Raw genomic sequence first — 72,089 nt, 5'->3', positions numbered from 1 at the left:
ATATTATAATTTTACCTCATTATTGATTAAAATAATCTGTCATCTCTCTCCAGTAACATTGTCATTTGAATGTTACTTCAAACTTACCAATACTAATCATCTCCATCTTTTGCAGATGCTATTTGTTTGAAAATGCTGAAGTGTTGAACGATATTGATAATGGTAAATTTCAACTTTAATTGCTATGTAACTCTAAAACTAATGAAATGATAATTTAAAATAATATCTATTATTAATAGTTAATTAATATGTTCAATATTTGTGGAGTTCAAACCAATAAAAATTGTATCCAAAAAATAAAAATTATTATTGATATTATTATCTATTATTAATGATTAATGGATATTATTTATTTCTAATACATCGAATTCAACTTTAACTTAATTCTATAATTGAATAAAAAATTAATTATTTTTTAAAAATAAAAATTTATTTTTATATAATATTAATTTACTAATATAATAAAAAATATTTTTTATTCAAAAATTTCTCTAAACTTTTTTATATACGCATCATTAATATTGTAATAATCGGAACGATATGGACTCAAGTGTGTTTAAATACGTTTTTTTCTTTCGATTTGAAGATGTGAAAGGTTATAAGTAGAAGTAGGCTTTGTATATTTCAATTTCATAATTGCTTATTTAATTTTTTTTTAAAAATGTAAAACAACTCGTTCAATATACGTTTATAGAGTGTTGGGTTTTAAAATTTTATTTATTCATTATTTTTTATAATTGTTGAAGGGGAATTGACTCTTTTGGAAGAAGTTTTCAAAATGTCGTTCTCAGAGACACTGACCCGATCTCTCAACAATGGAAGGTATTGTCCCTTAGGAGAGGGTTTTTGCCCCTCACCCTCTGCGGAGAGTCATGTATGGTTCACGAGGGGCGGGGGGGGGGGAGACGCTGATGTACGACCACCCACTACGAGATGACGTAAGCGTCTCACCCTTGGTTGGATTCAAACCCCTGACCTATGGAATAAAGGTCACCTGTAAAAGTATATGGTGCCACTTGAGCAAATATTTTAAAAAATGGTTTTAATAAACTTTTTATAAATTAAATTCAATTTTGTATAAAATAATTAAATTCAATTCGGTACAATTTTTAAAACTTTTTTTAACTTAACTTAAAACAATTTTTAATGTAATTTAGAACAATTTTTAAACTTTTTAAAAAACTGTTGAAAAATTATTTTAAATTAATTTAAAGAAAAAATATATATTTAAAGCAATATTTAAAAAATAATTTTAATTTTTTTAGAAAATACTATTACTAATAGGAACCTTGAATAATAATAACAAAATGAAATGACCCAATACACACTATAAATAAATCATTCAAACTAATGCCAAGATGTCTGTTTACAAAGTAATCTAAATATCGGAGGACAAATTGAAAGTCGTTGCAACATTACATAATTCTGAAACAAACTAGAAATGCATCAACTAGATCAAATAACTGAAATTTGCAGCATAAACTCCTAATCATTAAATTAACCTCCTAATTATCAAATTAACCTGTCAATGAATATCGATCAGCCAAGAAAAAACTACCAAAAGCCTCAAGAGACCCACCGTATCAATGATGCACAAAAGGTCAAGTCTCAGTTGGCTTATCCCTTCTCCTCATCATCTCGGGTTTGTTACCATCACTATAATCTATAATGATAAAGCTCTTCCAAATCGGTTCTTAATAGATCTAGTGGCACCCTTATATTTGCGAATCTTACATATATGTCAAAATATGACTAAAAGTTAAAAGTAAAAATAAAACAATTTATGCTTTTAAAGAAAACAGAGTGGACAAAACAAAAATCACGAAAAATACGGGCAAAGTAAAACTATGAAAATGTGGACAGAATAACGATTATGTGGACTAAAATTAAAAACAAAATAAAACCACGAAAAAGTTGTTGCAGAAACCGTGACCAACAACTAACCCGAAGGCTAGTGCAGCTGCAAACAAAGCAAAGATTTAATTTGAAAAAGTTAAGCTGCTAGAATTTTTCTATGAAATTTTTATTTTTAAATATAATAAATCCGCGCATTACACTAGTTTTAAATATGCATTATGAGTTATTTACCCCTCCAAATTTACTAAAAAGTCATTTTAGCCTTCCATTTAATTTTTTTCACTTTTTTTAGCCCTTAAACTTACATTGTTTGTCAAATCTTCCCAAAATGAATGGAAATGTTAATGTCTATTAACTTTGCTAAAGATGGCAATACACGTGTATGCCACACCAACAATTAATTATTTTTTAAAAATATTAAAAGATATATTTTTATATTTTTAAATAATTTTAATAATTTTAAAAAAAATTTATAATTTTTTTTTGAATTTTTAAATTTTAAAAGATAATTAATTGTTGATATTCATTTTAAGATGATTTGACAAACATGACAAGTGTAAAAGCTAAAAAAGACGAAAAAAATTAAATAAAAATTAAAATGAATTTTTTTTTTAACTTTTAAAGGACTGAGACCATTTAAATATCGTCATACTCAGTCCATGAACAAATAATCTTTTGTAAAATAAATATACTATTATACGAGACTGAAATTTAATAAATAAAATATGAATCGAAGGAGAAATAAGAAGAAAAACAAAATACCAAGTTACGTTATGAAGTGGAATTAAAATGAGTTTTTATATGTGATGCATTCATGGTTAAGGCACTATGTGAGCGATGCATGCTTACGACGAGCATGCAATTATGGTGTTCATGCATGTACGAGTAAAGTAGACGATCCATAGACCACAAAAATGGCTTTTCATGGACCTCTACTTTTACTCCGATTTAGTTATTATATTCTAAATCTAAAAAATTAATTTTCATATTTTTTATAAAGTAAAGATTTTAATCCAATTATTATTGGTTATTTTCTGTTAAAATTTATCAACTTAATATATTTAATTCTCTTCAATATCCATGTATTAAATTAAAAATTTATATAAAAAATACTAATAATATTAATTATGGCACTAAAAAGTTTAAACCCAAAAATAAAAGTATTTATTTTTAACATTTTAAGTCTAGTAGAATATAAAGACTAATAACTTATTTTAACATTGTTTTTATTATATTTATTTATGCCACATAATAATATTTGCAGGTCCCTTTTAATCAATGGCAGAGCCTAGTAGAGGCTTAGGGGGGCCCAAAGTTTAAGATTTTTGCAATTTTCTCTTTTGTATATATGTTATATTGGTGGAATACTGATTCTTCTTTTTTTGAGTCGGTTGTTTATATGTTTAAATAATTTATTATGTTGAAATACTGATTCTTTTGAATCGATTATTTATATGTTTAAATCGATTGTTACATAGCACATCTAATTTAACTCAACCCCTCTCAAAATTAATATCCGGACTCAACCATTACTTTTGACCCTCTAATTTCCAATTTGTCAACCTTTATATACGCATATTTATCTCTCAAATGATTTTACATGAGAATAAGTTTAATTAATTTTAGGGTTCATTTAATTAGTTATAGCCCCATGAACTCTTTCAATAATATTTTCATGTTTCATTTTTCGTAAGTAAAAAAATCTCACTTTTGCATTTGCGTTGGACTAAAATTTTTAGATAAAAATCTCTTAAATTTAATTAAAATACATAAACTTATAACATATTTTCACTATATCAGTATGCATTCAAAGAATTTATTTAAAACTTTTAATCCCTTCGATTAATTTTGCCATTAAAATTTTTTTATTCGACAATTATAAAAAAGGGAAAAAAAACTTTTTAAAAATAATTTTGATGTATTTTTAAAGAGGGAAAGTTATAAACATATCATTATAAAGAAAAGATTGCATGAAACTATGATTCCACGTCATCTTTATCCCTTCACAATATCAGATTTTTCCCTTGTTTTATTTTGGAACAATGAATTAATATAGGAAGCAAGGTATGAAATTTGAAAAACACAAAATTCAGGTGTATGTGAAGTTGAAATATATTTCAATAAATGGTTTGGGTATTAAATTAATAGTTGACAAATCATGATGAAAATTTTAGTTTGAAATTAAAGCTTGAAAAAGTGACTTTAATTAGAAGGTACAGCTGGGTCTGGAGTTTTATAAAATGTGAATGTAGATCTCAATGATACCGCGGCAACTATGATTACCATAATTAACCTAATCTTTTTAATCATTTCTTAAAAGGATAATTACCTATTTCATCCTCCAATTTCTGAGTAATTTTTGGCAGTGAGTTGCAGTTTGGCTGTACCTAGTTGTCATAATTTGGGTGCATGAGATTGAGTGTTGATGACTGGATTCTTGTGAACATTGGTCACATGTCAAAGCTGGATTTGGTCCAATAATTTTATTTTCTTTTTCGAAGATGTTCCCATGTTGACTAAGCTTGGTTGTATCTAAATCTAATCACTTAATTAAAAAGAAGAAAATTTAATTTTTTGGGGGTTTTTTAAGATGTTAAATTTCTAACCACAGATGCAAGTAAACAGGGTACTTTCTTGTTTTCCTTTATTAGTAGTTCTTCTTCACTCAAAAAGAACAATAGATCAGTGTTAAAACTTAAAAGCCTTCCCTTTTCCTCTTCTCCACCATGTTTTGACTTGAACAAGTTTTTTTTACATTTTTCTGTCTTGTTCCCACGTCTCAGAATTGAAAACCCAGTTTGAGTTTTGAGTTCATTTGCTAAATTTTTGATCTGGGTTTTGAATCTACTGGTTTTTGAAAATGGCTCTAAGTTCAGTTGTGGTCACCATGGAGAAGCCTAATAAGTTCTCTTTAGTGGAAATCAATGGCTCAGATTCAACTCTGCTACTCGAGAAACAAAAAGCAGTGAGTCCCAAACAGTTCACATGGTTCCTTTTCCTCAAAGCTAACAGAGTTTTTGCTTGTCTTTCATGGCTGCCAATGGCTTTGAAAACCACGTTTTTATCGGTCAAGAAACGCATTGCATTATCTGATGTGAGTGACGAAGAAGCCAAAAGCAGAAGATTGTATAGATTCATCAAAGTCTTTCTTTTTATCTCTATATTTGCTTTGGTTTTAGAAATCTTTGCTCATTTGAAGAAATGGAATTTGAACATGATTCAACCATGGGAGGTTCAAGGTCTCTTCCAATGGTGTTATATGACATGGTTGTCATTTAGAGTTGATTATGTTGCTCCATTGGTGCTAACCATGTCCAAATTCTGCATTGTTCTCTTCTTGATTCAGTCTCTTGATCGCCTTATTCTTTGTTTGGGTTGTTTCTGGATTAAATATAAGAACTTGAAACCAAGAATCAATGGAGATGCTTATGATATTGAAGATGGCTCAAGTTTTCCTATGGTTCTAGTGCAGATCCCAATGTGCAATGAAAGAGAGGTGTGAATTTTAAGCCTTAAAATCCACTTCAGTTTCATTTGATCTGTTTTCAAGTAATCCTTGTTTTATTTTCCAGGTATTTGCACAATCAATTGCAGCTGCTTCTCAGCTTGATTGGCCTAAAGACCGGATTCTAATTCAAGTTCTAGATGATTCAGATGATGGGAATTTACAGCTTTTGATCAAAGATGAAGTTTCATTATGGCGTGAGAAAGGGGTGAACATAATCTACCGGCATCGGTTAATCCGAACCGGATACAAAGCCGGCAACCTTAAATCAGCAATGGCATGTGATTATGTTAAGGACTATGAATTTGTTGCTATATTTGATGCAGATTTCCAGCCTAACCCTGATTTCCTCAAGCAAACCGTGCCTCACTTCAAGGTATTCAATGAAAATTCCAATAGAAAGATTCAAATTTCGGGTTCATTTTGGTTATTGTAATGATTTAAACAATGTTGAATTGTTGATCTCCATTGCAGGGTGACCCTGAGCTTGGTTTAGTTCAAGCTCGTTGGTCATTTGTGAATAAAGATGAGAATTTGCTTACAAGGCTTCAAAACATCAATCTTTGCTTCCATTTCGAAGTTGAGCAGCAAGTGAATGGTGCTTTCCTCAACTTCTTCGGATTCAACGGGACGGCTGGCGTGTGGAGGATCAAGGCCTTGGAAGAATCCGGTGGTTGGCTCGAGAGAACAACTGTTGAGGACATGGATATCGCGGTTCGAGCACACTTAAATGGATGGAAATTCATCTTCCTCAATGATGTTAAAGTGCTTTGTGAGCTGCCTGAGTCTTATGAAGCTTACAAGAAACAGCAGCACCGATGGCATTCAGGTCCGATGCAGTTGTTTCGGTTATGTCTCCCTGCAATTGTAACATCCAAGGTTTGATTTGTTTTATGATGATCTGAATCCCTTAAAATGCACATGCAATTGAGTATAATGATTTGTGTTTGATCCATGCAGATATCGGTATCGAAGAAGGCCAATTTGATATTCCTGTTTTTCCTACTAAGGAAGCTTATACTTCCATTTTACTCCTTCACATTGTTCTGCATCATACTTCCATTAACAATGTTCATTCCTGAAGCTGAACTTCCCCTTTGGGTTATCTGTTATATCCCAATTTTCATGTCATTCCTAAACATCATCCCGGCCCTGAAATCCTTCCCTTTCTTAGTCCCGTACCTTCTGTTCGAAAACACAATGTCGGTAACCAAATTTAATGCCATGATCTCGGGACTATTCCAGCTCGGGAGCGCCTACGAATGGGTAGTAACGAAGAAAACAGGTCGATCATCAGAATCCGACTTAGTGGCCTTAGCTGAAAGGGAATCGAAATCATTGAACGAAGAAAAGATCACGAGGAGACACTCCGAATCCGGGTTGGAGACATTGAATAAACTCAAAAAACAAGAAGAAATCACCCCTTTGAAGAAGAGAAATCGACTCTATAGGAAAGAGCTGGTACTGGCTTTTCTTCTACTCACTGCTGCTGCAAGAAGCTTACTGTCTGCACATGGAGTTCATTTCTATTTCTTGTTGTTTCAAGGCTTGACTTTTCTAGTAGTTGGCTTGGATTTGATTGGTGAACAAATAAGTTAAAAACAACAACAACAAAGAGACAACCTAGTTTTTTTCAAATTATAATGTTTTTTTTAGTGCATATACAGAGTTTGGATTGGTTTCCATGGACTAAAGCTAGAATTAAGAGATAAAAAAGAGTTGAGTTTATTGTATACTTCTACAAGTAATCTGTGTATCAATAATATGATAATTCAATATAAAATTTTCAATTCCAATTTACTATTATGTTACTTTTTGAAATGAATACACAAAGATGTGCTTGTAAAAGGGATTGCAGCAGCAAAAAGCAAGCTTCTTCGAGTTATATGCTTCGGATTCGTAGTTGCCGGTGCGGATTGATAGTTAGAATGGATGAAAATGATGAATGCTGTTTCGGGTTCTTCGATTTATTCCCGGCATTGCATGAGAGTTTTGCAACCAGACCATGGTCCTGGTGCAAACTCAGCTAAATTCTTGAATTTGAACCCAGATTTATTGGATGTCAACTTGGCCATATAGACTAACTAATTAGATTAAATTCGGGTTCAAATGCTCGTGTTTGGAGCAGTGATTAAAGCTCTCATTTGTATCTCAACCGCTGATTTTGTATTGATAAAAAAGACAAAGGCCAGCTATAAGGGCTAAGGTACGTCAATGGCTCCGCTAATTATGGCCTGAATTTAGCACTCTTAACGTGTTATTGTAAAACTTTAAAAGCAAAGTTTAAAACAGCTTATTTGTTTGAAATGTTCAAACATTAACCAAACCAAAGACAAAAATGAAGTGTCCAATTGACTTAAGTACATGGGTTTGGAAGTCAACCAGTTTTTCCCATTGTTATTTCCACATTGTACATGGGTTGTGAAATGAGAAAGAATTGTACGGAATTATAATTTCATGTTATTCATATATCTTTTTGCTAAGAGAATGAAAAATCCGATTTTTCCATCTGATTTTTAGTATTTTAGTTGTACTTAAATTTTTTGAGAACGAAAAAATTAAAAATTAGGAGAAAAAAATCTGATTTGTCATTTTCCTATTAAAAAAGGATAGAGATGACGTGGAATCACAATTTTATACAATTCCTTCTCCTAATTGAGATATTTATACAAAGAAGACATCTCACACATATTGAAAAGGAATATCCCCAATTAACTTTAGTACACACTCAAAATTGGATTAAGGAACAACTAAAAGCTTAAATTATCAAGTTTTCCCCCACCCTGACCTCGTAGGATTTTGGGATGAGGCAAGATAGATCAGGTTTTCATTAAAAAATTTATGATTAAATTGGGATTAGGTTTAGATAAAATCTGTTTTGCGATCTTGATATTTTCATTAATTTTTTTAATTTTATTAGTTTTTAAAGGATTTTAAGTATTTATTTTTTAATTCATTAAATAATATATTTTTTATAATATCAAAAAATATATTTATACTAATTGAATAAGAATTGGTTTAATTTAGAATAAAAAGTTAACTAAGTTTGATTATAATTAAGAGTATAAAATAACATTTTTAAAGTAATGAAAATAAAAAAAAAGTGATAAACAATCGATTGTAAAATGTTAAGTAGTTAAATAAAATAATTTGTCATTAGAATATAAGTTAAAATTTCTTCTACAAAGGACCAATACTTTAAGAAATAATATTTGGTACATTGTCAGTGAAGGTTTTAAACTCGACAAGTAGGGTCAGGGGGTTGACAAGTGTCCTACAGGGGTATAGTAAAATATTAAAAAAAAATATTTTAAAAAAGAGACAAATGGCAAATTTTTAGGACTGCTTGTGGAATTAAAAAAATACACTATTAGTGTACCAAATACTGACCCATACTTTAGTACCTTATTGTGTAGCACATAATACTTCAAAATATCATGATAAAAAAAATTCACAATTGTACAAGTATTATTAAAATCAAATAATAATAAATATATCAAATATCATATAATAATAAATGAACATGTCAAATTGCAACACCCAATTTTCTTAAGTTTGGAATGCTAAATTATATTAAATAATTTAATTTGGTTTAGTGGTTGAGGGTTGTGATTGTGTGCATGAGGTTTGGGGTTTGAGTTATTTCTTTGGAAATTTTGTTAATTTTTGGTTATATTCCTATTTTGATTATTTGGCTTAAATCTTATTTCTAAGCAAATTATAATAGAATAAGCTTGCTGGTTCAGTGGTATAATGTCAATTTACTCTTAGATCTTGTGTTTGAGTCTTTGTGTATGCAATGTGAGAAAATATTTTTTGTTTCTTGCCGTGTGTTAGAAGTTAGGTTATATTCAAATTCTAAATAAAACTGATAGGATTTTGTGGGAAGAGATTTTGATAAAATATTTTATTTCATTTAATTTTATCTTATTTTGAATTATAAAAAAAAATCTATCCCTAAGTTTGCTCCCACTCCCAACAGTCTACCCCCTTTCCCCTCACATTTTTTTTCTTTCTTTTGGTTTCTCTCTATCTCTTCTTTCTCCTTTTCTTTCTCTCATTAGAAATTATTTCTTGTCTATTGTTTTTCTTTGTTGCTGTTCCATTTGTTTTCTGTGTTCGTGTGCAAGTTTCGTCCTTCGATCGTGGATCAAGCATGGTGTAGGTTTGTTAAGTAACTTTTTGTTATTTTAGATTGGATTTATTCTTGGACAAGATAGGAGTTCTTGATGTTTAATTTTCTTTTTACGTAGTGTTAAGTGTTTTCGTGATTTTGTTTAGGCGAAGGGTGTGAGAATCAAGTCCCACTAGTAGGGTAATTCTTGTTTTGGACTTTGCTTTTCGAGTGGTAAGTGCTCGAACTTCACTTTAGGGACTGAAATTTTGATAAGGGGATGTGATGTTGGATGGGTCTTTGATGGTTAATTGATGTAATTTGATGAATGATTGTAGGATTCGTGAGTTCTCGGTTGTGTGGTTAATCATAAATATAGTTAGGTGTGTTAAACTAACCCAAAACTTCAACTGAAACTCAAAAAAATTGAAAAATAAGGGCTATTTTTGAAACTGCCCAGTGTCACACGGCCGTGTGCACCACATGACTATGTGGTAGGCCGTGTGGAGCACATGATCATGTGTGATTACACGACCTGTGCAGGTAGGCCGTGTGGGCTTTTTTGGCCAATTTTAAGGCCCGATTAGGGGTCGATTAATGGACTAAAAAACTGGGTCTGTGGACATTTTGTAGGCTTGGAAAATCATAAGATTCAGTATGTTTGCTCATGGGTAAGCTTAGAAGGCATGTTAAGTAAGTTATGTTATGTATAAAATGTGATATGATATGCTCTGTAAATATGTATGTTTGCGGTATGCATGCCATACAACTTATGAGATATGTATGTATGTTTTCATATTTATGTATACGCATTGGGGTGGGTTATGTTTTGATGGAAGAAGTGTAATTTGGCAATTTTTATTACAATTATGACAGTTAAACCGCAATTTCTGTCAGGCAGCTCAACTACATATTTATGAGTGACATACTGCCACATATATTGCACGGTTCACGTTCACTTATTAGGTTTTTCCCTTAAAAGAAAAATTGTATAGAATCAAAATTATTTGTTTTTATGATTGATTGATTCTTGCGAAATTATGTGAATATTATAAAATTGTCATAGATTGCCATGCATATAATGGAAACATGTCATTTAGATTAGGTAAGAATGCCACTAGGACAATTGTATGATCATTCTTGAAATTTGGGATAAAAAACCTTGCATGTTCTTAAAAATATTGAGTGAGAGAAGGTCCTTAAACAATACCTTCGACCTCCATTGATGGTCCTTAAGTGATAGCATGATAAAGTTTCAAGTCGATTCCTACCCTGGCCGCACCGCAAGGTAAACTTTTTCACGTGGGTTCACTAAATGATGTTTCCTTTTAAGGACAACTAGTCATGCATGGCTGTTAGAAAGATTGTCCCAAGATGACTTACAAATGAAAGCATGTTCATGATGAGTATTGAGTCAATGGTTACACACTCAAGATCACCTCTTATTAAATAGTTTCCCAAGAAACGATATTTAAGCTAAAGATGATGGTCAAACGTTAAACGATCGTTAGTTCATGTGGAGTCTTGAAAATTAAGATTCACGAACTGATTAGATGTAATCCATGTTCTTGCTAGTTAATCATGGGATCCCAAGGCAACATGGTTGATGGGTGTGATAATGATCGTAGCAACGAAAAAAAAATATTTTTTCAAGGTTTTAATACAAGACGCATGCATCATACTACATTCTTAATATGTTGCTTAAATGAAAAATATTTGCTTAATACAAAGTAGTAATTAGTGAAATATTTATTTTTCAGTTCAAATATGTCTCCTACTCTTCTTATTAGCCTTATTACTAATAATAAATTAAATGGGGATAACTATTGAGAACGAAAATAGAACTTGCTGATAGTTTTTAGTTGTGAGAAACACAAATTCGTTCTTGATGAAACGTGCCCTTTTGAAGCTCAGACCAAAGCGAGAAATTGTTTGAGAGATTCTGACTTGATTAATCAATGTTATATTTTAGCGAGCATGCACAGTGTGTTGCAAAAGTAACACAAGAATTTCCATATTGCCAAAGAGATCATGACAAATTTGGAAGATTTGCTTGGAGGTGAAGTCGCATTGGCTCAAAATCCACTATTACGAATTTGGTGAATTCCCAACAGAAAACCGGCACTCTGGTCAAAGAACATATCCTTAAGCTTATAGGATTCTTTGCGGAAGCGGAGGACAATGAGGATGAACTAGACGTGAACACTCAAATTGAAATAGTGTTCAAATCCTTAACCAAGGAGTTTGCTAGTTTTAGGGTCGCTTAAAACTTGGGGAACAAGGCGCTTACATTGACTCAACTCATGAAGGAATTACAATCCTATGAGTTGATGTTGAATGGTGGTAAGCCGATTCAAGAGAAACTTAAGGCAAACTTAGCTATGGGCTCTTCGTCCTCTAAGGGGAAACAGAAAGTTAAGGGAAAGAAGAAACCGATTAAGTCTTCGACTCCACATCGTGTGGATAGGAATAAGACTAAGAAGTCAAAAAATCCTAAAAAGATCAAATGTTTCTTTTGCAACAGGAAAAGACATTTCACATGAAACTATAAGGAGTATTTGGATTACCTAGCTGAAAAAAGAAAATGTATGGAACTCTTTGTGGTTGAAATTGCTTAGTGGAAGAATCAATAGACAACTGGGTTATTGATTCTGGAACCACTAACCATGTGTGTGTTTCTTTACAGGGGTTCAGCAAAAAGAGAATTCTGTGTGGCAGGAGCCTCTCGTTGTGGATCAGAGATAGGAACTATGTTTCGGTCGAAGCAGTAGGAGAAGTTATTTTACACTTTGATAATTTTAGGAAGATTGTTTTAAAGAACGTGTTTTATGTACCTTATTTTAAGATGAATTTAATTTCTGTAGCATATTTTATGACAGTTATACCATGACATTCAATAAACGGATTGCTATTCACAGTAATTATTCTTTAATCTGTAATGGATGGATGAAAAACAATCTCTACTTTATCAAACTAAATAACTACTCGATGCTTTAAACTGAAATAGTGAATAAAAAGCTTAAAAATTCTCACTCTAATGAGGGGTACCTATGGCATTTAAGACTTGGTCATATTAACTAAGAAAGAATCACTAGACTCATGGAAGATGGTCCCTTAAGTGTGCTTAAGGAAGTTTGTAACGCCCCAAAAATTTAAGTATTTATTTTTGTATGTTTGTAACACAAATACTTGTCTGCTTCAGTGGTTAATTGACTTGGGTGTATTTGGGAGTGTTTGAGAAGTCCTGGGTTCAAGCTTGGGCTTGTGCAAAAAGTTTTGTTTTAAGGGAATAAACCCTTGCCTATAGTTAGTAGGCTTTTTAATTGTTGTGGGTAAAGCATGGCATAAAAAGCTTGCTGGTCTAGGGGGTAAATGGTGTGTTACCTATACTAGTGGTCTAAAGTTCGAATCTTGCTGAAGGCAAGGGAGTGTTATTTGTTGCTATGCAGTGGGGGGTGTTAGAGTTTGACTGAAACACTGAAGTGGTTGAAGAGAATTCAAATTGAGTGGTTGAGGGGAGGTGTGAGCATGTGGAAAGATTTGAGGAGGGATTTGAGGAGAAAATCAAGGGAAGCGAGGGGAGAGGTAGAAGTGTGCCGAAAGTGGACTTTGGTACTCAAGAAATTTGGCCAGAGTGGTATACTGCTCATTTTGGTATACTCTTCATTTCAGTTTTGTTTAGTGTTTTCTCTCTTTTTGCTTGAAGGTTGAATGTGGTGAGGGGTTTTTGCATATTCTTCTACTTTGTTTCTTTGGTGTTTGGCAACCTCTCTTTGGCCGAATATTGCCTCTCTCAATTGCCTCTTCTTGTTTCCTTTCCCAAGTAATCCTACTGGTGGCCAAATTTATCTTCTCTCTTTTTTCATTCTTTTTTTCCCTCTACCGAAACCTCTTTGTCCCCTAAACCATTTCTCTTCCCTTCTTTCCATTTTGCTCTCCTTCTTCTACCCTCATTGTGTCGACTTTTTCTTTGCTCTCTGCCGATTTTGTATACCATTCTTATTCTACAGTTTTGTACTTTCGATAAGTTGGTGTTCGTTTTGGCTTAAATTGTTTTAGTAGATAATTGCTAATAAGGGGTTTCGACTAGATTACAGGTAATAACCTCGAGATTTAGTGACCAACGTTGTTCCAGTGAGTGAAGTGCTTAGAGATTCGGTTGTTCAATCAAGGTAAGTGGCTGTCAATCAAGAAGTTATGTGTATCGAATAGGGTCCGTTTTAAACTCAATTGATATGTGATTAACCGAGTGTTACGGGTGAACATAGGTTCGGAAGTGTTCGAGGACAGCCTGCGCATCTTTCTTATCAGGTGTGTAAACATTGCCCAAATTACAAACCGGTGAAAGTCGAAAAATATGACAAATGACGCTACACAAGCGTGCGCTCGCTTGTGGTAAACCGAATGCATAAAATGCGGGCATTAGACTGTTGCAGCCACCATGAGCGATTTCGTGGTAATAGGCCATTTTGGGCCACGATGGGCTGAAATGGGCTGTGTGGGCCTAACAGGCTTGTGGACCCTACACGGGTAAACCACACGAGCGTGTGGTGAAAATTGGGCCAAATTGCGTAATTTTGGCCACACGAGTGTGTGGGCTCACATGGGCCCACATTATGGGCCTTGGGCCCAACTTTACTATTTGACTATTAAGGTTGCACGGGTCGCCCGAGACGATTGTTGACCTACTGATGGGTCGGTAAATAGGCCTAGACCCCAAACTATTATAAAATGACTGTTACGCCCTCATATGGTAAAATAACTATTATGCCCCTATGTAATAAAATGACGGTTATGCCCTTATGTTATAAAATGACGGTTATGCCCCTATATTATAAAAAAACGATTATACCCCTATGTTATAAAATGACTATATGTTTAATGTTATGTATGACTTTATATGAGCATGCCACTATATATATATGTTGCATACATGTATGATATGTTGCATGAGAATGGGATTATTATGATGGAGGAAGTGTACTGTACTAGCAGCTCTACTGCAAATATTGTTTAGTGCCGCAACCGGTGCTAATTTTGGAGTGTAGGGATGGGTGGGTGATTTTATCCCCACATGGAGTGTTGAGCTGGACGGAGTGGAGTGTAAAGGCTGGATGGGTAGGATTTCTGATTGCATGTCTGAAATGTTATTGTCACTGTAATAGGCTAAGGCCCAACTGAACTGAACTGTTATTAAATTGGGCTTAAGCCCAAACTGTAAATGCATTGGCTATTTGCTTTTATGGGGTTACACACTGAGTTTTCATAAACTCACCCTTTTGTTTATCTTACAGGTAATCCCCAATCTTAGGGACCGGTGTTGCGAGGGACTTGGAGGTGGCCACACAACCGCACCTGCTTTTACATTTGTTTTTTTCATATATAAGAAATTTATTTTGGGTAATTGTTTTGTAATAAGGCCTTTTAAAATTTTCTTTTAAACTTTTAATTTGGGGATTTTACTTATTTTAATTTATATCTAATAGAAGTAGGACGCGGATTTTCAAAAGATGTATGTTTTTTTAAAACAGCACGTTTTTCATACCATAAAACAAAATCTTCCGCATCAAAACAATGTTTTGAATATGGTAACAAACTGTTAAAGACAACTTGAGTTTTAATAAACGAGAATTAATATAGAGCGAGTTTGTCATTGAAACTAACTTTTTGAAAAAACACTTCAATGTGATATCGCCAGATTCGGCCATATCGTCTAGGCCGGGTTTGAGGTGTTACAAAGTTAATATTCCACAATGTGAATCTTTCTTGGAAGGTAAAATGGCTAAGAGGTCTTTTAATGTGAAAGGTACAAGGGCCAACCAACCTTTAGAACTTGTGCACACTGATGTTTGTGGTCCCATGAGCATCAGTGCCCGAGGAAGTTAAGATTATTACATGATTTTTATTAACGTCTATTCTAGATATAGAAATGTGTATCTAATGCACCGCAAAAGTGAAACATTTGATAAATTTCGAGAGTTTCGTGCAGAAGTGGAAAAGCAATTAGATTTATCCATAAAGAATCTTCGGTCTGACTGAGGTGAGAATATTTATCCGATGAGTTCTTAGGATACCTCATAGAGAATGAGATTTTATCCCAGTTTATTGCGTCGGGCACTCCACAGCAGAATGACGTAGCTGAGAGAAGTAATAGAACCTTGCTTGACATGGTTCGTTCAATGTTAAGTTATTCACAACTTCCTACTTCCTTCTGGGGATATATGATACCAACGGCTTGCTATATTCTGAATGATGTGTCAACTAAGTTCTCTTGTAAGGCACCTTATGAACTGTGGCATGGAAAGAAACCCGCTCTAAATCACTTTAGAAATGGGATTGTCCAGCACATGTTCTGGATAAGGATACAAAGAAGTTAGATGCACGAATAGAATTGTGCATGTTTGTAGGATACCCAAAAGGAACAAAATGAGGAAAGCTACATGGGTAACTTTATGTTATTACTTTCCTAATCATGCTACTTTCCTTGAGGAAAGCTACATGAGTAACTTTAAGCCTCGAAGTAAAGTGGTACTTTTAAAACTTTTAAAACTATTAAATTTAGTCATTATCACAAACAACTAATTCAAATCGATTCAATTAAATCGTTCTATCATTTCCAGCTTACCTTATGTTATTACCATACAAACAGTTCGTAAATACAACAATTGAAAAGGTTCAGATTATAGAAATACAAACCATAAACTCCGAGCTAATTGTTGATGACTTTGTCTTTTCCTTTCTTTTTTGAGAAATCTGGGTTGAATTGAGCTATGGATTAACATGAAAATATAAAATTATCAATACACAACCATTTTCACATTCAATTGATATTTTATACAACTTTTCTATTTTATTCAATTTTGTGACACCCCTAATTTGACCCTAGTCGGAAAGCGGTTTCGGGACCGCTAAACCGAGTCACCAAATTATTTGAATATGATATTTATTGTCTAAAATAAATGTGTGAAAATTTTAAGCTTCGATTTAGTAAATTTCATGTGAATTTAGCCAATAGGACTTATGTGTGACATTTTTGAAATGTGATAGATCAAAACATAAGGACCTATTAGTGCATGTTGAAAAAGGGGGGACTTGCATGTCAATTTTTCCCCCCCATCTAGTAGTGGCCGGCCATGACATTAGGATGGACAAAGGGTGATGGGCAAAACATGTCATAGACATGTTGTGTTGGTGCATCATGGGAGGAAACAATAAAATAAAATAAGGAGTATGGGTAATAAAATAATAATGGAAAGGTAAATGATGATGAAAAAAATTGTCTCATCCATGTTTCCCCCCCTTTGCCGTGAATTGAAGAAAGAAAACAAAAAAAAAAGTGTTCATTCTTGAACATCTTTGGCCGAATAGAGGAAAGAAAGGAAGGGGAAGAGCTTGAGAAAATCGGCTATGGTGGTTTGCTAGACTAAGGTATGTTTGATGTTGTCCTTGAGGTTCATGCATGTTTTTAGTTGTTAGTTTGAGTTCTACCTAGCCCATGGTTTAAATCTTTGCTATGAGATGGAGATGATATTCGGCCATGGGTGTTGTCTTCTTGGTTGATGTTTGATGTTGTGGTGATGAGGCATGAAGATGAGTTAAGTTTCGGCTAAGGTGGATTTGTGTTGATGTCATTTGCATGCTAAGTGTAAAGCTTTGTAATGATACATGTGATGGTGATTGATGACTCTTGGATTTTCTTTTTGGCATTTTTGAGTTAGACATTAAGCTCTTTGTGTAACCCATGACCAAAATTGAATGGTATGGTGTCTTGATGCATTCGGCCATGGTAGAAAGTAGATGCAAAATGGTAGTAAGGTGAAGTGCAAAATGTTAGTATTTGATTACTAGTGTATATATGCGTATTAGCCGAGTTTTGAACTTGAAACAAAATGATATATAAGCAATACAAGTAACTATACTTGTAGGAAGTATTAAGCATATAATCGGCCTCAACATAGATATGCATATTCGGCCATAGGAAGAAGATTGGTGTTGCATGTATTCGGCTAGAGGCAAGCATATTGATGCTTTTATCTTGGCTTAGACAATCGGCTAAAAGAGAGTGTGGGCTAATATGTTAAATTGATTTATGGTTTCATATGTATGTGACTTTAATGTCTAATGTATGTATATATGGGCTAAGTACCTTGAGTTCCTCTTTTGATGCTCAAATGATTAAATCAATTTATTTGTTAAATTAAGCTCAAGAGCTTAGAGGACCAAAGTTGGATAAGGGAAGGGAAAAAGTGATCGAATAGCCGCCGAAATTGTTCGACCACATCCGAGGTAAGTTTTAAGTGTTTAAACGTTGAGTAAATTCAATTATAATAGGACATGATGAGTTGATTTAATAAGATAAGATGTGGCCATGATATGTTCTAAGCTCAAATGGTAAGTTCTTAAGTGTTTGAGCTTGGGAATTTAAGGGTAATTTGAAATAGTCTGCTTCGGACAGCAGCAGTAACGTGACTTTAGAAAATCACCATAAATTTATGGACTTGAATTAGAGGCTGAATGAGACATGAAATTAAAGCTTAATGAGTCTAGTTTCTTATAAAAGAAACCGTGTAAGCAAAGGAATTTCCGATAATGAGATATTTAAAGTTGTGTGAGACGGTGTCAGAATGACTCCGAAATCCCCTGTTCTGTTTTTAGAAAATCATTATAAATTGTACAAAAATGGTTATAAGATAAAATTTATATTCTTAGACTCCTTAATGAGTCTAGTTTCAAATGAAATCAAATACAACACATTTTGAATTCTGTAAAATGAGAAATTTGATTCGTAGTGAAGAGTGGTCAGATTAGTCAAACAGTGAAACAGGGGAAACTTTAAGAAAAATCTGGTATTGATTGGCCAAACCTAAAATTCTGGAAATTAACGGAAAGTGATTTGGAGTTTTGTAGCTCCAGTTATAAATAATTTAGTGACTATTGCTCAGGAAAAACAGCTTGTGCTGAATTTGAGATTATGTTGTGAACCTTGATAAACTTGTTTTAGTTGCTCATAAGCTATTGATTAAACCCATACTTGAATTCTAAATCATGATATTGTAAGTTTATGAGTATTCGAATATGAAATGATAGTATGGCGTAATGACCGATGTGATGAATGTGAAAGTGTATATATGTGATAAGGCCTAATGGCCGATGTGATGAATATGAAAGTGTATATATGTGATAAGGCCTAATGGCTGATGTGATGAATGTGAAAGTGTATATATGTGATAAGGCCTAATGGCCGATGTGATGAATGTGAAAGTGTATATATATGTGATAAGGCCTAATGGCCGATGTGATGAATGTGAAAGTGTATATATGTGATAAGGCCTAATGGCCGATGTGATGAATGTGAAAGTGTATATATGTGATAAGGCCTAATGGCCGATGTGATGAATGTGAAAGTGTATATATGTGACAGGGCCGAGTGGCCAACGTGATGGATGTGAAAGTGTATAAATGTGATAAGTCCCGAAGGGCATTTGTGTCAGTACCATATCCGGGTTAAAACCCTGCAGGCTTTATGCGAGAATATTATCACTGATTAATGTCCGTAAGATTCGTGCTCGTACTATATCCGAGCTCTAAAGACCCGATGACTATGTGTGGGGATTTTGTCCGGGTAAGACCCGATAACTTCGTGTGGAGATTATGTCCGGGTAAGACTTCGTAATAAGAATTGCTTATAAATATATTCAATGCGAAAGGTTAAACAGGTATGTACTCCAAGTTTATATGTGAGCTTGATTTGCACTAAATCATAAGGTAGTTATGTGATGCATACAAGAGCAATCTATGACACTATTCCTATGATTATGTGACATCGGATCAGTGTGAGAGGTTATGTGAAATCATACGATATATCTATATCACATGAGCTCACTTTTATGTGAAAGTTTATCTGCCTATTGTATATGATGAGATGTGCATATTCGGTAAAGGGATGGTATGCCCGAAGGAAGAGTGAAATAAAAATACGAACAACTATGTTATAATTTGATTGTTATCTGTTGACACTGCTTAAAACTTGCTAAGCATTGTAATGCTTACTCCGTTTACTCTGTTTCCTCTGTTTTATAGATCTCATTACGAAGCTACAGGCTCGGGGATCGTTTGCAACTAGTCACACTATCACTATCCACTGTTTGGTACTGCTATGTTTTGGATTATCTTATGGCATGTATAAAATAGACTAGTGGCGGAAGAATATTTTGGTTAATGTATATAAACCATGCGAAAATGGCATCTTTTGAATGTTTACTTAGAGAAGTTTAAATTTTATCCCTGGCCGTGCTTAGTACTTATCTAAATGAATGACCTTTATTTCAAGAAAAAGTTCAAAATTTTACGGTTCTGACATGAGTTACAAGCCCGGTAATGCCCCTTACCTATTCCGGCGACTGTAACGGGATAGGGGTGTTACAAATTTAGCCCTAAAATCGGGACTAACATAACTTTCAAATTTAATCACCAATTTTTATGTCGATTTCACTCTAGACCTAAATTAAATTCCTATTTTTCATTTCTACCATAAATTTAAAAAAATTTACAATTTAATATCTATTGCACATAATCATCAATTGGCTTTAGAATTTAATCCTCTTATCAATACTAAACTTAAAATCTATCAAATTGGTCCCTGAAAAATCAATTACTCAACAATGGTAATATCCAAAAACTTTAAAAATAACAAAAAATACAACATGGGTTAGCTAGCTTGAGTTCTCGGGATTTTGAAAACATAAAAATTACAAGAAAAATGACCAAATTATACTAATTGATTTAAGCTTCAAAATTTTACTTTAATGGCCGAAACCTTCTTCTCCTTAATTATCATTTTGTTTGCATGAAGAAGAAGAGAATATGTATTTCTGTTTCTCTCTGCTCACCAAAGTTTTATCCTTTTGTTTTATTTTAACTTTAGTTTTAAAATTAACTTTAATTAAGTTAAAAATCTTATAACATTAATCATCAATTGATATTCCTTACCCTCCACTATTATTAATGTAATGGTTTAATTGCTTCTTAAGTCCTTTAGTCATGTTTTAATTAAAGATTCCTTAAAAATGAACTTTTTACACTTTTACCTTTTAATCCTTGTACAATAATTAAGCACTAATTCAATTAAATTATGCATCTGAAATTCAATCCACTTCTAATATAACTCCATTAAAATTTAATAAAAATACTTATGGTTTTGGTTTACAGAAATGAGGTCTCGATACCTCAATTTCTAAAACCACTGACTTTAGAACCGAATAACCAAATAACCAAAATTATAAGACCAAACTTCAGTATAATACTGTAACACCATTGTAAATATTAATAAATAATATTCACTGGCTCTATCATCGGAAAACATAATTTTGAAACCACCATTTTCGATTCTACTGACTTTCAAGTCGTTACACCCTATATGGAGACTTTTAACAGAGGTTCTTGCAAGCTCCTTAAGAATTAAAAATCATTTTCCAATTCTAGTTGCCAGCTGAATTTAGCTCAGCTAACCAAAAAGAACCCCCTCTTAAAACATAATTTTGAACCTAAGCAACCTAAAGAGACCCTTCTAAAGCAAGCATGGAACGAACTAGCTATAATATAGAAGCTTAGGTCCATTCCTTGAGAAATTTCAATCCCAAACCTCCTTTCGACTTGGGTAAGCAGATATCCCTCCAACTAACCCTTGCATCAGTAGCTTTGATGTTGTTGTTGGACCTAGTGCCTTAAGTGTAGTATATTCGTTTATAAACTTGTAATTTTTTTGAATAAATTGATTAACTAAAAAAATTCATTGATTATAGTTAATATACTTTGCATTATTTTTTCTTAAATGGTTTTTGCACGCAAAGCAAAACGGAAGCAAATGTTGCTCATTGGTTGTCTAATGTTTAACTAATACTAAGTGGTATTACGTGGTCGGGTCGTAATATGAAAAGAAAACTTGTATTAGTAGACGAACCTAAGCATGTCCTTAGTCTACTTAAAACGCTTGGGAGGAGAAAGCCCTGGTTTATCAAACTACACCACAGAAGGGCAATGGTCTGACACCCCTGAAGCTAAAAACTTAGCATGAGAATGAGGAAACTCCAACAGCTAGGAAAAGTTAACAAGAACCCTGTCCAACTTTTTGGCAATGAAATTGCTTTGCTGGAGATTAGACCATATGAAAGTAGGACCTACTGCTCCAAGATCAGGACTTCAAGCAAGCTAACATAGTCCCTGAATTCTTTCATATTAGAAGTGCAGCTTTGTGTACCATCAAACCTAAAACACTCTTTAGGCAAAAGAGTGACATTAAAGTCACCCCAAATCAACTAAGTAGCTTCAATAACAACCCTGTTAACCTTGAATAAATGTGCCCAAAGATGCCTCCTCTCAATACCTCTATTTAAAGCATGGATGGAAGTAAGAAAGAAAGATTTCCTACAGAGATCCACCTTACTAGTTATTCATTGATCAGTAACCTTTAGAACATTTAAACTAATACCCTACCCAACCAACATCCAAATCCTCCAATTACTGACTTCTCTATAGTTACAAGTAATGGACCAAGATCTAAAGTACTTATGAATGATCTCAACAGATTTATCTTCATTAATCCTAATTTCCAGAAGATAAAAAATATCAACACTAAGCTTATTTACTCTATCAAGAACTCTCTTAAGCTTATTGGGGCTGTTTAACCCTCTAACATTCCAAAAGACAAGAGTCATTGAATATGGGATGAAGAATTGCCATTTCTAACAATTGAACCTGCCACAACTTTTTTATTCTTCACAATCCTTTTCTTTTTAGACTTTAAAGATTCATTAAAGCCTTTACACCCTTAACAGATTCTCGAGTAGGCCTCAAATACCCTTCTTTATCCATCTAAGTAGTAGTAGCCATAAGATCATTCAAACCTGCCACAGAACCAGGATCTATAGCCACAAGATCAAAACCATCAGCCATAGTCCCAAACACAACAAAATCATCAATAATTACATCAAATACCACAGGTAACTCAGCATTCAGAATATCAAACCTGTTACTAGAAAAAGCAAATGGACTTGTTTTTTTAACAGGAGGAGTAGGAGACACCACTACTGCCTCCTTACCTTTCTCCAAAGCAGATAGAGACAACTCAGAAACACAATGACCTAATTCAACAACCACATGAGCAACATGCAAAGAATTTACTTTAATAGGCTTCCTAAATTTTTTTTTAACCACGACCTTCTTAGGACATAATTTTTCGGAGTGATTAAAAGTGTTATAGGAACTACACCTAAGAGGCATTCATGGCATATTTATAGTAATAGAAGTTAGAGATCCATCCCTCAACATCACTATAATGAATCGAGGAATCACCACATCAACAGGAACCTCAACACAAATTTTAGCAAATGCTAAATGAGATCTAGAAGCTGTGATTCAATCCATATACAAAGGAGTGCCTATTCCACTCACAGTGTAACTCAGACCTTTTTGAGTAAAGAGCTCCAAGAAGGGTTCCAAAAAATTGGATCCACACCGACATCTTTTCCCAATTAAACTCAAGCTTCTTTAAACCAGGTTTCCACTTTCGCAAAATCAAGGGTTTGTTCTCGATGTGCCAGGGTCCATTCTCTAGGATCCAATCACAAGCATTAGTAGAAGAAAACTGAAAGTTGAAAAGACTATCTCCTGCCAAATGAATAGAAACCTTACCTCATTTACCCTAGAGAATAACAACAACCTATTGCATCAACCCAAAATTTAGGACTTTTCCAATGAACTGAGCAACAAGAGAGTGTTGCCAACACTGAGCTTCCTCTTCAAAGACCTCGTCTGACAGCTTCACAGTGATCTCACCCTTATAGACCGAAGGAAGGAAATAATCAAGCGATTGATGACCAGTAGAATCAAACAACTACCTCTAATCCAACAGTGCAATAGTCATGAACCCAATTCAACCAGTCTCACACCATAATGGAAACGTAAATCCAGAAAAATTCAATCAGAAATTAAGAAGAAAACACAATGAATCACTAAAAGAAACAAGCAAAGACTCAACCAAGAAATGCTAGGGAAAATTTCTAGTTCAAGAAAGCCATGCCTTCTTGCTCCAAGTTTCCATGATCCCTTTTTTTTGTAATGTTTTTGTATTGTTTAAAACGCCAGGAAAAATAATTTTTGGTGTAGTGTTAAACATGTCAACAAATAAGACAAATTATAATGTCCCGCTAACATTTCCTTAAGATAAAACTAATGTTGTAATCTATAGTTATAAGCCATGATGACTTTTTTAGCTCTCCAGCTTTACAAAAAAGTCATTTTAACCCTCCATTTAATTTTTCACTTTTCTTAACCCTTAAACTTGCATTTTTTGTCAAATCACACCCCAAAATGAACAAAAAAGTTAACTTTTTTTTTAAACTTTGATGAATTTGCATCACATGGATGACATATCAACATTTAATTAATTTTTTAAAATTAAAAAATTCAAAAAAATTGTAAAACTTTTTAAAAAATAAAAATCATTTAAATTATTTAAAATTTATATTTTTGATATTTTTAAATTTTAAAAAATTAACTAAATGTTAACATATCATCTATGTAGCAATCCATGTGTATGCCACATCAATAAAGTTAACAAACATTAATTTTTTTCCATCCATTTTGGGGTGATCCATTTTGTAAAGTTAGAGGGCAAAAAAAGTCAATTATACCTAGTTATAACTGACACTAATAGTATTATTTTGATCCCTAATACGAAAATCTTGGATTTACTCTTTCTCGTCAACTTAGACTTCTCAAAAGCATCATAGCTTGTTTCTAATTCATGCCCTACTAACTCTTTTCCTTCAAGGTGAATAACCTAATTTGCTTCGATAATCTCCTTAACCTCACTCTAAGAGCAACTTTTTATAGAATAACTAGAGACTACTCTTTACAACAACAAGATGAGCACAATAATAGCATGGCTGCGATGATCAACGAACAATAGTCTTGCCTTCGTCTATCACCGAAAAATAGTTTGAACCTACAGATTATTTGGTTTTAAATAAAAAAAATCAAATGAAGAACTTTTGGAATTTTTTGACTAATGGAGCCAAAACGTATTGAGCTAAAATATTCGTAAGCCAAAAAGCCTAATTAGCTCAAACATTTCACAACATGCACTCCCCCAACCCATTTAGATTTGCATCACCTTGCACTTGAGAAGAAGCATTAATTTAGTTTTTCATTAATTAACAAGTTGGTTCATATATATAAACATATTCTACACTTGATATCCAACCAATGTGGGACTAAACTTTCCATTTTCTTCAACATAATTCACAAGTGGCTTACTTTGAACATTAATTCCTCATTCATCACTCAACCATTTTGAGCATATGATATATCGTTGTAAAGGTTTCATGGAGTAGAATATAAAATCATAATTTTATGATTCAAATCTCCATGTTTACTAATTAAGATTATGCTTCAAAACTTTTAAGAAATCTATTTTTTTAACAGATTATGCACAAGAGCCTAATATCTTGGCTCAAATTTAGGGAAATCATTAATTGAGGTTTATTTAATCAAGGGCATAGCTAAAAGAGTTAGCCTAACCCTCGACTCTCTTCTCTTGGTATTTTCTTTGAATTCTTTTAGAGTTTTGATATTTTTAACTTAAAAATAGTAATAAAAAAACATTATTTTGATGACCCTCCAAAAAAAACATTTTTTTTACCCCACCTTGATTTAAAAAATATTATAAATATTCTTTATGGGGCTTAGTGCTTTTACGTGAAAAATGACGACACTAAAACTATAATTTGATCCTTTTTATCTCGATGCTCAATATAATTTATTTTACTCCAACGTGATTTAAGCAATGAATTGGATAAATAAGTTGCAGAATGAATAAATTATGTTTCAATAAGTTGCTTTATTTATGTTGTAAACTGTGCTTAAAATTATTTATAATTATTTTTTAATATTTAAATATGAGGATAAACATTTGTATTGATAACGATACTAATGTCAACTGTTCCGTTATGTACAATATTATATTAATAAAAGAAACCCTATTTTAAGTTTGGATGAGAGTTGCAAAGAGCAGTTCGTTCCATGTATCAGGAACTCCAGGGAGACACCAATGTGTACAATCGTTACCACGGTGGCCTCCATAGCCAAAGGCTGAAGGGTGTCCGTCCTTTCTTAGTTGTGACAAGCCAGTTATGTCAAGCAAATGAACTTTCTTTGACACACTTCGCAATACTCTCTTCAAAACATCTTGAGGCGAAGGCGAGCCTCCTAGATACTCCGTGCTTAAAATAGGCCACGTTTCCCCTCGGCAAGTTTTTGCTGTTGGATCTGCCCAATCCCTTGAACTAGTACGACAAGAACAACATCTCAAGTCAATCCCATGTGTGTGTGTTTTTTTTTTATGTAAAAATGTGTGATAATGGGACTTGAAAGGCCAACACCATATGTCATGATCAGACAAAAAGAGATAGCAACATGAAATCTTAATCATTCTAAGCGACTGTAGGTCATTGTTCACAACTAACATATAACCTAGCTACTTACTCCACATGATCGGGGGAGACCCCTTGGAAGAACACCTTGGTTTTAGCAGGATCTACATTGAGGTTCACCCATCTAGCCCATGTCCTCAATGCTTTCTTATAGGCAACTGTACGATTCATGTCTTTGCGAGTTATATTATTGTCTTGGACATAATCCCATCTGCAAAAAATCATGCCCAAAAATATTAGCATTTATACGAAGAATTTTGTATTTGATGTACTCATAATATATAATTTCATACATTTTCAGTAAATTAAACTATAACACATCACTAAAAACAAAAATGGTTTGGTTTCTTTTTTTAATTCTAAATGATGTTTCACTAGCTAGTTCACTAAAAATATATAAAATTATACTTTCTCAATAAAACCTTATGTCAGAATTTAAGCATGAACTTTTTTTTGGTCCCTAAGAAAAAAGGAAGGGATAATTGAGGAGTCCTACGGTTGTTTTCTACCGGTAAGAAGCCACCAATGCCAAGTGTCAAAGATCAAGACGTCATATCCTTTCCAAATTCGTCCATTCCCAATGGAGTTTAGTTTTAGAACTCGCCTATCTTTTTCATTAACGATATCAACAAGAAATGCATTGCGTAAGAACATAATTGAAACTCCGTATGTCTGCAAGGAGTATCATATCATATCAGCAAACTCTGGTTAGAGCCATGTTTATAATAATCATAATATTGTATATGACCAAACGTGAAAAAAAAACAGAAGTTAATGTCAATCACTAAGTCCTCTAACCGGAAAACTGAATGTGGAGATGGCAGCAACTCTTTGGGAGATGTATGGATCTTGAGGTGTAGCTGTATGAAGCAAACATGTAAGTGATTGCCATTGATTTAAGCCCAACGAGTCACCTACAAACATGATCCTCTTCCCTCTAAATTTTCGTAAAAAGTCTTTGCCATTGAACCTATTTAATCAATAATCAATTTAGTGAGCTACATGAAATATAGGTTTTAATATTATATGTCAAGTAAAAGAAAGAAGAGAGTGAATACCTTGGCAAGTTGCATGAGGTGGGTTGCCATCTAAAGTTTTGATAGAGACGGTCAGGTCGACCATTGTTTTGGCAATTGAATTCTTGATGTATGAAAGGACAATTACTTGAATTGTAAAGAGGGTAAGATGCATCAAACACCCATTTTCCTTTGTAAATATCACATTTGCTTCCAATTCCATCAACTTGCTGACAAATTTCAATTAAAAACAAGAATAATGATGTTGCAAAAGCAAATGGACCCATAACACTGTTGTTATGAACTCACAAATTCTGTGATTCTCGCTTTATATACAAAGCAATGGCCATGCAAAAAGCGAATTAACAGAAGACAGGCAAACGAAAGCTATGGGATACGGAATTGCTTTATTGTTCATGGTTTTTAGAGAGGTTGACTACGAAACAATAATTGGAGTTGACGTGAAACACAAAAGAATGGGGGTCTTATCTCTTCCATGCTTTGAGCTGAGTTGAAAGCAAGAAAACATATAATATAATCAAAAGTAGAAATCAAATTTCAAGCACATGCCTATATGCAATTAAAGTATTCAAGTTGAAATTAGATGCTTGTGGTTTGCGATTCAAATTCATTCTAGACTTAAATTTTATTATTTATTAATTTCGTTTTTTTATATGGTTAGATTATATTTTACATTAATTTGATTTTAATTATAATAATATTGTTGAAGTAAGTTTTTGAAGAGGTTGTCTATATGGTAACAGAAACGACCACTACAGTTATTATTGCATTGCGTAAAACACATAACTTGTTTTATTTAGTTGACATGTTTGATCATAGTATTTTGATTACTTGCTTGCATTTTTGTAAGGATTTTGCGTGCGATATTCATCTTATGAAGCAACAAATTTATAAGTTTTAATCATATCTACTTTTTTTGACACAATACTTAGAACTACCTAAAGTCCTTCCCCAACCCATAAATAGGAGGATAATGTGCTTCAACGCACTCGAACCCACATCCTCCTACATTGACAACGATATTCATACCAATTGAATTAAGACTCAATCGATAAGAAATTATTAAATGCTTTTGTTTTCTCTATATGAAAGTCTCCTATTGTTTGTGAATTAAGGCTCTCTATACAACCCCAATTAAAAAACAAATCTGGCGGCGCTAAGGGCAGCAAGTGGCTTCAGCCCAAAAATATAGAAAATTTGATTTTTAACGATTAAATTATAGTTTACCAACATTTACTTATGGATCGAATCATCCGTCTAGACTTAAAGATTCACCCAAAAAATAAAAGGATATGGATAAGATACGAGACCCAAAATAGGTTTGGATAAAATTTAAGATTCATTTTGTATATGGGTCAAGCTTTGGACAATATTTTTTGCTCGAGCCCGGCCCGGTCCAAATATTTAGTTATAAAATAATATTATATTAATTATATATGTTAAATAATATTTATATTTATATTAAATCACTAATCTAATAACAATTAAACTCATTGTCTCAGACATAAAAAAAACTTACCCAACAAAAAATATAAAATTTTAAAATTTATATTTAATAAATAAAATTATTATATTAATTTGTGTTTTTTAATATAATAAAACATTTACTATATTTATGGTAGTATTTTTTAATATAAATATTTTAATGTATTTTTAGTGTTTTAGAAAACTTTTATTTTAGTCTTTTTTAATGCATTTAGTGTATTATATTTTTTTTAAAAATTAATTTCAAATAAAACTTAATCTAAAATATAGAGGGGTCGAGTCAAGTCTGGATTTACTTTTCTTAAATCGGGCCAAGTCTTTGGTAAAAAAGTAAGCATATTTTTTGAACCGAGAAGGGACCTTGCAAGGTATTTTAAAAATTATAAAATTTCAAATTAATATAATTATACAATTATACTTTGATGTAAGCAAATGTTTATAATTCAATTATTTGAAAATATTTATAAGTTTGGCTTGCGATAGAAGTTCATATTATGCAATCAACAATAAGACTATTTAATAAAATACATAAATTCTGGAATGAAAAATATTTTTTAAATTAAATTAAAAATAAAAATATGATAATCTATGATTCACTTCTAAAACTAAAAAGCTCCTACTCTTAAGCAAAACCAAAATCTAAGCAAAATATCGGATGCCTACAAAAGTTATCATCAGTCCTTCTCAAAGTTATCAAATGATAGGTTGATCTCAATGGAAGAAACTGCTTGCTTATATTAACATGTATTTTATTAATATATTACAGTTATAAATTATAGAACTGAATATTTTAACTAATTATATTTTTTGGGTCAAAATCAAGGTATCTACCGCCGGTAGCAGTGACTAATTTCCTCATTGCAGGTGCTCTCCAAAAAAATAAATGGTTAGCCATGAAATGTGCTTGTTATACTTTGTGTAATGGGCTTTGTGGACCTAACAACGTACCTCGCGAACCTTACCATGTATCCATAGACAGCTTAACATGTGTCTCGCAATGGAACCAACTACATTGCGAACCTAAGGTAGTTCGCGAACCCTAACTTAACAAAGTTTGGAAAGTGATAGCTCCTCTAAAACTTTGTGAGGGTCATGTAAAGACCCAAAGTAATTGATTGCTAGTCGCCCTAACATGTCTCATCCTAAGATGTCACATCACCATCACTACCAAAGGTATTAAATCAAACTTTCATGTCAACGATCTTAGGACATGTACCTAAGTTTGTCACCCAGTATAAGAAGGTCATGCAAACAGCTCATGTGAGACTTCTTCTTCTCCTGAATCTCCAAACTCTCTCCCAAAAAAACAGAGATTTTTTTCCCAACTTTCATCCTTCTCTCCCGTAACCTACCTTCATCTTCTTCGTTTATTCATCTCATTAGTGGTGAGTGTCAACTAACATGGCGCATATAGGTAGCAGTGATCCTCATAGTACTAAGTTTGATCCTCCCAATGATCAAGTTACGGACCCCATTGGTCAAAACATTAGAGTAAATATAGAGAACACCAGGAAATCAAAATAGGATATGTTGCATGCTGGTTAGCAATATTCCCCAAAAAATCAAAACCAACAAAACCCTTACCAATAAAATCCATACCACCAGTTTTACCAATATCCCCTCATGGTATTATAACCCCCGGAATCAACACCATGTTGGAGCATCACCGACGGATCAAGGGTCTCAATATCATCAATTCGATAATCAGTAGTATCTAGACATGCAAGAGAGAATAAGAGTTATGGAGGAGCAAATGTCCTCCCAGTAAAAGAGATACGAAGAGTAACAAAATTTTATCTAGGAGTAGATGGATAGACAAAAACATATTAGTGAAAGAAATGAAAGAAACAAAAAGCTCATTGAAGAGCCTAGAGCAAATAGGATGAACTAGGAGCAAAATCTTAGGCATAGAAAAGAATAATTAATCCATTCTAGACATGATCACCAACATGCATGCTAAGATAATGAAAATTTAGTAGATGAGGATGTTGATATGGATTATAGAGTTGATATGGATTATAGAGATGATAGTTATGATGAGGACTATGATGATAGTTAGCTATTCTAGTCAAAATACCTTGGAGTAAAAAAGTAGAGAAGTTAGAGAAACATTTACATAACTTTCAGAAAATAGAATCCTCTAGATTAGTGATGAAGTATAAAAATGAGCCTTTAGCTAAAAATATCGTGGTATCATGTTTCCCCCAAGTTTACATTTCCTAAAATGATGCATGATGGTCGAGGAGACCCTCAAGATTATTTAGCACATTATGTGAATCACATGAATATATTTGGGGCTTTGGATGAAGTTAAGTGCAGGGCATTTTCAATGAAATTGAAAGACTCAACTCAGGAGTGATATTTGCAATTGCCACAACATTCCATCATGATCAATATGATTGGCATTGATGTGATAATTGAAACTAATGAAGAATGGACTAAATCTAACACCAAGAGGAAAGCTTATTTGCATAGTGTGATGTCTATGACTATGTCAACAACGAAACCTTGATAGATACAACCATAGAGATTTGGATTATCAGATTGACATGAGTCAAATTTGAATGATCTAGAGGGTAATGATCCATTAGTAGTTTTAACAATGATTGCGAGGTTTCAGGTCAAAAGAATCTTAATTGATACATGAAGTGTTATTGAAGTTTTCAGCTGGAAAACATTCAAGTAGATAGGATTATTTGAGGCAAGCCTAAAGAGAGCAAACCCAATTTATGGGTTCAGCAATTAGTCAATTAAAGTTAGAGGCTTAATCACATTGCTGATGGTAATAGGTCATGATGAGCGAACGATCACTTAGATAGTGGAGTTTCTAATTGTTGATCATCTAACGACCTACAATGCCATTTTTAGTATGTCATTAATGAAGAAAACAAAAATGGTGGTAGTCACTTACTGCTTGAAAATGAAACTTTTAACCCCAATTGGTGAAGGCCACATGAAATCTGATAAAAAAACAATAAGAAATTGTCATATTCTTTCTTTACAATTGGCATAGGAAGAAAAATGTCATGTGCATGCTGATAAAGAAGTAGGATCTTCTGTGGGTAGGTTAGGAATTAACCTTTTAAACAAGTCAATATATTTATACACTTAAAGATATTATACACTTATAGCAATTAGATTTTACGATTTAGTTCCTAAGCTTTAATTAACTATTAATTTGACAAAATTTCTTAACCAAAATTTGGTGTAACAATATATTATACACTTAAAAATTAATATTTAATATTTATGAACTTGGATTATAGAAATGAGATTCTGAAACTGCACTTTTTAGTACCACTGAAAATCGGGCTGTTACATGTGCACTAATACATACTACTGACAATTGGCTCATTTATGGTTCTCATAAAAAATGAACTCTTCGCCTGAGATTCAAAAATTTCAATACAAAAACCACCTCTTGGTAGCTTATTTTTGCCTAAACGAAGCTATTCACTTTCTTTGCCCCTAGATTTTCCAATGTTAGATCGTCAATTTCCCTCAGCCATTGATAGAATAACAATGAAAGAAAGAGGAGTTCTCTTTGAAAAAAACCTTAGAGCAAAGAATAGAAAGTATATGAACAAGAAAAACCCATAAATAAAAAAAGAAAAAATGGTTCCAAGATTGACTGCAAGGGCAATATATAGGATGTTCTTCGAAATGCACGATTTCAAAGAGCAGCATCACAACCAATAACAACTAAAGATGTATTTTCCACCTGTCAATCAGCATTGACACTACTCCCGAAGTGCAGTTGATGCAGCCTTGCATTTATGGCAAACCTTCTAGTGTCACAAACTTAAATTGCGCAACCCATGACACTAGAATATGCATAAGAGAAACCCTCCATATTCCATAGCTTGGTTAAACCACCCTATAACACCCTATACCCGGCCTAGTCACCAGGCCCGAATACGGGATGCCACACCACTATCTCGACTCATTTACATTGAATAGGAAGGTAGATTCAAGTAAAATGAACATCTTTTGTTAAGCCAAATAAGTTTTAAGTCATCCAAATAGTTAATTAACAATGTTACATGCAATTTGTTCGTTAATCAGTCTTACATACGGTTAAAAACATGCGTAAGGGTCATTTAGAAAAATTTGAAAAAAATATTCATATGTATCAATATTGGTACTAGGGTATCGATATTTTCTCTAAGTGGTATCGATACCACTTGGAAAAGCTATACCACACTTACATTTTGTTTCTCGATTAAAAACCCAACTGTTGGAAAATATCGGTACCACTGTACAAGTATCGATAATTTTGCCCCCGAGTATCGATACTCGAGCAAAAGTATCGATACCAAATCTCTATTCTGACTCCCAAATCTCTATTCTGACTCCCAGCACAATTTAAAACACAGAGGTATCAATTTTAAATCTCGAATATCGATACCTCTGCCTCTGGATATCAAAATGCAACATACATAAGCAATGAACTCATTCCAAATCAAATTCTAAGTATCATGCATCGCTTGCTTCGATAAATAATCAACCTACAGCTAAACTTATCAGTTCAAATAGTCTAAACGAGTCCAAACAAGATACATCAAATCATCATTTAAATTCATGAACATATGCAACCACATAAACTTGCAAATTTCTAAAAACGAATTAACAAAGTCAGTAAATATCCCAAACATATCATAGCACTAAACAAGTCTACCACATTGCCTTTTTCCCAAAACATAAGTAAGAAAATAGAATACCTACAAAATAATGCAAAAGTCTTGCTTGGATCACCTTTCGAAAACTACCGCCGCTCACACCGACACACAACTAATCTGCAATAGTTAAAGAAGGGAGTGGGCTTAACAATCTCAGTGAATGCTTAGAACACCTACCATGCAAATAGTTCATCAAGCATTAACAAAACAACCATATTGTATAACCTTAACATTTCCAACTTTAGTGTCATAATATACTTATTCGTGCATTTTTATTAGTTCTTTTACATGGTAAACATATTCACTTTTAAGCAAATATCCTAGTACATATATAAACACCTAACATTCAAGCATATGTCATAATATTCAAAAATAGGTTTATAGATAAATTGCATAATGGTCACATGCCATATAAACACATATCACAATATACATATATTCATAATTTAAGATAATTTGAATAGCAACCATATCCTCGTTTAGGCATACATCACATTACACATATATCACAATACACACAATCATATTTATAGATAATTTGGCACTTGAGCTATGAAACATAAAAGTGAGCTCTATCATCACTCATTGGAAACGCGGATCTCCAACACACCAAACATAAACTCATAGAGTCAAACATGTCCCGTAAGTGAAGCACAAAGCTAACACTCCTTATTTCCCTTCACATGTCCCGTTGTATGGAGCTTAGCTCACATTCCATTATCCCTCCAACATGTCCTAAGGCCTCAACTCCCAAAATCACTGTACATATAGGTGAGTACTCACAATCCTATGACATGCCAACTATATCCAATGGTTCCAAGATCAAAATGCCAAAATATCCAAAAACAACACATAACTCTTATCGAGTATCTGTGTACTATCACTGTATATTAACATCTTTTGCAAAAAACTAACATAGTCATATAACATATAAATTACACATTTATTTCATGTATATAATTGCACTTTACACAATAATTATCATATCCACATATCACATGTTATAGCATCTCATCATATTCACATTCACATAAGCACATAAATCACAAGATAAGCATAGGTATGGGAAAACTTACACTCGAAATTTATAGTAGGGGTTTAAGCTACTATTGAATTCCTAAATAATGCATTGAATCATGTCCACAAGTAATTATTCCAAACACTCACCAATCACGTTTTTGCCGAAAAGCCGAAAGCTCAAACTAGCTTTTCCTTGCCTTTATCACTACTAGTAGAAGGTTCTATCGAATCTGGAACTTTAACAACAAATTCACACAACAATACATCCAAAAATCAGCCAATGAATCATTACAAGCATACAAAACATAAGCCTAAACTAAGTTCTCATGTAACCGAAACTTATAACATAGCAAACTTTAAATTCGAATATCTCGATCTAAACTTAATCTTTTCACCTAAAACCAATTTCGTTCATCTTATAATTTACCTATGACCAATTTTCAACATTTAAACTACACAAAACTACTCAGTTTAATAAATTAACTTTTTCAACATGTTTTATGGCTATTTTCTTAAAATTAATTAAAACTCAAGAAATCTTTAACGAAACTTCAAAGTAAGTTTAGAATCCTTCTAATCACATTAAAACAAGTTGAAAAATACTTTGAAACCATGTTTTTATCCATAAACCTAAAATTCACCATTAAAGACCCGTTTTTCGACTTTTATTTAAAACATGCAACTTAATGGCTAAAAACTTGGTTTTAAAGACTAAATAACATTTAAAACTAATAGGAAGATAAATTGTTACCTTATTTGATGAAAAACTGAGTGTTTGATTGAAAACCCGAAAAATCCAAAAACTTGACAATGGAGGAACTATGATATTTTTGAGTGTTTTTATTGGTTTTTTATAGAGGTTTAAGGTTCAAGGGTGATAGAAATCAAATAGGATTAGGAATTGGAGTTCAAAGTTGATTAGAATAGCAAGAGAGAAATCAAGGGATGACAAACACAAGTTTTGGGAAGAGCTAACGTCAAAATTGTAGGTGGGAAAGAAGAAATAGGTTGGTAATTAAAATTTGGTTTAATTGCAACATAAAGACTCACAGTTTTGACTTTTTTACAAATCAGTCCTATTTTCAAAATTAAAGGTATTTAAAACTCATTTTTAGAGATTGATTTAATTTTCTAAAAACAATAACTAAAAATATTACCGATAAACCATGTCACAAAATTCCGAACACTCTAAGGCAAAAATTTCCAAAATACCCCTAAAACTCCTAGACCCTATTTTAAGGTGTTACACACCCACTCGTTTCAGACCATCCGTTGTCACTCGTAAGAACAAGTGTCCTCAAGGCAGGCCACTTTATAACCTACCTCTCGATTGGGGGGGCTATTGTTATACCCATCTAGAGTTTGGACTCGTGCCAGCTTAAAGAGCTACCGAAATCAACCTTTATTCTCTCTATTATTCGATCCCCCTAACTGGGCATCTTTACAAGCTAGGTCACTCGCTCTCTTCACTTAACCCTCCTCTTGCTCTCAACTAAGAGCTCGGACCATTCACTTTTTCTCGAGAGGGACTTTGTCCACCTGCTCTTAAAATAAGGCCGCCCGCTCAATTAGCTACCTCATCAAGCACTTGCTTTTTAGGTGCAAACACTTCTCTAGGTGTGAACACACCCCTAAGGACGAGTGTGCCCCATCAAAGAATAACAACCTCGTACTATTTGGGACCACTACCTCTAAACCTCATGTACACTATGCCAGTATATCCACTGTCCATTATAACAGCCTGCCACATCACACTACAGGACAAGAGGACCTCTCCTATAAATACCCTTCCAACGATAAATAAAGGATCAACCTTTAGAGCCTTGAATACACTCTGAGCAATCTTCATCTCCTCCAATAATCAGTCTATCCTCTTGTCTATTTCCGACTCTCCGGCTCTCTAAATGAAACAGCCTTTTTAACACCACTACATACTCCTCCTTACAGCCTCCCTACGTCCTCTTTTGTTGTACATTTTATCAACAGTAATAAATAAGATTTTTCCTCATGTTATTACACTATAACCAAACAAGGGTTAATAAAATATTAGTTGACACACATAGGGGTGAGCAAAACTTAATTCGATTAAAAAATAAAAAAATCAAATTTTGAGTTAATCAAAACGAGTTATTCATTTTTTAGTCAACTTAAATAAGTAATTCTAGTTTTGAGTTCAAATCGAGTTGAATTATACAATTCGAATAACTCAAATAATTCGAATAACAGATTGGTATAAATACCCCTTTGATCCCTATCAATTTTGGAAATAAGCAAATTGGTGTCTCTCTAAACAATAATTACAAAAAAAAATCAAAATAATTTTTAAAATTCAAAATATTTATAAAAATTTCAAAATTTATTTTTTAATAAATTATTATTATTTTTAAAAAAAATATAAAGAAAGTTAAATTTTCTAAAATAATAATTTTGGGGACATAAATAAGTTAATTAGTGATTGAAGTTGACGTGTTTTTTTTCTTATTTTGCTTTCAAATATTTTTTAAATATATATGATTTCAAATTTATGTGCTTTAACTTTGAATTAGTTATACGATAACAAAATTTTAATTTAAATTGTTTAATTTTGTAATTTCAAGGAAACAATTTCACTCGGTTTGACTTGACTTGAATTTCATTTTACTTGACTTGATTCAAAGTTATTTCAAATCGAATTAAAATGATAAAATAAGACCAATTAACTCGATTAACTTAAAATTTTTTACTCAATTAGATTGAATGGTCACCTTAGATAAAAAATAGAATCTTTAAAAATTATAAAAATATATTGATATGCGACACTCACACCTAAATCTAAACGACAGAGTGATTTGGTGAGTCACACCAAACTCCATTTAAACCAAGAATGAGCGATGCATCAAAAGAGTAGTGTAAGCAAAGCTCTCAACGATGGCTTCCAAAGCTCTGCTATTTCCATTGGCTGCTCTTCTGCTAGTTTCTACAAAGGTATAGGCTTAGGCTACCTTCCATGCACCGTTTACCTATGGTTCTTAGTTGTTAATATCATCTAACTCAAACTTCATCTTTTTTGTTTTTCTAGGTTTCGTCATATGAGCAAGAAGAGAAGCTTGAGGTTAGTTTTTTTTTTTCCCAAACAATGTTCAGCTAAAATCTTGAGCAAACATGACTTTTATATTTTTGGTATATTCTATTTTGGAAAACAAGAATTTATATGTTACGAAAATGAACTTACAGAGATTATGAGTTCTTCGACTTTCATCGTTTGCTGAAATTGTTGCATATTCATATGCAGATACCAGTCAAGGCACCTCCAGCCCCGGTTCAGACCCCAACTCCAGCACCCTCAGCCGAGGTTCTTAGTCCTCCATATGAACCACCAGCTCCACCACCAGTCAAGGTTCCTAGTCCTCCATATGAACCACCAGTCATGGCTCCTAGTCTCCCATATGAACCGACAGCTCCTACACCACCAACTCAGCCACCCACTCCACCATATATACCTCAAAATCCTACACCAGCACCTCCAGCCACAACTCCACCGCCATACAAGCCACCAAGTCGAACATTTCCACCAGTTATAACAAAAAAGGGTAAAAAGAAAACACTACATTTTTAAGTTTCCTTGTAAAATCAACTTTTCTGACAATTTATACATGCAGATTGCATACCTTTATGTGGACCAAGATGCAAATTACGCTCAAGGACTAAGCTATGCTTGAGAGCTTGTATCAGATGCTGTTACAAATGCAAATGTGTTCCACCAGGGACGTACGGAAACCGAGAAATGTGTGGCAAATGTTACACAGAAATGAAAACCCGCTATAACAAGCCCAAGTGCCCTTGAAAACCCAAATCACACTTCTTGGGGCTTCTTTATATGCTTAGCTAAAAAAGCTTTCAGCAATAAGTTTTTAGGGAAGGGAGAAAAACGATTAGTTTTATTGTAATGCTTTTTAGCATTATTTGGTTGTAATAGAATTAGATCAAACTTTTCGATTAATCCATCGGTTAATGAAATTCGTTTTAATGAAATTGTATTATAATTTAACCAAATCAAAATTCACTTAAAATTAAAATTGATTTAATCAAATCGAATTCGCTCGGTATGTTAGAATTTTGTCTGCCATATTTTGGGGACACAAAGTATGTTACAACATGCTTTTTGTTTGGTCTGGGGGCTTGAATGATTTTCATATTATTTGCCTGTTATTTTTTTACTTGTATGATATTTATTAAGTGATTGTGGGAGTTTTGTAAGAAGAAATTAAAATAATTATGGAGATATGAGAGTCCTTAAAATATAGGATTTTGTAAGAAGATATTTTAAGAGTTCATTTGGAAATAGATTATAAAGGTTTTTGGAGATTTACGGGAGTAATTATCAACTCTTTACAGTCTTGCCAGACACCTACATAGAGAAAGAAAGAGTTGATTTCTTCATTTGTGAGCACTAATATATGAACGTGAGAGAATTTTTTTTATGCCTTTTGTGAGAGCTTATTGTACACATATTTGAGCGTGATTACTGACCTTCTATGGGAGGGTTTGGGTTGAGAGTGAGTGCATACAAACTAAATAATCTTTGTGGTTGCAATTATACTAGATGAGCTTGGGTAGATTGGATGGTTAGCAAAGTTTGTACTACTAAAATTTGTGTAGTGGATTTGCTCTTTAGGTGAGACCCTGTAGAAGTAGGTTGTTGAATTAAATTGCGTAAAGTCTTCATTTTTTTTATCTTATTATTTTATTCTCTCATCACAACTATCAAATAAATTTTACATTGCAATGTCAATTGCGCCTTCAAACTAAAACAGACTATTTATAGAACTTAATCAACTTTCACTATAAATATATGTTATAATATTACATAATATAATAATCTGAGCACTTCATTACCCAAATCGTAGATGATCCCAAACAAGAAGTGTCACATTCGATACACAACAGCATCTACAGTAATTTCTAGTCAATTTTGAGATATGTGTGACCCTAACTCTTGCAAATCCAATAGTTCACCACTTGTATCCAATCTACGACCTATGCGTGGAGAAGAAAATCCAACGCGTTAAGCATTTATATATTTAGTGGTGCTTAAATTATAAACATCATTAAAATTTATATAGTTATTGAAGAAATAAATCAGAAACCAGATAATGTTGTTGTGATACAAAATAAAACATTAAACAAATTTCATATACTTGTAACTTATTAAAAAAAATTGTATGTTTGAACTTTGAAAATGATATTATTAGGAAAAACAATCACGCCATAAAATGTACATGGAAAGTATAAAAAATATATATATTTATTATATTATATACTCATTTATTCATACTCAAGAAAACATTCTTTATTCTTATCGATAATTTTGTTTAGTAGTCTTCAGTAAACTCTGTCCACCACATCAAAAATTATTTTTCATGACATTTTAAAAGTATCACGAAAACAATACAAAAAGGTCATTGAAAGATACTTTGAGTTTTTATGATGTTTTATCCAAACATAAAAAATTATGCATGAAAGTAACTGTGGTGCTATTTTTGTGACAATTTTAAATGTCAACGATAGTAAAATATTATCATGAAAAGTATTATATTCTCTTACTTTTATAATCAACTAACAAAACGTCAATTTGGTACATTTTTATTTAAAAGACATCTAATGGGAAGCGTTGTAAATACATTAATAATGGATGTCTATAACCCCTTTAAACCTTTATTAAAGTGATGAGATAAGACTCTCTAGTTCATTTATGACCATGAAATGTTTTAACAAAGTAATTAAGAAAACTTAATTTACATTTATTGATTAAATGCAAAGGAACTTATAAATAAATCATCTTATAAGAGAGTTTAATATGAAAATTCTCCCATATTTTTCATCTACCTTTTACTATAACATTAGAAATTTTAAAACCTTGCCTTAAACTCTATCACATAACCTTTAAAAGCTAGGACGAATAACCCACCCTTTAGATATGTCCCCATACCAATGGCAGAATATGGATAGAACACGAATATCAAACATACTTAAAGAATCATAAAGAGCAATAAAGGGGTATTTGCCAGCCCAAGAAGAAATTTATCCATTATAATCTTTCAAATGAAAATATAACCTATTAAGGTGAGTTTTGATGGACGGTGCGTTTACCTGCGGTTAGTGTAAAAATAACGGTGGCGGTGAGATTAGATACTGTAGCGTGAGACAAAAAGTAAATTAAACGCACCGCACCGCACTCAATCGCCCATCCAAACCCACCCTTAACTTTATAAACTAAGATTCTCAAACTTAACATATATTTAAGAGCTCCCATCAGTTTAAACAGCAAGTTAAAGTCTAATGATGTGTGGAAGATGCCGCCTTGAATGGGGCCTAAGAGCAAGCAAAAGTTTCTTTCTTGGTCCCTGCAAAAATCAACTAAAACTTCATCAAAACAAATAATTTAATCTTTTGGAATGCAAGATTGCAATGAAAATGATTAGGATCTCAGTTCATATGATGGGATTATATAAAAAAATGTCCTTTTAATATTAGAATATTTATGAGTCATCGCTTTCCCAAAATGATTTCCGAACTTTTACAGCTGATAGTAACTCAGAACTTCCTATGCCAACAGCTAAATCGAGTCCCAAAACTGACATCTCTTGCCAAGTCTAATATCAAAGAGTTCCATTCAAGACCTTTAGCCTGTATTGAAAGTTTATCAGGTTATTATATCCGACTATTTCTAGTTTCTTGAGCAGCAATGAGCAGAGCTGGCATGTAGAAAACTTAACGAGTAAATCAGAACTAGCACTTAATCGATAAGATGTTACAAGAAGCTCAATGTTCGTATACTTATAGCATGACCAAGAACACAAGCATGCATCAACATTACCATTGGTATCCCCAGCTCTTTGAGGTCTCTGTCTCCCATTTGCCTTAATGCAATTATATCCACCTACAATTACATGTATCAATTATCAAATTAGTTGAGGTTAAATGAAAATGGCGGCAACCGATCCAGAAAATTCAGAAGAAAACAGCATTTTTGCATGCCCCGAGAAACTACAGATTACTCGGATAGTGGATGAGGCTCAAATCATGAATACGAAACAAAAGGGCATGTTGGTTTTTTCAAGATATATTTATGCCTACATTCCTAGGCATCATTTGTTCAAGTTAATAAAATCGAGTTACTTACTTCTTCAGCTGTAAAATGAATGGCATATTTTCCCAAACCGAGTGAGTTCAACAAGGTAACAACAGTGAAAGGTTCCTCATCCTGTCAACATTCGCATGTTAGACATATACATGTATCCAATACTCATATACCAGTCCAAGTAACATAGGGTCAAAGCAATGTTTACAAGGTAAAAAGTAGGCTAACAAAAAAGATCCACCATATTAAGAAAAAAACGAAGCTGTCGCTAGCAAGAAAACATACAACACGTGGCTTTCTCTGCATTATGCTGCTCATTGGTGCTGCATGGGTGATTGGCATTGAAGTTATAGCTTTTCCTCTACCAGGCATCAGACCGGACTCCCTTGAAGGATTGAAAATTCCATTGCTTGGAAACAGTTCATTCCTTGGAAGTGAAGTCGGTATTATTTTCGGCATCTCAGGAAAACCTCTAGATCCATCTATAGTTTGCAAGGAGTATATTTGCAAAACTTCCGTAATGCTATTGTGAGAGATTTGATTCAGATTGTTTATTCTGTTAGGTCCTGTTTCAGACATATGCTTGTTACGATTTTGTGGTGGCTGAATATGATTTGACGGTTTTTCCATGTTCCTTCTATGATCTTCAAAAGTATCCCGAAACTGAAAAGGTCCACGTTTGCGCATCAGTTTAAATCGGAGGTCTTTTCCAGCAATCCGAGAACCTTCAGTCATATCACAACACCATAATCCATCAACAACCAAAGCATAAACTGATACATATACATATACATGTGTATATATAATATGAAGTCTAATTCAATCTAACAATTGTAATTAGCTACTACCTTGTCCTTTAAAGCCATTAGATCTCCACTGGACACCATTGATTTGATGCCTGTGGAAATGACAACAAAAATGACTACATAAGACTATATATACAAGCATACAAGAATACAAGCATAGGATGAAACTAGTCATACCTTAAATTGGAAGAATATTTGTGAACAAGAATTGATCTTTGAACAGCATGTAATTAAGACAAAAAGACAATAAAAATCAGACAACAACAACCTTCTGTTACCAACATTTCTCCAGGGTTTGTCTTGTAAGAATCTTTTGTTTCCATTCATTCTTCTATGGCCACCCATGGCATCATCTCCCATCTTCACCACCTAACAAAAGTAAATCATATTTTTCTTTATTACTTTGGTTAAATTTCCACTAGACCATAACAATATAAAGTGACTCAAAATGTCACAAAAGTACAGAGTTCTAACAGAAAACAAAAGAAACACAGTAATCATTGAAGAACCCAAAACCCAAATGATAATAAAAACTGAAATTTGAGAGCCAAAGAGATTATGGGTACCTTGCTTGAGCCATCCCCGGTGATGGTAACTCTAAGTTTTGCCATTTGTGACCAGAGAAATCAATAATGAAACTTTGGGATTTAATACTCAAGTTCTCTTACTTCCTTTGCTATTTAACATTAAGAGAGGTCAGGTCAATAAAGTAAGAGTTTTTTATGGTGAAATTTGTGTTTGAGGAAACTGTAAAGAAATTACATGGCAAAGAAGGAGAAGAAGACTTAAAGAAAAAGAAAGGAAGAAAATGGGGTCTACACTGCAGCTCTTTGAGGTCAAGTCAATGCCGTATGGTTTCCTTCTTCTCTTTTCTTTTTAGTTGCTAAGACAGTCTTAAAATTGTTACAAACTAAAATCCTCTGGTTATTTTGTCATTAAGACTAAACTCCTGATTTTCTTTTCATTCTTATAATAATAATAATAATAAGTAAAATACCACACATGTTATTGAATTAAGAATTAGATTCTATTTTACTCCTCTATTAAAAAAATAAGCAAATTAATTTCTTCTAAATTAAAGATTAAAATGATCTTTCTATTAAAAATTTTACCTATTTCTATTGTTAAAAAATAATTTTTATATGTCAGCATGAGCTATATATGACACGTCGTGTATAATTGTCAACTACATAAGTTTTTAACAGTAAAAATGGATTAAATTTTTAACAGAATCAATTCATTATTTAATCTAATGTATAAAGATTAATTTAACTATTTTTTTTAAAAATGAATAAAATGCAATTTAACTCATTATTTAATAATTTCTATAATACCTTTTACTTAAAAAAAACTTCAAGACGAGAATGATTTACAACAATTTTCAACACAACAAATGACCAAAGAATTACTTGTGCTTTAGTTTGAATCATGGAACCAGATCCTGTTTCTATCATATTTATATCCACAAAAGAAGTTGCTCAACACATAGTTCATTGCCATTGATTCACCTTCGTTAGGCTTCTTATATCATCAAACATGGAATTGTATAAAAAAAAGTACTCATATGATGTAACTAATGTAATATTTTATGAGGTTGCTTGATCACAACTAACAAGCAAAGAAGATTTGTACCCAACAAAGGCAACATTTTTTATCACAAAAACATAAAACTTGCCAATTATGCTACAATTCAAAACACAAATAAGATTTTCTTAAATAAAGGGTAAATATACATTCTAGTACATGAACTTGGCTTCAAGGTTCAAACTACTACATAAAATTTTTCTTTATCCAATTAAATCCCTAAACTTGGCCTTAATGCTCAATTAAATTCTAATTCTTCAATGCTTGGGTCATATAGCTCGCAAGTCTAATACAACTCTTTAATTAGTATTAAAAATCTCAATTAAAATTCAATCTGGAATATATATATACATATAATCGAGTTTGAAAAAACTCATTTACTACTAGATAAATAAACTCAACTGAGCTTCAAATTGTGTATAAGCTCGAGCTTCTTATAAATTTTGCTTTGCTTTGACTCGACTCAATTACACTCCTAAAGGTAACTATATAAACTGACTATTCAGTAGTTATAAGAGTAATTAAGACTCCAAGAAGTCTTATGATGAAGACTATTTTGCTACCAAATATCATAACATTAACGATTAGCATTCACTAGTTTGAATTGATTATTCAAAATGTATAAACTCGAGTTTATTGCCAAATACAAATTAGTGCAGCAATTAGTACCATGTTTGCTAAAAGGGTTCATAAAGGAGGGTAAAAGACATACATACAAATAGTTTAACCACTGTAATTCCAGATCATATAGGAGTGAAGGTAGGTATAAAAAGAGAAAAAAAAATTACCCTATTGACATACAAATACAATTTTCTTTTGGTATTTTTTTGGGGATTGGGAAATACAAGTTCTGAATGTTTTGAACTACATGTTCGCTGTTGTTTCCTTGATCTCTTCCAGTGTGATGGCCTGCACAGCAAAGAATATATATGATGTTGTTAGAACAGTAATTGTAAGATTAATATCTCCTATTTATGTGATGCTAGTAAATACTAGATAGTAACAAACCCTTTTCTGTTCGAAATAAAAGACTTTTCCAAGTACAAATACATGTACATGTCTAAGCAACTACAAAGTAAAATCAAACCACCACAATGCACAACCGGAAATGATCAAGAACCTAGGTAAAGTAGGCTTGGAAACCCATATGTTGGGACAAGAACCTAGATACTCAAGACCTAGGCCCTCAGCATTTGCCAATTATGCCGAGGCTCTGTTCGAAATAGTAAGAAACTATGTTATTGGACTTGGTGGGGTTAAACCATTTTGCAGGTCCCCGTACTAATTTGAAGGGCAAATTAATCACTCTACTATTAAAGTGAGCTATTTAGTCTATTTACATTTAATTTTGAAGCGAAGAAATAAAATTTTAAACAACAATATCCTTGAATGTCAAAAAACAATTCTTGTGTTTTAAAGTGATGTGAAAAAAAAAAAAAAAAAAACCTCCAAAATTCACCATTTTTTTTAAAGAGGACAAAGACTAAAGTGCTCACCTTTTCTTTTTCCACATTACTTATATAACACATCAACATTTTTTATGGTTCAACCTTACCACTATTTACAGTTTTACCTGTTTGCTTCAAAATTAAATGTATAAGGACTAAATTGCTCTGAAGTCGATACTACAAGTAGCCACCCAATAGTTTAACCAATCAAGTACGAGTGTCGGGTATGGGTTATTCAATATCATTATGTTCAAACTTTTTCCGTTTTCTATGTATTGGAGAATTCTTGAAAGGTTATATCCTTGTACTCATGTCCAAAAATGTGACAGAAGAAAAATGATTTAGGAAACCCAATACGCACCTGATCTTGGCCAGCAAAATCATTATCAGGAGTGAGAAAGAGCATGCAGTGACATTCTTTCCTGCCAAATAGTAGTATAAATTGAATAACTTAGATTAAACTAATGGAAGTTGACATACAAAGTGATAAGAGCATGCAGTTATATACGGTAGGATATGGATATGTGTTTTGACATGCATATGTTCGACTTTTGAGATGTTTATCTATGTCTCTAGAGAGTGCTTGAAGGGTCATGTCCTGTATTCATGTCTTAAAATGTGCCAGACGCATGTACCTAGAGTCAGAAAAAACATAGCTCCATAAGGCAACAGCCTCAGACAAGGACATGCTTTGGCTGTTATCGTTGATATTATGAAAGGTAAACTTTCAAATTATACAATAACTTTCCTTGCTATCAGAAAGAGTATAAACTTAGAACACACAGAAGTAGTTCTTCAATTTTTTGTTTCAGAAGACTGTTTGCCCTTGGATAAAAGAGAAATATAGCTTGAATCTTTCATCGTACAACTCAAAATGGAAGAAACAAAAGAACGACTCCATGAGTCAAAACTCGAATCCAAAGTAAATACTTAACGCCCTTGGCCACAATATTAATGATGACACAACAGGGAATCTCATCTTCCATGGATAATACCAGCTTTAACACAAAATCCACCTTACTTTGCACCAAGTTTATTTTTCAACTATTCATTTGGTACACGTCTTGTTACTTCAAAATTGAAAACATGATCCCTGTAATAGCCTGATGTAGGATTATTTTTGAGTCATTAAAGAATCATGGAAATCCTTCCCCCACTTAATACCTTCAATATTATGATTATCTGCAGAAAGTGATTTGGAATCAATCTCAATCATGACACTAAAGTTCCATTCTTAGTTTCACAAAATAGCTCTAGTTCTCTGGGACAATGAGCTCCAGTTCAGAAGCAATGAGCTCCAGTTCAGAAGCACTGCTCAGTCACCCAGTTATAAAGGCCGTTATCAACTACGCCTTTCTAGTACGAATCAAATGATATATCTACTTCCAGACTTCCCATATGATTCTAGAAGTAAGACCACTTTACATGAGGAATATACATTAAAAGATGTTATGACAATATATTTACCTTTCTCTCATAGGAACGCATGGACAATTCCAGAATCCCTGCCCTGCCTCAGCAGCTTTGTCATCATAATGCCTGTAATAAATTGGGTTTTACCACTTAAATGTTATTAAATCTGATACAGATATAAACATGAAGATATTTAGGTGTAATAGGATTAACAATTCTGAACAATATTGAGAGGTCATAGACATTTTACCTACAAGGGCAAAGTGGGGCGCCCAACGTATCTTTATGCTCAGCTAGTCCCTGTTCAAATATCCGAAATGAGTTTTTGTGTATCATATAGTGAAAAGATGAGCAGACTAGATAAAAACTAGAACAATGTTTACACCTTTCAAGTTAGATTTCATGAGAAAATCCATCATTCAGAAAAATACATCACTCGAGAAGATCCAACCTAAGGCACAGATTGGTTGGAATAGTAGAATATAGCATATAATCATTCTTCAATCTATCCTGCTGTTTATGAATTGGTCGTCCTTTCATCCACCATTTGCACACAAAGCACTGAAAAATGTTGAATTCAACTTCCCCAATAGAACAACTCCTAAACATGTGACGCTCTAAATTCTCCAAAAGCACTCGGTCAAAATTGAATCAAAGAGAAGACTTTCCTCACTAGTTTAGCTTAAAGGCAGCACTGGATTCCTTCCAGTTACAACAAAGGTTTGGGATAACTAATGATTTTGTTTGGAACAGTGTTGAACAAAATACTAAATGATTCAAATTTTTCTAATTACCTTGGCAAGTCATTGCTTATTGATGCCATAAATCTCTTAAACATGTGAAGTTCTAAATTATCCGATAGAACTCAATCGAAACTGAAACGATGTAAAGATTTTCCTCAGTAGTTTAACTTTAAGGGCAGAACTCAATTCCTTCCAGTTACAACACAGGTTCACCAACTCAGAAATACTAAAGTTTTTGCTTGAAACAGTCTCGGATATAAAACTAGAAAATAGTATATCTAATTACACCCTAAAGTATAGCTCTTCAAAGTCTTCTTCTTCTCATCTCAAAGTAAGATCTTGTAATCGAAAGACTATCATGTAGCTTCTTATGAACCACATTCACTGACTAACAACACTTTAAAATCAAACTCTAAGACTAATATGTGAAGCTTTTTGAGCTGCCATAATGACACAAAGGCTAATGGATGCGTCCTCTGCAATTCAGCCCTTTGAATATCTCACTTAGGGAGGGATCAAAACTGGGTAATGATTCCTATGTGGAGATTTTTCGAACCTAAGATGCAAACTGAATCTAAAGAGTACCTTGATTACAACAGAAGTCACTCCCTTGTCCACACAGAAATATGTGCCTGAACGACGTGCATATTGTTCGGAGAATTTCCTCATTATTTCCACAGATTTCTCTGATGGTTCCACTGAAATGAAAATCCAAAGAACCCCAAAAAGGTCAACAACAAAGAGACGAACTTTGATTCACATAATCACATGATATTGAAACCCCAGGAATCTCAACAAATAGATAACAAACAGAGTAGCTCCAATTCATTGACTTCAAGCAAAAAACAAAAACGGAAGAAATTTTAAGTACATAATCACATAACATTCAAACCCCCAAGATAATGCAGCTCAAATCCATCAAATTGAAGGTTAAAATGACCATACAAAACTTGGGTTTCAATGAAAAACAACCAAAGTTATTACCTTTAGCTCTGATTACAAAGCGTTGACGGGAAGTTCTGGGAGGGCAAGGAAGAGAAGAAATGCTTCCAAAGTTAAAGAAACTTGCTTGAAGAGTCATTGTTTTACTTGGCTTATTAACTGCAAAAAGAAACTAAAGCTTAATCTACTTTCTCTTGAAGTGTGACCTTTTATAGTTTTGGATATTTGATGGAATCATGGCATTGGATTTTGAGTTTTTAAAATTTTTTGAAGGGCTATCTCTGTACCACTTTTTTTGTGAAAATATCTAACCAACAAATTACATAAGCCACTCATCAGTTTCTTTCTCAGCCATTAACCACTGAATTTCATTCATTGGTTTTTCAATTTCCTTTTCTGACAAAATAGGCCCCCGAGTTATTAGATATCATCAAATCTTCATTAAACTCTGTTTTTTTTTCTTCTCATTGTTTTCTCAATAATATTATATATATTATTTTTTCTTAAAATGCACAAATTTATTGCATTTAATAATTAAAGTACATTAATGTAAAAAAATTAAATTATATTAAACAATTTATGTTAAGTTTTAAATTTAACAGATTTATAAATAATACATTAAAAAAATATAAGGAGCAACTTAACCGATGGTTGAGATTCGATCCTTAAAAAATTATGGAGTTAAGTGAAATAGCAATGGTATCTTCTACCTTAACCAGTAGTCGAGGGTTTAACCATTGCCCTAAGTATGGTGCAGCTTTAAAACTCGTGGCCAATATCTATTTCCTCAGTTAATGGGTCAATCAAATGTGGAGAATTACTTACTAGACTTGCTCCAATAGATACCTTAATAAACTAAAAGAAAATAAATGTGATATTAAAATAATTCTTCAACAATATTAAAAAAATTAAAAATATATATTTGTGTATTTAACTCTATTTTTAAAATTTTTTAATGGTATTTTTAAAAATATATATTACATAAAATTATCATCATATTTATTAAATTAAAAATTAATTTCATATTTATTTCTAATATGGTTGATATTCTATTTTTAATTTTTTAATTATTTTTAAACAAAAATAAAGCTTTAAATAAATATTAGTTTTAAAAATTTTAAAAGTAATATTTCAATTTTTAATATATATAATAGCTTTAATCTAATAACAAAATAATAATGATTTTTAAGAATGTTCTAAAATCCTTTTTATAGATGATTTATTATTTAACAAACTTATTAAAATTATTTATTATTAATATTTGAAACTAATAATTTTATTATTATCGAAACATTTTTTATTATTATTAAAAATATTTATCAATACTTTTAAATAGTTTTAATGTTATTGTAATTATTTTTAAATTCTATTAAATATGTTTTTTTAAGTTTTAATTTTTAACAATTTCGATTGAAATTTTGATATTTTAAAACAATTTTACAACTATCTTTTACACAATTTTTAGAAAAATATGTATTTATTAAGTCTTTAAAAATTTTTAAGTTAATTTTGACTTAAAAAATATTTATTTCTAAAACATTTTTAAAGAGTTTTATTTAAATATATTTTTAAATAAAATGAAGATAATATTTTTAAAAATATTTTAAATAGTTTTTAAATAAAAGATTTTTTAATAATTGGGATCACACATTTTGTTAATAATAAAAATATGATATGCCAATCAAATATGCTTTCCGATTTGTCCATGTAGTATTGTTTACTAGTAAAACCTTACGGTTAAGATTTAGTGTAACGAATCGATAGTTAGGGGTATCGGAAAGTGTATTTTCAGGATTCTATTTTTGTAAATTAGACTTGTAAATATTTTTATTAAATATTTACAAGGCTAACTTAGTAGCCGATTAATTTTTGGATTAGTAAATTTCGTGAAATTAGAAGTTTTTAAGGTATAGGGACTAAATCGCGTAAAAGTTAAAAGTTGAATTTTAAATTAAAAGAAATAGAAGAGACTAAAGTAGCAATTTGCTATTTATTAGTGAGAGGTGGCGAGTTATGGTTTGATGAATTTGCATGTGTATATGTTTTATATATTAAAGTAACATTAATAATAATAATAAAGATAATAAAATGAAAACATAATAAAGAAATAGGATGAAAGTGGAAAGAAAGATGCAACAATTGCATGCAAATTAAAGTAAAGAAAATAAAGAAAGAACAAAGTGTTCTGCCGCTCCAAGCGTTCTAAACTTTCAAATTTTAATTGGTTAGTTAATTTAATTTTTATTTTTTTGTAATTTTATATTTTTAAAATTTCAGTATTTAGGGTTATTCGACTCATGCTGTAATTTTTAGTATTGTTCAAGATTTTAGATGCTGATATTGTTGAATAGTTTAAATATTAAGGATTAAATAGATAAATTTTTAAGTTAGAAATGAAAAGGGACTAAATTGTGAAATAAATTATTCATTTTGAGCAATAAGGGCTAAATTGTGAAAAATTTGAAGTTATGGGGTCAATTTGGAAAAGAGGAAGCTAAATGTGGTCCAAAGTGAAATTAGTATAAAAATATGAAGTTAATTGTGAATGTTAAAATTAGTCTCGGTTTAGGGACTAAATTGAAGAATAAGCAAAAAATAGTGTGAAAATTGAAATTTAATGTGAAATTGAAATGTGTAATATTAATGTGATTTAATTGTTTTATTTTGTCGCTAACATCGTACCGGAATCCTTGAGTAAAAAGGGGAAGGGTAAAATCGACTTGAAATAGCTCGAAAATCACGGTTTGTATTTCTATAATCTGAATTAAATAGTAGATTATTGCATAAATAATTGTTTGCATATGGAAAGCATTTGAGGTGAGTACTTTGGTATTTTGGGATTGAATTAAATTCATACTGAAATGAAATGGATTGATTTTGTATATTATGAAATATATTTATTATGAATATATATGTATTGAGAAAAATATGATTATTATCAAATTGAATATATGCTTATATCTAAGGATATATATTCATGAAATTGAGACATTGGTTGTTTTGAAAAGTGAAATGAATCCCTATTAACTGTATCGGGCTAAGTCTAATATAGATGGCATGTCATAGGATACGAAGAGTTCAGGGATTACTTCGACCTCGAGTCGATGAGGCACTGGGTGCCAATTTGCTTCGGTATAACTAATGAGACACTGGGTGTCAATTTATATAACGCTGGGCGCAGTTATTATTTCAGATTTATCTAATGAGGCACTGGGTGCCAAACTGGTGTGTTGGTTGGATCCGTGTATCCATTCAAGTCAGAGTTGTGTTAATAGGGGAAAGTAAAATAATAATTTTATATGATCGATATTGAAATGACAAAGATGAGAAATGAATATGAAATGAGAAAATGTGGAAATGGAAAAAATGAGCAATGATTATGAAATGAGAAATGAAATATGAAATGATGAATTGAGATGTGAAACTTGAATGAATTCAAGTATTGATCAAAGATATGAATCATGCCATTATATGAGTTGATGTATTTAAATATTATATGAAATGTTATTGATATGTATATATATGATTGAATATGTGAAATCTTAGTAGATGTGAATAAGGAATGAGCAAGAATTATACTATTGAATTGAAACACATGAATATAGCTTACTTGTTGCATTTTTCATTTTAAATACTTATATCAAGTTTATAATATTCGGATTATATAAATACCACTAAATTTTACTCAGTGTGCGGTTTTGTTTTCCGTGCGCAAGCTAGGTTCTATTTGATTTATCGTCGACATAGCATCAAATCACAAATCCCAAGCTCAAGTGTTGTGATATCTTATTTTGTAATGACATGTACCTAGGGAGTCTTTTGTTGATATTGTTTATAAGGTGTTGTTATCTTGGTTTCTAGTGAAATGATCGTTAAATATGTATGTAGTTGTGGTTGAGAATATGTTGATATGTTAACCAGTTTATATGTTGGTATTGGATAGTTTAAAGTTTGATAGTTTAGCATAATGCTTGGTATGTGATTAGCTTCAAATTTGGTAACTTTAAAAGTTGAAATGTAACACCCCTAACCCATGTTCGTCGCCGAATTAGGGTTAAGAGGCATTACTAATCAAACACAACTCAAAACATACATTCAGTATAGTTTAATAAATTTTAACAGTTACAAAAAATAAGCTAGGTCTAATATTGAACATGCAAAATTTTAAGCTTCTTTTTTGACCATTTAAAACAAAACCAAGACATTACAATCCAACTAAATTATAAAAAAAATAAGCTATTTTTGTATGGCTATTAATTACATATTCAGTACATCAAAGTATGACTTTTAAAACATTGTCTAACCTGTACATGCCATAAGTTAAAATTTAAACATTTTAATACCAAGACAGTAGATAGAGTGACAAACTTGCTGACGACCCCCGAGCTTGAAGCTTGAATATCTTTAAGTCTATAAAACAGAAAGACATAAACATACAAAATAAGATTTATAGCTTAGTAAGTCTATAGTATAACAAAATATATAAATGATTATAAATTTCCTGATACCCTTAATGAATTCGCAAATACCATATATGTTAACAATTACATATAGTCAAATGCATACATAATTATCCACGCTTAAAACCGAATGCATATACACTATAAACATGAATAGCCGAATGCATATATACATATATGCTTAACAAGTATTAGCATCGAATGTATATATACTTTAAACATAATAGCCGAATGCATATATGTACTTATCATGTACATATAATCAAACATATAAAAATATACCAATCACATTTCATATCCGTTTATATATATGTATATCATTCATAACTTTTAACCCAACTCATATCTAATGCACATAACCGAATGCATTCTTATTCAACATTTACTTATAATCAAATGTTTATACATATATATATTCCCAATTGTGCATAGGATACCCATCAATTTCATATGCCAAATGCACACATATATATATACTTTTCAACTACACATAACAGATGCATATATATATTTATCAACCACCTATGTCGAATTTATGCACAACCTCTTCAAACTCATAAATCTGAACATTCACATAATTTAAACAGATTCACCAGCACTTAGCCTGCTAGGCTTAAAACCTGATTCAGTACATCGGTAATTATCCTGCTAGACGTAAAGTCCGAGATATTTCATCAGCATCAAGCCTGCTAGACGTAAAGTCAGAAACATTTCATCAGCATCAACCTTGCTAGACATAAAGTCTGAAACATTTCACTGACGATAAGCCTTCTAGGCACTGAGCCCGAGCACTCAATTCACATACATATAACTCACATTTGAACTATATATGTATATAAATTCCATGCATAAAGATTTAGCTCAAAATTCATAACTTATATCTTTGAAACACATGAATGTATAAAGCTCAATCACCAAATCCAAATTGTTAATTCAATAATTCAACCGAACACATTTATATATATAATTCTATACTTTAGATTTCACTATTAATATCATACTATTTAACTAATCATATACTTAAATAATATACATTTAACATTTGAACATATTCTTATAATCTAAGCAATAAATTCATTCCTTTAATTCAATACCAAAAATAATTTAAGCTACTAATATTATTCCTTTGGTTCAATATAAAATTTATACATGTATAACCATACACATTCGATTCTCACATATACATATATAAATTTATACCTAATTTCATTACAAGAATTTACACATGTATATTTATATATATATTTGCGAACCTATTATATATCATAGACATATATAATTATATGCTTATAATCAAACATGAACTTATACTTATACTCTCATAAATACTCGAATCTAATATATATAACTAATTACATACTCAAACTCCATATAAGAAATCATACATGTATATAAATGCTTATTCGATCCAAATATATACAATTATATTATATATATATACCCTTGATTGAAAACCAAGAATCCTACATGTATATACTTTAATGTATTCGAACCTTTTATGAACTTGTATAACATTCATATTTCGATTAAGTTCAAGAATTTTATATATAATTACACACATATATATATTCTTACATTATAATAACATCCACACTTTTAATTAAATCCAAGGATTTATACTTTTAAATACTTACCTATTCGAATATCTTATATGCATATATAAAATTCATACATACACTAAAATCAAATTATATACTTCTAATTATAGCTCATCAATTATAAAATAGATTTAAATTTATATATATTTATTTATTTATTTGATAACATTAAATTGCTAATAGAATTACCTCGGACGGTGAAAAATTGAAACCAGACGATTATTTGACGACTTTAGCTTTTCCCCGATCTAACTCTGATTTCTTTGGTTCTTGATCTAAATATATTCAAAATGAGCTAGTTTAAATATTATCACATTCAATTTATTCCAAAAACACATAAATAAGAAAATACCATTTTGCCCCTAATATTTACACTTTTTTGCAATTTAGTCCCTATTGAATAAAACACAAAATACACAAAATTTGTCTACACTATACAAGGGCAGAATATCCCTAGTGCTCATACAAGTCCACATATTTCATTTATTTCACATTTTAGTCCCTCAAAAATTTAATTTCACAATTTATCCCTAATTACTCAATTTCACCAAAAATTCAAAGACAAAACATGTTAATCTTTCACATATCTTTCATATTTCCTCATCAACTATTACAAAGATCAAGCATTCATCAAAGGCATATCACAAAACCAACACCTAATTCAAAAATTAAAGCATGGGTCTTGTAGTACACAAAGCAACGATCTCAAAAATGTAAAAATTATAAAAAAAACCTAACAAATACTAACTTTAAATTAAGCTCAACAATGGCCGAATGTTTCAAGCTTCCAAACCTTGTTTTTATTTTCTAAATTCGGTGAAGAAGATGATAACTAGCCTAATTTTATGTATTTTAATTAACATAGAATTTAATATTAAGCTATTTACTTAACTAACCTTATTTACTAAATATAATATATATAAACATTAAGGTTAGTCTTGTACATAACCATCCACTACCCATATAGTGGTTTAATTTCACTTTTTAATCTCCTAATTAAAAAGACATCAACAAATAGATGCTTTTAAATTAAATCCCTAAGTTTTCATTTTACGCGATTAAGCCCTTTTTATCAAATTGAGCACTCAAACGATCAAATTTTCATACGAAATTTTCACACACTGCAATTCACATACTGCAAATACTAAAAATAATTTTAAAATATTTTTCTGACCCAGATTTGTTGTCCTAAAACCACTTTGTTCGATTAGAGTCAAAATCGGGCTGTTACATGAAAGTTAGTTCAAATATGGTAAATGTGATGTGAATGAAAGTCTTGAATGTTTGATGTGTTGTTGATGTATTTGAACATATAAAATGTGGTACAAATAAGAGTACATTGGTTAGGCATATTAGGTGATGAATTTTGTGTATTTTGGGCATATTTAATCGTGTTTTGAGTAAGGTAATCGATTTGTAATTGAGTTGCTTAGTGTCCAAGTAAATAGGAAGTGGTAAACTTGAGTTTTAAGGTACTTTTAGGGACACACGGCCAGGACACATAAGCGTGTGTCACACACGGGTAACACACATGGGCATTTGATCCAAGTCAGAGAGTTACACAACCTGGCCACGCGGGTGTGTGACCTCTAAAATCAATTTTTTTTTGTAATTATTTCCTAAACTTCCAGAATCATTTCAAATTAGTCTTGCTTGCTTTTAAACTATTTCTAAGGTCTCGTAGACTCGAAATAGGGGTTGTAAGAGTAAGTTTTACTCTGAATTGGGGTGGATTAGCAAACCTAAATTAAGTGCATTCTACTAACATTATCGAAGATAAAATAAAAAGATAATCATAGTAGGAGTATGGACTAATACTCTGATGCTAATAATTGGAATATTCTTGTATGTATTCAAATTTTGACATTCAAGAAGGGATAAATAGTGATAAGAGTGTAGACAGTGAAAGACTAAGTTTAGCAATGTATAAATAATGATAAGATTGTAGACAATGGAAGATCAAATTTAGCATTGCAAAGCATGAATCATTATTCGATTGTATAATATTCTAGTATGATATGATTGGATTGTTTATTACATGCCCCTGTATATTATATTGTTAATGACTAGTATATATGTATGTGTAATTATGACTGATTAATTGTATGACGTGTTAATAATGCCTGTGACCCTAATCCGATGACGGAGAGGCATTAGGAGTGTTACATTTAGTAGTGCTTTTAAGTGTAGTTTACTTGTCATTTGTAATTATAATTTTTTTGAATAGATTAGATTAAATAAAATTTCATTATTCACATTAATATTATTTGTATTTTTTCTCAACAATTTTTGCACGCAAAACAAAATGTAAGCAAATATTAGCTCCTTAAGTTGTATTATGTGGATGAATCACAATGTGAGAAGAAAGCTTGTAGTCTGATGAATTGAAATTGGGAAAATCAGTTAAAAGATTATTTTAGAGTCTATCAAGTCCAAATATGGAGATATATTGTCTTAAGTATTGAAATGAATTACTCTTAGAAGATAATGATATAGATGTGATTATTTGGATTGACAATATATCGAATAGGACACAAGCCGAATTAATCCTAGATTCGTTTATGGATTAATTCACGAATGACATTCATAGTGTGACTTACCCCTATCCTGGGTAAGTGATTGACTATGAGTGCATGAATCATATAGCTTTATGTATTAAAAGCCAGTGTTCAAATAACCAAATAGCCAAAAGATGGTACGTTGGGTATATGACTTTTGCATTGCATAGCATCATTTGCATAAATTTATTGAGATAATGATAGAAAATGAGGATGTTTAATAAATTTATTGAGAAATATAGACATGAAAAAGCTTGACCAAAATGGAAAGACGTAATTCTAGTATAAGTAAATTCATGATGTTTTTGGATCAGCAGTCTGTACATTTAAAGATATAAAGTAAGTAGGGTACAAATGAGTAGTTTTGTGAAAACAAAATAAAAAATATAAAGTTTTTTTTCGCTAAATCCTGACATTGATTATGAAAGGTATAATATTCTTTTGTGGTTGTGGTGGATGCTAACCTTTAGATATATTATTAGTCTGACAATTTTCGAAAAATTTGACATGTGTTTAATCATTGTTGTTATATATTTTTATATGATTCACTATATAAAAAGTTTATATTAAAATTCTTGAAGGATTTAAAATGTTAGAAACATATAGAAATTCTCGGGAAATTATTCAATACATTAGAGTAAATATTTATATAAATTAAATTGATTTGAGCATATGTGGTAAATTCAACTCGGTGAATAATAGCTAAAGGAAGATTATAAAATGATATAGCATGCCATGTATAGAAGGTTCATGATCAAAGTTTTTTATGATTATTGTTGAAACTTTTGAAGAGATTACAATATATTTCTCCAAAACATATCCTCACTCATGATTTTTAGAAGAATAATAATATAAACATTTATCAAATTTGTTCAAGTGATCATTTGAAAAGTTACTATTCAAGATTGGAATATGTAGAATATGAGATGTTATATGATGTTGTCATGAGGGGAGTAAATACGTGAACTCTTTTTCCCTTAATTGAGGTTTTGTCCTACTGGATTTTCCTAATAAGGTTTTTAATGAGGTAGCATGTTATGCGTATTATAGATAAGTATACTATTTTTTTTGCTAAGAATTGTTTTCTCGCAGGATTTTCATCTTAATAAAGTTTTAATGAGGCACATTATCTACCAATGGATATCCAGGGGGGAGTATTATGAATATTTTATTATTAAATAGATATCCATCAATATCAAAGATAAGTTTGATTTATTTTATGACTCTAATATTCATTAGAAGTATAATTTAGTTTCATTTATACTTATTATGTCTATATGTTGGAAAAAACGGGTCTGGAAAACGCAGCGAAAAAAACTAGAGTTTTAAAAAAATTTCAAAACAAGATTTTGGTTGTAATATCTAAAGTAATAAACACTTAATCAAATTTGTACCTTTTTCATTCGTCTAAGATTAGCACTTCGACTGAGTAGTATTCTTCATTATCCTCAAGCTCACATCTGTCAAGTGTAGGCTCGCTTTGAATCAGGAAATCTTTCACAAAAATTACCAATGGGGTAATTTTGTAATTTCTCTGAATTTTTGGGTTAAGCTGCAAATTAGGAAAATATCTCTAGAGATTTTCTGAAATAATCTCTTCAGAGAATTTTCTCTCTACAACTTTCTCTTGAATTCAAGTGTGTGTAAAATAATAACCCAAGGCTTTATTTATATAGAGCAAGTTTAGAGAGTTCAGCTATGATTATATTTAATATTAAAACTTATTAAAATAATAGAACATTTATCTACAAGATAAATATTAAATTAAATTTAACATCAAAATAATCACCTTAATATTAAATTAATAAAATACTAGTAATTTAATTACTCATTATTAGGAACGATAGAAACAAGCCTATGTACAGGCCTAATACATTTTAATTGTTATCCAAAATTTATGGTTTTTTTGACTGACAAAAATATTTTATAATCTTTGACCCTCCAAATACATACCCATAACTATTCCTAGTACGGAAGTATTAACATTAGTCTATAGACTCCATTTCAAAGCTATATATTCTGTAGTTAATACCAAGGCTTTACTCCAAAGCCCAAAAGGAGAAACCCTCTTAATAGGGACAAATACTTCAAGATCTCATACCACAATCCCAAGAATAATACAATGGCATGAAATAAACCTTCCTAATAAATGGAAACTTGGAGGGTGCTACAGACCCTGTGGCACCAACTCCCATAAGAAACACTTCACTAAGTGAAATCTCTCAACACCAAGATGGCACAGTTGAATTAATATTCAACAAGCCAAAAAGAATGCCTCAAAGACATTCCTTCAAAATAGGAAGTACCAGCACAACTTTTAGGAGGTTAAATTTAGAAGAAGAGTCAAATTCAGAAACACAAATAGTAGATTTTAGGATAGCTAGAGCCTCTGTCTCTTCTATCCCAACAACAATTAGAACCAATTAACAAGGAATAGATATCCTCAAATATAGCTCAACCTATCTATGTCAGACAGGAAGAAAGTCCCTAAAATTCACCTAATATGTCACCAATATATTCATCAATGACTAATAATGCAAGATAATGAGAAAATTCAGAAATATTTGTTTTAGAAAAAACTTTTGAGATAAACAAAGAATGGTGTAGAAAGCACTTCTATTCCAACAAAAATAAGCAAAACAAGAGAAGATTACTTTAAAAATTATAATGATAAAAAAGAAAGCATTCTTCAAGAATATTATGAATTTATGAATAGCCATAAAATCCGTATAAAATTCTTTGAGTGGTTTGAAGAATATTATTCAAAATCTGTTAATACAATAAAACATAATACTAGATGACAGACTAATAAATGAGAAGTTGAATCTCGACATCCCCCTTTAATGGAGGTTCAATATCTTCACAAAAATACTGGAATAAAAGAAAATCCTTTAAGAATGAAAGCTCCTGATGCAAGAGAACAAATCTCATCAAAAGATATTACAATGATAGTAGAACAAAACAACTACACAAATATCAGTCTTCATACAATAGGAAAACAATTAGATTTTATTGAGAATTTGGTGGAAAGTCAACCGATTAAAAAAGAACCAGTAAAAGAGATAATAGAAAAAAATTCTAAAGAACCAATATTCACACCTTATGAGATTCCAAAACCTTACTGAAAATCCCAAAATGATTTCTTAACAGAAATCCAAAATAGACTTGATGCTTTGGAAAATTACAAGTCTGAATTAATTGTACCTGATACCCCAATACAAGCCCAACATTCAGTAAATACATTACACCAATCCCTCCAATCTAACTCTGACTAGTCAGATGAACAACAAATTAACAAGATGGCTTGAAAAGAACCAAAAATGTTATATTATCCAAAAAACACTGCACCTGATCTTAATATAGAAGAAAAACCTGTTTTCCAGAATAAATACAATGCTAATGCAATTTATGAATGGAATATAGATAGAATGTCTGAATACAATATTCTTAGTTTATTACAACAAATGATAATGGTTTTAAATGTTTATAAAACCCAAAACCAAAATGGATTAATCAGTGATCATGCTATAGCTAATCTTTTAGTTGTTGGATTTATTGGTCAATTAAAAGGATGGTGGGATCATGCACTCACTAAAACCCAACAGGAAGAAATTTTAAAGGTAATAAAAAAGGATGATCAAGGAAGAATTATTTTAAATGAATAAGGAAGAGAAATCCAAGATGCAGTAACAACTTTAATTTTCTCAATCTCTAAACACTTTATAGGAGATCCTTCTCATCTTAAAGATAGAAATTCAGAATTATTATCAAATTTAAAATGTAAAAAATTAACCGATTTTAAATGGTATAAAGATGTCTTTATAACTAGAGTTATGCAAAGATCTGATAACCAACAACCGTTTTGGAGAGAAAAGTTTCTAGTAAGGCTTCCCACTTTATTAGGAGAAAAAGTTAGAAATCAAATAAGAGAAAATTACAGAGGTATTATTCCATATGAAAAGCTTACATATGGTGAACTAATTAGTTTCACCCAAAAAGAATGATTAAAAATTTGTAAAGATTTAAAATTACAAAAACAACTTAAGAAAGAAAAATATCAATGTAGAAAGGAATTAGGATCATTCTGCCATCAATTTGACATTAGGAATGAACCTTCTTCTTTAAAAACATGTTGCCCTGTAAAACCAAAAATAGGAAAAAGAATATTTCAGAATATTATAAAAAAACTCAAATATAGAAAATACAGAAAAGGAAAGAAACAACAAAAAAAAAAAACAGAAAATGAAATTGATAAAACAATAAAATGTTATACATGTGGAAAACCAGGACATATCCAAAATATTGTAAAAGTAAAAGAAAAATCAATAATTTAAATCTAGATGAAGAAATAGAACAAAAATTAAATTAGATTCTATTAGAAACAACTTCTTCTGAAAATAATGCATCTACCGAAACAGATGAATTACAAATAGACAAATTACATACAACATCCCAATCTTCTAATGATGAAAATGAACCCTCAGTTAATATGTTAACCAAAGACCAAGAATTTATGATTGAAGTTATTAATAAAATTCAAGACCCAGAACTTAAAAGAGAATACCTTTTGAAATTAAAATCCTCATTAAAAGATAAACCAGAAAAAGAAAAAGAAATTATTTCTAGTCAATCACAAATGTATAATATAAAGATATAATATTTAATAAATATGAAAAAATAAAACCAAGACAAATTGCAAAATCTGAATTACAGTTAGAAATAAAACAAATTAAATTAGAATTTTCTCAGCTTAAAATGGAACAACAAGAAATGCGAAAACAAATGCAGACCTTAAAACATGAAATCTCAGAAAAAAAGATTGTCAGAAACTGAACCTAAACCTGAAGAAAATACACAGGAATATATGATGATTCTAACTGAAGTATATATTCAAAGATATTTAATAAAAATAAATATTGTCATAAAGAATGAATTTCAATTAGAAACAGTAGCCTTTTTTGATACAGGAGTAGACTAAAATTGCATTACAGAAGGGATAATTCCAACAAAATATTATGACAAAACATCAGAATCTCTTAAAGCTGCAAATGTTAAAAAAACTAAAAATTACTTACGAAAGTCCCAATGCAGAAATATCCAACAAAAGTATAAAATATCAAACATGTTTTTTAAAATGGTAAAAGATATTACCTAAGATGTTATATTAGGAATTCATATACTTACTCAAACCTTATAAAGTAATCAATAATTGTATTTCCACCAAGTTTTAAACACTAAAGTAGAATTTCCTTTTGTGGAAAAACCAAAAATAAGAAATCTCAACTTATTAAAATATTTATCTTGTCGAAACCACTTTTTAAAACAAAAAGGGAGTCGAATTTTATTTTGAAAATGAAAACGAAAAACGGGAGTCGCCACCGATCATTTTTATGAGGTGTGATCGGGTCACCTCTTAACGATTTAATTTATTAAATCAAAATTGGCCTACAATATTCAAAAAAATGGGTTCGGGAGTCGGTTACGTACGAGGAAGAGTTAGCACCCTCGTAGCGCCCAAAATTGGTACCTAATTGATTAGTTAATGTCTTGATGTCGAAAAGTTAAAAATTCGAAACAAATTTTAAAAAATATGATCCTTTTGTTAAAATTACTTAAAAATTTTAAAGAAATGTATTTCACGTTAATCGAGAAAAAGAATTATATCCCGTGAGTTAGGACACAATATCTTAAATCCTGAAACGAGAATAAATACCGAAAAATTTATTTACCTTTAGAAATTTTGATCATCTCGGTTTCGGAGAAGAAATCATATCTCATAAGTTGGAACACGATCCTTTTTTGATTCCCGAGATAATTTTTAAAAATGTGTGTTTTTTAAAAAAATAGTTCGTATATTCGAATCTATCAGAAAAATCGAGACCCTGTAAGTTAGGGAACGATCTTTCGAATTTCAAAATACGAAATATTGTTTATTTTTTTAGAAATCTTCTTTTTTAAATTTGGATTAAGAAAACAAAATAATATTTAAATGATATACGAACAAAATATTGAGCTAACAAATGACCACAATGCGAGTGTACTAATAAACAAGTCGTTGCAAATACAACAACAATGATATAACATACATCATTTCAACGCTAATATTAACAATCAAAATAAATAAATAAATAATATCAATGAATAACAACAATAAAACAATCAAGAAATAACAGGCAATACTAAATTTAAAAGGACAAAATGAATTAATAAATAAATATACAAATAAATACTTAATGAAAACAATTTATAAAATATTTTAAAGATATTAAAAAAATAGACGAAGATAGGTTTATGATGATAATAATAATAATAATAATAATAATAATAATAATAATATCATAAAAATGAGATAATAAATAAAATAAAAGTACGTTAGGATAAATTTTAAAATTATTAAAATAAAGAAATAAAGCAAGTAAATTAGTAAAAGCAATAATATTACATTAATGAATTTAATAATAAAATAATAAAATAATAGTAATAATAATATTTATTAATGAATTTAATAATAAAATAGAAAAAATAATAAAAAGGGAACTAAATTGGACTTTAAAACATAAATTCGATTTACCCTTTCTAAACAAAAACACGCGGATTGTCCTAGACCAAGTCGGGTCACACGCGGGTCGGCCCCAAAACGACGTTGTTTTGGTGCCTGGAGCTATAACCCAAAACAACATCGTTTTACATGTCTATATAAATCAATTTTTTTTTAAAAAAATTAATTTTACTCTTTCTCTTCAAAAAAACAGAAAAAAAACTCTCCCCTCCCTTAAAAAAATTCCAGAATCTGGCCAGCTCCGGGGCCGGACCACCGCAGCGTGGTCGAAAAATAGAAAAAAACCCATTTTTCAGGTTTTTTTAACTCCCCGACTCAAAAAACACCAATGTTCATCGGAATCAGCATCTCCTTCGCAAAAAAGGTATGTTTTCGGTCCTTTTCTTTTTATTTTCTTTATTTTCTTAAAAATAAATAAATAAGCCGAAAAAATAATAAACATGGCACAACTACCTTTAAAATTTCTCTGTTTTTGATTGATTTGTCAAAAAAAAGTCCCTGAAGAATACAAGAATCGAGGTTTTTATAGCCGGAAATATCTTTTTTTTTGTATATTCTATTTTCTTTTTATTTTTTACATTGTTTTTTGTTTTTTATATTCTTCTAGTTCATTTTGCATGTACAAGGCCGTATGGTGGTCAACGTGGCGACACACGTGGCCGACGGCTAGAGGCAGCGGCGGCTGGTTTTGTTTGTCTAGGGTTTTTTCTTCTTCTTCTTTTTTCTTGAATATGTTATGGGCTAAGGTTGTATTGGGCTAGGGTAAATTAATTTGGGTTTAATGATTGGACCATTTGAGTTTGTTATTTGGGTCGATGTTATAACTGGACTGAGACCTTATTTTTGTTTTGAGTATGTTTGATTTTTTATTTGATTTTGTTTTATTATTTTTGGCCAGACTAAAATTGGCCTTTTATAGCTGCCTCTCTTTGCTCATTGTCTAGTAACGAGAATAGAATAAAGACCTTAAAAATGGGCAATTTTGCTTGGTCCTACGGGACTCGACTTCTTTCGGTGCTTCTCATCTAAGTAGCCTCATTCCAATCCACCGTATCTTCAAGGGTACAGGAAGTGGCTTCAATCTGCTCCACTGCAACTTTGATATGATTTACTCAACTGCAACTCCAGAGGGATAAGATCTACGATTTATAGCTTCAATCTGTTTCACTGCAATCTACTGTAACTTCAAAGGTATAGGATTCATCATCTTAATCCGCTCCACTGCAACTTTAGGGAGATAGGATTAGTAGCTTTAATATGTTCCATTGCAACTTCAGGGAGATAAGATTTGTTATCTTCAATCTGCTCCACTGCGACTTCAGGGAGATAGGATTAGTAGCTTTAATCTTCTCCACTACAACTCCAGGGAGATAAGATTTACTATCTTCAATCTGCTCCACTACGACTTCAGGGAGATAAGACTAGTAACTTTAATCCGCTCTACTGCAACTTCAGGGAGATAGGATTAGTAGCTTTAATCTGCTCTACTGCAACTTCAAGGAGATAAGATTTGCTATCTTCAGTCTGCTCCATTGCGGCTTCAAAGAGATAGGATTAGTAGCTTTAATATGCTCCACTACAACTTTAGGGAGATAAGATTTGCTATCTTCAGTCTGCTCCACTGCGACTTCAAGGAGATAAGACTAGTAACTTTAATCCGCTCCACTGCAACTTCAAGGAGATAGGATTATTGGCTTTAATTTACTCCACTGCAACTTCAAGGAGATAAAATTCGCTATAATGACTTCAATCCATCCCACTGCAACTTTAAGGAAATAAGATTCACTATTTTCAGTCTACTCCACTGCGACTTTAGGAAGATAAGACTAGTAACTTCAATCCGCTCCACTGCAACTTCAAAGAGATAGGATTATTAGTTTTAATCTACTCCACTACAACTTTAGGGAGATAAGATTTGCCAGAATGACTTTAATCCATCCCATTGCAACTTTAGCAGTATAGGATTTGTGGGTTCACCGATCTATTCTCTGGGGAACATGACCTGTAGAATCCATTTCATGGGCCTATTTATGCCTAGTGATTAGGATGTTATGATCAGAATGAATCAAAATCTCCTAACTAGATGTGTATGAATGAATGCAGAATGTCATGAGAATGATCCCTTAATGTTTGAATTGTCATTACTCGTTGTTCATTAAGGCTCTATCACCGACACGTTATAACGCCATCTTGTTCGGCTGGTATCTCTAAAGAAACACTCGTATTTTACTTAATTAGATTGCCCCCACTGTAATTTCAAGGTTCAATCCACTGTATTTTTGGGACATAAGATTTGTACTATCTTCCTCCCACTGTAACCCAGAGGTATAAGATCTAGCTCTTTCTCAATCCTCTCCTACTATAATTCAAGGATACATGATGTGAATTTTTTTGGTCTTTTATACCATTCCTAGGGTATCGTGACTAGATGTTTATGCACAATTGTAGAATTTTCTTCATCAAGAAAAACCTCCTCTTATTAGTTGGTTATCATTGCTTGTTTGTTCATTGAAGCTTTATCACTGACACGATATCTTGTCATTTTGTTCAATCAATATTTTGACAACAAAATCTAAAGGGATAGTCTTAATTTAGGCTCTTCCTTATCAGATATTTCCAACCTTTAAACCTGGTGCGTTCTAAACAATAGTCATGTTTCAAGTTCTTGTATTATTTAGAAACTTCGAGAATAATATGCAAAACTTCGTTTGTGAAAGTATTGTAAATCTATTAATCATTAGTCCAATGCAACATGCTTTGCAAAAAATCATAACACATGGATAAGAATAGAATTGATTTGGAGCATAACTCGAAATGAATAAATTATCAAGGATGGTAAAAGGGAATTGATTGGGAACACATATCTTAAAAAGAATAAAGTATTCCAAGATAGTAAATTCAATATAAGTAATATGAGGATTAGGTGCCCCATATATCGTAGCTTGAACTTCTCTATACCAACTTTTTAAAAACCGTTTTGAATTTGACATGTGTTTAGGAGATCTAGAGTACTTTGCTGATGCCCCAGATGTTGGATTCCCTTTCCTATTGATTTAGGTATAGCAAGATCACCTCATGCTCTATTTTGATCAAAATTTGAGCCGCCCTTTTTGGGTTTTCAACTCAAATCCCATTTTGTCTCAAGGCGCCCTTTGCAGGTTTTCGCCTTGGTCTCTTCTTCTTTAGGTGAAGTACTTCTTAACTGAATCTGAATTTATAGGATTAGGCAAGTTTTTACCATCCATTTCACTCAAAATCAATGCTCCTCCAGAAAAGGCCTTTTGTACCACATAAGGTCCTTCCCAATTTAACATCCATTTCCCTCTAAAATCCTTTTGTAGAGGAAGAATCTTTTTCAACACTAGGTCCCCCTCATGGAATTCTCTGGGACGAATCTTTTTGTTGTAGGCTCGCATCATTCGTTTTTGGTACATTTGACCGTAGTAAATAGCTTTTAGCCTTTTTTCTTCTATTAGGTTCAACTGATCATATCGAAATCGAATCCATTCAACTTCATCAAACTTTAGATCAACTAATACCTAGAGAGAAAGAATTCGACTTCAATGGGTAAAACTGCCTCCATCCCATAAACCAGAGAGAAAGGCGTTACCCTGGTGGCAGTCCTGATAGGTGTTCGATAGGCAAAGAGGGCAAACGGTAATTTCTCATACCAATCTTTGTAAGTCTTAGTCATTTTCCCCACAATTTTATTGATATTTTTATTGGCCACCTCCACTGCGTCATTCATTTTTGGGCGATATGGTGACGAGTTATGGTGTCTAATCTTGAATTGACTGTAGACCTTTGCTATTGTGCTATTGTTCAAATTTAATGCATTGTCAGATATGATTCTTTCAGGCATTCTATATCGACATATGATCTCCTTTTTCAAGAATTTACTAACTGCTGACTTTGTAACATTAGCATATGAAGCAACTTCCACCCATTTAGTGAAGTAATCAATGACCACGAAGATGAAACGATGCCCATTAGAAGCCTTCAACGATATTGGCCCGATGGCATCTATACCCCATATAGAGAAAGGCTATAGAGAAGTCATAATGTGAAGATGTGAAGGAGGTGCGTGTATTTTGTCTCCATAAATTTGGTATTTATGACACTTCTTGGCATAATTGATGCAATCTCCTTCCATGGTGGACCAGTAGTACCCGAATCTCATAATTTGTCTAGCCATTGTAAAGCCGTTGGCATGTGTTCCGTAGATACCCTCATGAACTTCCTCCAAGATTTTTTTAGCCTCCACAGCGTCCATGCATCTTAATAGTACCTGATCCTTTCCCATTTTGTTTAAAATCTCTCCATCTAAGACATATTCAATGGCTAGTCTCCTCAATGTCCTCTTATTATTCTCCATTGCCTGGTCAGGTTACTCGCGATTCTTCACATATTGCAGTATATCTTGGTACCAAAGATGATAATCATTTTCCTCTTCCTTGATACTGTAGCAATGAGCCAGGGTCTCATAAATTCTCATCTGGATAGGCTTCATGTCCTCTAGTTTGTTTACTTTGATCATGGAAGCTAGAGTAGCCAATGCGTCAGCCATCTAGTTTTCATCTCGTGGGAGATAGCAGAAAATAATGTTATCAAACTCATCAATGAATTTGAGAACCAGCTTTCGATAACTAATTAATTTGGGATCTCTTGTCTCCCATTCTCCTTTGAGTTAGTATATCACCAATGCAGAATCCCCATATACCTTTAGCACTTTGATTTTATGTTCTATGGCTGCACAGATGCCCATAATGCACACTTCATATTCTACCATGTTGTTTGTGCAGTCAAAATCCAATTTGCTAGCAATAGGATAATGATCTCTATTTGGGGATACTAAGACTGCCCCAATTCTATTGCCCACAGCGTTTGAGGCTCCGTCAAAATTTAGCTTCCAAATGTGACCCTCTTGGGAATTTTCTTCAGTGGTTGCCGCATACATCAAGTCCTCATTCAAGAAATCAAAATTCAAAGGCTCGTAATCCTCCAATGCTCTACTGGCTAGAAAATTAGCTATTGCACTCCCTTTTACAGCCTTCTGGTCACATAAACTATGTCAAATTCGAAAAGTAAAATCTTCCATCTGGCCATCTTCCCATTCAAAATAGTCGACTCCATTATATACTTTAATGGGTCTAATTTTAAAATTAGCCAAGTCGTATGGGACAACATGTACTGCCTCAGTCTCCGAGTTGTCTAGATCAGGGCGCAACATAATTTCACAACCAGTAAATTTCTTACTAAGATAGTATATCGCCATTTCATTCCTTCCTGTATCATCATGTTGGCCCAGCACACATCCTATGAAATTATCAAACACTGTTAAATACAATATTAGTGGCTTATCCGGACTAGGTGGTGACAGTACTGGGGTATTGGACAAGTACTGTTTTATCTTATGAAAAGCTTTCTGATATTCTTCATCCCATACATCTAGATTATGTTTTTTCAGAAGACGGAATATGGGATCACATTTCTTGCTTAGTTGTGAAATGAACCAGGTAATGTAATTCAGTCTTGCTAAAAAACCTCGAACTTTCTTCTGAGTGCATGGTGGAGGTAAATCTCGTATCACCTTGACTTTATCTAGCATCTCGATTCCTTTTTCACTAACTATGAAGCTTAACAGCTTTCCTGACCTAGCTTCGAAAGTGCATTTTGCTGGATTAAGCTTGAGCTGGAACTTCCTCAATCTTAAGAACAATTTTCTCAGGACCTACACATGTTCCTTTTCTATTCTGGATTTTGCAATCATATCGTCGACATAAACCTCGATTTCCTTGTGCATCATGTCATGAAACAAGGTTACCATGGCTCTTTGATACGTTGGTCCCGCATTCTTTAATCCAAATGGCATCACTTTATAGAAAAACATTCTTCACAAGGTTATGAATATGGTATTTCCTCAATCTTCGAGATGCATCTTTATCTGATTGTATCCAGAAAAGCCATCCATAAAGGAAAACAGTGAGTAGCCTGTCATATTATCCGCTAAAGTGTCACTATGAGGCTATGGGAAATTGTCTTTTGGGCTGGCCTTGTTCAAATCCCTGTAATCCACACACATTCATACTTTCCCATCTTTTTTAGGGACTGGGATACTATTGGCTACCCATTCTGAATATTTGACCGCTTGTAAGAACCCAGCATCGAATTACTTTTTGACTTCTTTTATTTTTAGCACAATATCAAGCCTCATCCTCCGGAGTTTCTATTGAACTGGCTTGCAATCCTCTTTTATAGAAAAGCGGTGTACTACAATGCCAGTGCTTAACCCAGACATATCCTGGTATGACCATTCGAAGACATCTTTGAATTCTTGGAGTAACTCAATGAGGTCTCGCTTCGTCTTTGTGGTAATGTCAATTCTAATATTCACCTCTTTTCCTTCTTCTAAGCTCACAATTTCTATTAATTCCTTGTGAGATAGGATTTGTTTCTCCTCTTGTTCTACCATCCTCATCAAGTCCGAAGAGAAGCCACAGTCTACGTCATCTTTAAAGTCCTGAGATCCCTCTAAACACATGTCTTGTTCAAAAGGAAATTCTGAGTCTGTAGCAGCGCCACTCATGTCGTTGATATCCAGGGACCTATTGTAGGTACAAAAGAATAGACAAAGAATGTATGAATTTAAGAATAGTTATTTGTATAGTATGATTATGAATGAAATGAAAGAATAATTTGGAAGAAAATCCCAAAAGAATGGAAGAATGTAAAATAATTACTTGTATAAAAAGAATGAAAGAATATTTACTCCAAAATGCATGCAAAGATGTACTTCATTAAAATAATAATGTTTAGACATGAGCCTATATCACAGAGGCGTTCTTATCACTTCTAGGCTAAAAGCAATAAGAGTGTTCTGAACATTACTCTGAGTAAGCTCTAAAAACTATAGGAATTTCTTCTGTAGTCCAATTGTTTAGCACACTCCCCGGTTCATAATGGCAGATGTCTAACAAGGTCCCTCCTTCAGTTGCTTCTTCGTATATGGCATTAATGTGAGTGTTTCCCAACATTTCTTCAATACTTTCTTCTCTTGACATTCTTCACTCGGGATGAATAATCCTTCCCGATACAAAAGTTTTAGATATGTAGAGAAAGGTCATAGGCTCCCATTTGACCTTATTCCTGCTTAACGTGCTCTTCTTCTTTCCTGTTTCTTCTCTAACTCCTTCCTTCTTTGTCTTGCATCAGGCCTATACCCTAAGCCAAAACGGTCATGCTTGTCCCTCAACATTAGAGCCTCAACTCTTCCCTGAAGAAGTCTCCCTAGTTCTTTTCCCAGTAAAGCTCCTCTTCCTACCATCAACTCTAGACCCATCCTTGTAGTCTTGGATATTTTCGGCATCGGAACCCTATTCCCCTCAATAATAAATGTTACATTCACAAAATCCAAAGATCGAAAAGAATATTCAACTGCCTCATCATTTGTCTCTAAGTATGGCGCATCACTGGTTACGACCGCAATAATATCCTCTTCAGCATTTATTGTCACTAGCCGACCTTCTGACACTAGCTTCAACTTTTGATGTAGTGATGAAGGTACAACCCCTGCTGAATGTATCCAAGGTCTCCATAACAAACAATTGTAGGAAAGCTTGATATCCATTACTAAGAAGTCCACCTCATAGGTAGTTGGGCTAATCAATAGAGGTATTTTGATTCCCATGACTCTGCTTTTTGTGCCATAAAATGCTCTGACTATATTCTGGCATACCTTAATGTGTGAACTATCCACATGTAACCTATTAAGTGTGGATAGGGCCAATACATTCAATGTCAATCCATTGTTGACCAGAACCCCAGGTAATGTATTTCTTTTGCATCTGGTAGTGATGTGCAGACCTTCAGTGGATCCCATACCCTTGGTGGTATTTCGTTGTCGTTGAAGAAAATGAATTTATCATCACTTATGTTATGAACCAGCCGGTCCAGTTTGTTGACTAAAATATCATTAGCCACGTACGTCTCATTTAACACTTTCATCAATGCACTTCGGTGTACTTCTGAACTCAAGAGTAAAGCTAGTACAGATATGCGAGTTGGTTGTTTATGCAGCTATTCCACAATGCTATATTTGCTATGTTTCAAAAAATTCAAAAATTTCTTGGCTTCTTCTTCTTTTACTGGCTCATTAATTGGTGGCTCAAGTTCGGCTACTTTTCCTTTCCTTTGCTCCACTGTCAAGACTTTTCCTTTTATGGGTTCTGTTCGGGCATTTATCAAATCGTAGCGTCTTCCACTATGCGTATAAGAACCTGCATCTTGATCCACTTTTGAAGCACTGGCCAAACCTCATTTTCTAGGATTGTCACATTACAATCATAATTCTAAAGGACCTTCTTGTTATACTTATAAGTAGAGACTGCAGGTTTCTGAATTATGATCTTTGGTGTCACCTGTACTCCAACTTCATTATTTTTAGGCCGTGAAATGATGACTACAGGATAATTGACTTTTGAAACCTTCGTCATCGATTCTGACGCGCATATGCTTCCCTCTTCTTTAACTTCTTCACAAGAGTCTACCTCTTTATTGTCCATCATGCCCTAAACCAAGGCTCTGAATTCTACATGCTCTTGGATCTCGTGTCCCACTTCATGATGAAACTCACAGTAGTTCCCCCTCTTTTCATAACTTTTTTTTGAATCCA

General features: G+C 32.2%; 5 protein-coding genes and 1 long non-coding RNA gene across 6 annotated transcripts; 2 read left to right on the top strand and 4 right to left on the bottom strand.

The window, feature by feature from the left end:
• Positions 1-4,125: 4,125 nt before the first annotated feature.
• Positions 4,126-7,162, top strand: LOC107892306 (xyloglucan glycosyltransferase 4). Its single transcript, XM_016817343.2, has 4 exons — positions 4,126-5,353; positions 5,430-5,738; positions 5,837-6,241; positions 6,323-7,162. The coding sequence occupies exons 1-4, from the start codon at positions 4,718-4,720 to the stop codon at positions 6,959-6,961; spliced, it is 1,989 nt and encodes a 662-aa protein (XP_016672832.1). The 5' UTR covers positions 4,126-4,717; the 3' UTR covers positions 6,962-7,162.
• Positions 7,163-25,391: 18,229 nt separating this feature from the next.
• On the bottom strand, positions 25,392-28,384 carry LOC107893021 (protein trichome birefringence-like 43). Its single transcript, XM_016818008.2, has 5 exons — positions 27,025-28,384; positions 26,765-26,936; positions 26,463-26,638; positions 26,019-26,177; positions 25,392-25,819 (listed from the first exon to the last, which is right to left on the bottom strand). Exons 1-5 carry the CDS (start codon positions 27,267-27,269, stop codon positions 25,519-25,521), a joined length of 1,053 nt encoding a protein of 350 aa, XP_016673497.1. The 5' UTR covers positions 27,270-28,384; the 3' UTR covers positions 25,392-25,518.
• Positions 28,385-28,673: 289 nt separating this feature from the next.
• Positions 28,674-37,532, bottom strand: LOC121221125 (uncharacterized). The gene is made up of 5 exons (XR_005918500.1): positions 37,399-37,532; positions 34,335-34,423; positions 33,214-33,284; positions 31,400-31,448; positions 28,674-30,202 (listed from the first exon to the last, which is right to left on the bottom strand). It is a non-coding gene; the product is annotated as an uncharacterized lncRNA (long non-coding RNA).
• On the top strand, positions 37,001-38,198 carry LOC107893022 (gibberellin-regulated protein 14). The gene is made up of 4 exons (XM_016818009.2): positions 37,001-37,151; positions 37,246-37,278; positions 37,459-37,756; positions 37,826-38,198. Exons 1-4 carry the CDS (start codon positions 37,095-37,097, stop codon positions 38,008-38,010), a joined length of 573 nt encoding a protein of 190 aa, XP_016673498.1. The 5' UTR covers positions 37,001-37,094; the 3' UTR covers positions 38,011-38,198.
• A 2,028-nt stretch (positions 38,199-40,226) lies between these two features.
• On the bottom strand, positions 40,227-43,004 carry LOC107892307 (uncharacterized). Its single transcript, XM_016817344.2, has 7 exons — positions 42,680-43,004; positions 42,382-42,482; positions 42,156-42,205; positions 41,593-42,032; positions 41,350-41,430; positions 41,044-41,106; positions 40,227-40,570 (listed from the first exon to the last, which is right to left on the bottom strand). Exons 1-7 carry the CDS (start codon positions 42,722-42,724, stop codon positions 40,496-40,498), a joined length of 855 nt encoding a protein of 284 aa, XP_016672833.1. The 5' UTR covers positions 42,725-43,004; the 3' UTR covers positions 40,227-40,495.
• A 1,277-nt stretch (positions 43,005-44,281) lies between these two features.
• LOC107892308 (ferredoxin-thioredoxin reductase catalytic chain, chloroplastic) lies at positions 44,282-48,708 on the bottom strand. The gene is made up of 6 exons (XM_016817345.2): positions 48,286-48,708; positions 47,887-47,999; positions 46,809-46,858; positions 46,613-46,684; positions 45,507-45,567; positions 44,282-44,606 (listed from the first exon to the last, which is right to left on the bottom strand). The coding sequence occupies exons 1-6, from the start codon at positions 48,380-48,382 to the stop codon at positions 44,562-44,564; spliced, it is 438 nt and encodes a 145-aa protein (XP_016672834.2). The 5' UTR covers positions 48,383-48,708; the 3' UTR covers positions 44,282-44,561.
• Positions 48,709-72,089: the final 23,381 nt, after the last annotated feature.

Source organism: Gossypium hirsutum, chromosome D09 (assembly GCF_007990345.1).
Source record: "Gossypium hirsutum isolate 1008001.06 chromosome D09, Gossypium_hirsutum_v2.1, whole genome shotgun sequence".
In the NCBI taxonomy this organism is placed as follows: domain Eukaryota; kingdom Viridiplantae; phylum Streptophyta; class Magnoliopsida; order Malvales; family Malvaceae; genus Gossypium; species Gossypium hirsutum.
Note: the sequence above shows the minus strand (reverse complement) of the source record. Positions and strands in the feature narration are given on the sequence as shown.

Coding starts and splice junctions, on each gene's coding strand:
- LOC107892306 (XM_016817343.2), top strand. CDS start 4,718: ATGGCTCTAAGTTCAGTTGTGGTCACCATGGAGAAGCCTAATAAGTTC. Junction 5,354..5,429: donor CAATGTGCAATGAAAGAGAG/GTGTGAATTTTA, acceptor TTTATTTTCCAG/GTATTTGCACAATCAATTGC. Junction 5,739..5,836: donor AAACCGTGCCTCACTTCAAG/GTATTCAATGAA, acceptor TCTCCATTGCAG/GGTGACCCTGAGCTTGGTTT.
- LOC107893021 (XM_016818008.2), bottom strand. CDS start 27,269: ATGGGTCCATTTGCTTTTGCAACATCATTATTCTTGTTTTTAATTGAA. Junction 26,639..26,764: donor TCTCCACATTCAGTTTTCCG/GTTAGAGGACTT, acceptor TACTCCTTGCAG/ACATACGGAGTTTCAATTAT. Junction 26,178..26,462: donor CTTACCGGTAGAAAACAACC/GTAGGACTCCTC, acceptor GATTTTTTGCAG/ATGGGATTATGTCCAAGACA.
- LOC107892308 (XM_016817345.2), bottom strand. CDS start 48,382: ATGACTCTTCAAGCAAGTTTCTTTAACTTTGGAAGCATTTCTTCTCTT. Junction 46,859..47,886: donor TGACTTCTGTTGTAATCAAG/GTACTCTTTAGA, acceptor ATATTTGAACAG/GGACTAGCTGAGCATAAAGA. Junction 45,568..46,612: donor TGCGTTCCTATGAGAGAAAG/GTAAATATATTG, acceptor ACTATTTGGCAG/GAAAGAATGTCACTGCATGC.
- LOC107892307 (XM_016817344.2), bottom strand. CDS start 42,724: ATGGCAAAACTTAGAGTTACCATCACCGGGGATGGCTCAAGCAAG. Junction 42,483..42,679: donor CCGGGGATGGCTCAAGCAAG/GTACCCATAATC, acceptor TACTTTTGTTAG/GTGGTGAAGATGGGAGATGA. Junction 41,107..41,349: donor TTCATTTTACAGCTGAAGAA/GTAAGTAACTCG, acceptor ATGTAATTGTAG/GTGGATATAATTGCATTAAG.
- LOC107893022 (XM_016818009.2), top strand. CDS start 37,095: ATGGCTTCCAAAGCTCTGCTATTTCCATTGGCTGCTCTTCTGCTAGTT. Junction 37,279..37,458: donor AGCAAGAAGAGAAGCTTGAG/GTTAGTTTTTTT, acceptor ATTCATATGCAG/ATACCAGTCAAGGCACCTCC. Junction 37,757..37,825: donor ACCAGTTATAACAAAAAAGG/GTAAAAAGAAAA, acceptor TTATACATGCAG/ATTGCATACCTTTATGTGGA.